Below are 60,948 nucleotides of genomic sequence, written 5' to 3'. Positions count from 1 at the left end.
CTTCTGAGTCCCCGGTGTGTAGCTGGGGCAGCGTGTAGAGGTCTACGCGATTTGCGTAGACAACTTCCTCTGCAGCAGGAAGGAGGCGTGGCTAGCAGCGGGGGTTGTCTGCGTCCATCGCGCAGACCTTCCCCGGCTGTCAGAGATCCCCGCACCGGTGCAGCGTAAGTGCGTGGGATCTACACGCTGCCCTGGCTACATCACAGGGAAGTCAGAACCACCGGTAAGTTTGGGGGGGGGGCAGGGGAGTGTTAAATGGGGGGCATAAGGCATTTCTGGAGGCAGAGTGCTCTGTGAAATGCCTTTTAACCCCCTTAATGCCACTCTGCCTTCAGAAATGCCTTTTTAACTCTCTATACGCCACTCTGCCTCATAATATGCCTTTTAACCCCCTTAATGCCAGAGTGGCATATAGGGGTATAAGGCATTTCTGGAGGCAGAGTGGCACATAGGGGGTCAAAAGGCATATCATGGGGCACAGTGGCACATAGGGGGTCAAAAGGCATATCATGGGGCACAGTGGCATATAGGGGGTATAAGGCATTTCTGGGGCAGATGTGTATAACTGGGGGGCAGGTTGGAAAATAGAAGGAAATAAAACCAAAATATTTTTCTCAATCATAGCTTTTATAAAAAAAAATAGTTTAGATGAATTAACATTTACTGGTAAAACTTTTTTCCTATAGGGTCGTCTTATATAACGGCTTTATCTTTTTTTCCTAAATTAATATTCAGATTTGGGGGGTCGTCTTATAATCGAGCAAATACGGTATTAAGAAAAAACACAATTACATGAAAAACCTGAATGGCTATGGCTGAAGAAGACAACAAGGCTGGATAATCTGAAACTCTAAAACGTTATCCGTTCTAGAGACGTTCTAGTGCACCCAACAGCTGGAGGTCCGTAGGTTGACCAACACCATCTACATGCAAGTTCTCATCTGCTTTTGTCACAGCCTGTGTGTTAAGCTGTAGTGTAACCAGTTGTGCTACGTTGTAGAGCCTCGTAGCTGAAATATTTTGTAAGCGTGCAGGTATATATGTTTTTGAAACGTTGTTGTGCTAGAATTCCAACATGGAAAGTACGAATCTAGTGGGGGATTTATACAGGCCCATGGCAGAGGTGGCAGGACAAAACTTGTCGTCAACAACTTGGCCAACAAGGGTTCTGGGGACTTCTGCTCAACATCAGCATAAAAAGTAAAAACTGCCTCCAAAAGTTAGATACAAAATATGTGGCGCATGTGAAGGCATGGCTTATTGCAATAAACACAACTACAGAGGGTGTAGTCTTTAAGAGAACATACAAGATTATGTTTGATAATAGCGATTAATTATGTTGCGACACCTTACCTAGAGAGTAGATGCAATGATGGTATGGATCTCTAGAAATGGGAAATGGGATCGGGCATGAAGAATGCATATAAACAAAAAAGGATGGGGGAAAGATGATGTATCCAGGATACAAGAGCAGTCAGGAAATATTTTTTAAAGAATTGAAAGGGCGATTATTTTGAACCGCGCCATCATATTCCGCAGCTCTGTACAATGGGTTAATGGGACATAATGCGCGTAAGCCGGGCCGTCCTCACCTTTTGTTTCCGTAAGTCCAAATTGTTATGTGACTCAATAAAATTGATGGAATGGTAATGGAAATATACTGTATGTATGTTAAGAAGAAGTGATAGATGAGGAGCGGCACAAAAGGATGGCACCCAAATGGCACGAAGATCATTCACTAACATTATGTGTATGCGATTTTGCTATTTTAAAGTGTTTTCATTAATCACTCCTTTCTAATTATATTAAATAAGTGGGAGTTCTAAGTCAAAGCATTATTTATAAATACGTTTTTTGTTTCTGTTGGAATGTTATTACAACGAGGAAACACCGTTAACGGTTTCCAAAAGCACTTATTGCGGCACTTACCGAGAATTCTGCAGAAACGGGGGCCTTTTTTTTAAGATTTAACAGCGCAGGGCGGCAGAATTTAGGTATTTTTTTTGATGAGTCACTGGAGAACGTGGTACAGGCGTGGGAGACGTGTCTCATTCGGCAATGACCATGGTGGAGGAGTACGTGAGACTTCATTGATAAAGCTGGTTTCCCTTTAAGTTTCTATTCATGTTTTTAGGTATGCATTTAAAGGGACAGCAACATGTCAATAATAATCCTTTATTATTCAAACTAAATATAACAAAAAGCCAGACTGCATATATAAAAGTTATTCTCGGTGATGAAGGTGACTTATTATGTTGTCCCACACAGCAGAGATCCCCTGCTCCTGTAGGCAGCCACGTTCGGCTGCCGAGTCTGTCCTCGTGGTATCTACAGCTGTCTCTTGCACCACCGCCGTCATTCACTTTATGGCAAAATTAAGTTGCAGCCCCACTGAGTTCTTATAACGGAAAATGGAAGACTGATCTAGCGTGGCTCCAACTCATTAATGCAAACGGAGAGTGATACAGGTGAGCAACTGCATGCCTATAAGACAGGAGACTAACCTGAGTCAGTTACCTACTGCATGCATCTATATATAGCATATATATATAGAATATTGGCCATTTACCACCCATTCCACATCAGATCAATAACATTCACTAGTATGTAACGCATTGACATCTAGCACTTACAGCCAGTTTATATATTGATATACTGGAGGGATGAATATATGTAAATATATATACTAGTGAAAATAACCTGTGCCCGACAAGCTTTGGAGGTCATGGACGGAGTGGGTGCAGAGGTACAGAACCCTATCTCAACTAGCATAAAGCTTTACAAATCTAGCCCATGAAGGTAGTAGATTAAGATGCGTTTAACCGACGGCAAGGACGGGTTTTGGCAGCCTTACTGTATTCGGTTTAATGCTGACCTCCTGCATGACGTGTCACATATACATGAATGTCACAGGAACACGCTGATCGGATGACCAGTAAGGAGGGCTTAAATAACTCCAAATTAAATAGTTAGCTAAAAATATTGACCTCGTGAAATTGATAGGTGGAGGGAAATTTGCAATGTTACAAAGTATGCAATCAGAAAATGAAACAAACAAAAAAAAAAAATTCATTTTTATCTAGCGCTATTTATGAATATTGATCAAACCCTTTGAGCACCTGGAGGCGTCTGCAATGTCTATCACAGCATTCTGCTGCTTACTCGACTGGCGTTCAAGGGGTTAAGGCAGTAGGCGACTAGGTTTCTCTGCCGCTAACATCACAAATTGTTATAATATGGTTAGTACGGAGATATATATGGATATCATGCTTGGCATATGAGCTCTTTCGTGCTGGGGATGGGCAGGGAGCGGGAAGAAGTCTCATAGTTCCGATCCTCCAGCAGGAAAGGGGCAACTTTAAACATTTATATACAATGAGATTTAATACATATGTATATACAAAGATGAGATTGTTGCTAGTTGGCACCATCGTTGCATCATTCTACCATCGCGTTTCACGGATAGTCTTCTCCTCGACGTTAGCAACGTATAAAAAAGCAGCTGTGACTTGGTTAATGCCGTGGCATTTTGGTACACGTCTTTTTTTTTGATGGAGCTGTTTGACTTTGCTGGCTGTAGAGTATTCTAGAATTCCGAGTGAAGGTGAACGGACAGGTACGTGTAGAAATCTTTGATCGGAACAGTTAGCAGTAGACAATAGGGAGAAATCCCTACGACGAAAAAGCAGGAATTTTGAGGATATTTTCTTGTGCAGCTAAAATGCCACAAGGTCACCTGAGGACACAATTTGATCAGCGTGGCAGACTTTTCTACCCAGTGTGAAGACAGAGTCCACGATATAGTCATTGACCCGACGGAAAGGAGAGATGACTCCTACGAGTTCCTGTTGCATATTACTGTAAAATATTTGCAAAAGTCAATTCTTATACAGAGCAGATGTATCTAGAAAGCTTTAAAAAGGTCCTAATAAAAGCATGCAACTGAAAGAGTTGAGTTACAAGCTCATGACCGAAAACCCTGGCCACTGCTAATGGCATTTACAATGACGTGGTTCATGATTTGGCATTTTCGTTGTCCGTAAAAGCATAGAAAGTAGAATAAGAGCAGGCCTCTGTGGGAAAGTGTTTGTGTCCACTTGGACTGAAGTCTCCGGAGGAGCAGAGTGGGGAAGCTCGCACTGAAGCTGCCCGACTTTACTTCACCTGCAAATAAAAAAGAGCACTTCAGTTTTATTCATTGTTTTCCTGAATTGATGATTATGATGGCGTGAGGACTCAATGACAAAATGAGGATGCCGTAAGCCATGATGAAGAAAGAAAGAAAATAAATAAAGGAATAGGTGGACACGATGAAAGGAGCACGTGGCATTACATTATAAACAGGACAAGAACATGCAAGACAGATTTGCTGCCGACATCAAAAGGCTCATTAACAGAAGAGTAATAAGATTCTTAAGTAATCAAAGATTAATCTCAAACGTCATTCCGAGCCTTCCTTCAATGCCAAGTCATGTCTCTAGTTAAACTCAGTGACTTAATACAAGATGGCTACAAGGGGGCTACCCAGGGGAGCGTTGGCATCATTTGGCCTGGAGAAGAAGCCAAGTATCCCATTAACACGGCAGCTCTCAACATATTTAGGATACAACGCACAGTGTCCAGTCCGGCCTAAAGTAGTTTCACCAAAGAGGGTGCATAGAATAAGGGTTCAATAAGAAAGAACCCAGACACGGTTTAAGCAAAAAAAGGCTTCAAGTAGTGGCCCAGAACATTAAATTTAGAACAGCCAGGTGGCACATGCCACCCTCGACAGTCCTCTCCTGGGGATCCGTCACCACAATCTTTTATGCCCGAGAGCCTTTTTGGCTTAAGCGCAAAAAGGAGGAGGAATCTTTGGGTTAAGGCAAAAAAAATATTCTTTATTCATCCCTCAATGTTAAAAAAGACGGCATCAACACAGAAGACAAAACAAAAAGCTATCATTAGTCAACCCAATGCCTTCTGGACCTAAGCATCCACACAAGGTTTTTCATGTAGTAAGACCTTATTTTCATAGGAAACTAAATCGAATCAGATTTCACAGAGAATTTAGATTACCAAAGCGTTTCTAAGAAAACCGGCGTATTTATTTATATTGATGTGATATCCAGTCATGAGAAAATAGCTATTTTTTGTAAATTGTCTTCCTTATATTCAAATACAGCACTTTATCTGTATATGAATTCGGGACAGACCCAAAATCCCAAATTACCCTACTGGTATCGCCCAAGGGCTTGCACCAGAAGCAGGTGAATCCGAATAACTTTCCAATAGGCTTCAACAAAGCAAATGCACAATATTTGGGAAAAAATAACAAAAATGTGTGCTATATGTCTTTTCTTTACCCTATGCATTAATTTTTTAAGAGACTGAGTCTCTCTGAAAGGAAGCACGTACTTTTTTCTTAGTGTTTTAGCGCCCAAGATGTTCGTAGAGACAAGTCAGAACTCTGCTTGGCTCAGGTACACCTCCATTCTTCATTAATAATGCATTTCCTATTGCGCTGGAACAAATATATCTTTCTACTTGACATACACCTTTGTTCTCTTGAAAGCAGGATCCCTGCTTAAAAACACCGAACAAACAGGCACGTTCCTGGAAGAGACATATTTATTGTTCGTACAAATGGGCTTCCAATAAAAGGGAAGATCGTGGAAAGGTGACATTAGTTGCTCTTTTTATTTTAAAACAAGTACATTAGAAAGAATACCGATACCGTGAAGGATTCATTACGAAATGTGTTCAACCTGTCTTCTAGAGACCAATTAAAAGGGCCAAAGAACCTTTGATGAAGGTAAGTTCACCCAACGCCTCTGGAGATATAGTCCGCTTAGCATAGCTTAAGGATACCCCACTCATCTACCCAAAACCCTACTGAGCATTTCAATCTATCCTACAGATCTTCCAATGTAACCATATTTTACGTTACTTAGAGGGCGGTGGTTAAGCGTAACTGCCTCAGCAGAGGTGGTAGAGGCTAATACAATGAGGGAATTTAAACATACATGTGATAGGCATATAGTCCCTAAATCTACGACTGATTAAGGTCTGAGTCTGGAAAAACGGGCAGACTAGACGGTCCAAATGGTTCTTTTCTGCCTTCGAATTCTTGATGCTTCATGTAGAAACATAGAATAAGAAGCTGAAGGCGCTAGCGGGCGCTGAACGAGGCTGTCCAATTTGTTCCGTAGCCACAGATTTACTTGCCCGTGACTTTCCATTCGCTTACATTTGAAAATCTAAAAATCTATTAAAAGTGAGTTGTTTCAACGCAAGAGGTGTAGATTGGAAATAGCAGGAAATAGGAAAATTCTGCAGTATTTACATCAATATATTTTCACACCCTGAATTTGGAAGAAACATTATTGAAATAATAATTATTTTTTTTCGATTCCATGCACAAGTCTCTCAGTCGTCGGACGCCCGGAAACGTGCTAATTATTTCATGTGATTGTGCTGATTCGGTAGATCTGGCCGCGATAAGGATGTTGTACTTTTTGATTTCAGTCCCAAAATGAGGTCTAATTTTTATATATTAGTTAGCCTCGATTGTCGAATCCCAAGGGAGCTTTCTTCCGAGACAGAATCCCCAGAAATGCGCGAGCTGCCTCGGTTTCTTCCGTGTAACATTGGAATATAATTTCGAAATCTCGGGGAGTCTATAAGCGCCGACTAAACACCGCTATTTATAGAAAGGTTATTAACATTTTTTTCACATTTATTTCCCTGCAAGACGTTCATGTATATACGCGTGTATCTATTTTTTTGGTTAAAGGAACAGTGTCCCAATTTTTTGATCACGGTGTTTTATTTATTAACATAAGAAGCAGAGCGGCTCAGCCCGCTTCCTTTGTGACGCTAATGTTGGCATCCTGCCCTGTCTGGCCGGAGTCCATATGGACAGGCCTAACGGCGTCGACAGGTTTGGTGCCTATTTCAGCTGTAAGATGAAAATAAACTGGGAAGAGTGCAAAGTACCTTGTACTCCTAAGTACACGCATTGCTCCTTTAAGATCAATTGCTAGGAGCTGAAGACAGCCAAAGGCTAACGCTTGCACCCCATATTACAGAGAAACGGTTACTCTAAAATAATAATTGACCCTTAGTTGTTAAAATTGGGACTACGCACAATAAAACATCTGATTGATATGTAATTCACTTAGATGACAGATGTAGTGTATGGGTGTATAGGTGTGTTATCAGCGTACCTGAGAACTCCGGGGTTTTTGCCTCACTCTCAGGGTCACACAGTCTGGAGTCGACTCCGTCCAATTCTACACCGCTGTGATTAAATATAATGCTTTCCCTACCAGTATGGTTTGGTTGATATCCCTGCTTGAATGCAGGTGACTGTATTAAGTGTATCTTTAAATAACGTTGAGTGAGGGTTTCTATGACGATCAGTATGAGAGCCTTTTGGGCAAACATTCTTGACAATGGGCTATTAAAAGGTTAATATTTTAATATTAAGGTCGGCTAATTGCGAAGGTTCCCAGGTATGGTTATGGAAGGAGACTCGTCAGGTGCCTGATTAATCCAGACTAGATAATAGTACCGCAGATTGCTTGTTGTTAATGGGACCAGTCTGAAAAGGCGTCCATAGGACCCCTCGGTGCCCCCGCAAGGATCACCAACAACAAATATCATGGACTAATAAAAGAACGCGGACCAGTTCAGAATTCTCCTGCAGTCACACACTGCAGATCTCCCTGCCGTCAGCCCGTTCGATGAAAAAAGTGCGCAAAATAAAAATCAGTTTATTTTTCCGCTATCCCCTTGGTTCGGTGACACTCGGATCTGCTTACTGCGCAGATCTGTGAAACGTGGCACTGCTGCCATCTCAGAACAAGTCCCGCTACGGGAAGCTCTCTTCTCCTTCGAAAGGACCTTTAACATATTAGCCGCACTAAATTTAGAAAGGCGTTGCTTTTTTTTTTTTTTTTACAGCTTTAAAAGCAAATTGAGAGAAAAGGAGAGCCAGTCCAAGCAGAAGGGAACGTAAAGGCCCTACCAAGTCTTAAGAGGTTAAGTCTATGCCTCGTATCAGTAGCAAGGTCACATAAGATGGGGTGGATCTTAGGCAGATATCGAGACTCAACCATTTCTCGCCCCTAGGGAAGGTGATACCTTCAGGTCAGCTTGGATCACTGCAGCATAGCTTGTACACACAGTAAGGGGCTATATTTCTCTGTCCTGCTTCTTTAACCTCTTGTTCTTCACCCTATCCTATTCCCACCCCGCTGCCTTTTCTGACGTACTTCGTGCTATAATTCACTGCAAATTATCTCTTAAAAATAGCATCATGCCTCTTATTCTAGGAGCATGCGAGAAGACTTGCGTAGGCAGCCATATGTGCAGTTAAGTGACATGGGTTCTAGAAACGAGCAGTTAGTAGAACTCGGAGGCCAATTCTTAGAGTATGTCATGAACAGGTGGAGGGGTAACACGGAGAACGAAAGCAAGCGTCCAATCAACATCTTAAATGCAATAAGCAGCTATACCGGGTTGGGTTTTTTTTTTTTATCTGTGTATACGTGGTGGTTATTTATTAATTGCGATTCTGATGCAATGTTTTTAAAAAAAAAAAAAAAAGCATTCTAATCACCATAGCTACCTATGGATGTTGATGGGACCGTGCCGTTGGTTGTTATGGTGATAAGACCACTTTAAAACTTTGCATGCACTTAGGAAGTGGAGCAGAAGATGCATCTGAATGTATAACTTTGGGTAAAATGTTGATAGTAAGTTTTTAAAGAAAATGTAAAAAAACATGTCCCGTGTAATCCACCTTCTAGGCGGATTAGCAGGGTTCATTTAAAATTATGATGGGTTTCTAAAGCATGCCCATTCATTATCTAAAATAAGAGCCCTTCATTCCTGATCTTATACTCTGCTAAGGGCAGATATGTTGTATTAAGCATTCTTGAGCTTAGGGCAATAAACCATGCACTCAGATATCCCAGATATGTTGGAACACCAGATCCATAGGCTTGTATACAGTTGAATGCTCATCTTTTGTTTTTTTTTGTTCCCCACGTTTAATTCTTTTTTTTTTTTTTAAGAAAAAAAACACCATAAAACACAAATTATAGAATGGGAATGATGATCCTCCAGAGTTTCAGCATCAGAAATGGGCAATAAAAGATACAGGGGCTGAAAATTATCTCAGGAATAAAAATACACATCATAAAACTCCTCATTCAAAACTAATTGTAAAGCATTTGCTGCCTCTTATTAAATTAGAACGGGAATATGAAATAAATATTTGATACCATTGGCGGCAAAGTGGGAAAATACCGTGTGTCTGGAATTTTAGCGCTCTCAAAGTGTCCAAAATTTATTTGCGTCGAGAGGAAAGTAGACGGCGCGCGTAAAACTCACCAGCATTCCAGCTAGTAAAATTATTCATCAAGGTAAAAAGAGAGGGAATCGTCAAGCAACAGGCCGGGAAGAAAAAAGGGCACTCGTTTTATATTTAACCTCTGGGTTAACAAGCTGATAAAAAGTCACCCCGCAAGCAGTTCCTATAAACATTTCTTCATCAATGAGCAACAATTGTTGGTGGAGGCAAAAGAGAAAGCATGAGTAAAGGGGCAGATCCAATCATGCATGGGAACCTCTGAGGATTGCAGCTCCTAGTGGGTGTGGCTCCGGTAAAAGGGGGGCTTTGCTGCATATATGGGCGGGAATAGCACCAAAAGGGGGCGTGTGCTGAACCAAATGCAGCTTCTCTGCTTGGCGACTGAATTGCCTTGAGGAAGCTGCTATTCATCAGCAGTTCTGGGTGAAACTCGAGAAGCTCCCAGGTGTGCCTATAACACGCTTAATTAGGCTTGGGATTGGGATTTAACCTTCAGCTTGCCAAATGATTCCAGCATTGCTTGGCAATAACAGGGTTAAAATGATTAAAATATTGAAAATGATTTTAAAAAATATATAAGGTGCAGTCCTTACAATTATTAAAAATTAGAGTTGCTGTAACTGAGACAGTGAAGACCAGTAATAAAAAAAAAAAAATATATATATATATATATATATATATATATATGGCTTCTAAATCTTGTGGAAAAGTTATTTTCCTGGATAATGATCAAACACTGGAATATATTTTAAAAGAGTCTGCTGAAGAGAAATGAAGAGCTCGAAGAATCACTTTGTTGCTTATAAATAAATATAAATAAGATTAGCAATCAGCAGTAGACTGGCAGGGACAGATCCCCATTCCTAAACTCTGTGCCGTCTAAGCGAGTGGATCACGCTGGATATGAATATGTGGGTACCATCCAAGATCACTCCTTAAACTCAACATTATCGCGCTCTCATTCTGCCAGAGTCTGCCACGGAACACAGAATGTTTCCGGGGCCACAATTGTCTTTGCAAGTATATTCCCTTTATTGAAAAGGTTTCACACAGCTATTCTATTGGAGCTTGTATCTGGGAAATGTACGTCTTTCTGTTTTCTCTCCCCCACTGATTTCTTAGCGGGTAGAATATTTTCCTTAGCATATTGTCAATATAACAACAGAATACCAAGGCCAGTAAAATCCAACGCATATGTATTTACCTAGTAAAAAAATGGGAAAGTCTCCCACGCCTTCGTTGATTCCAGAAATTGTTAGAAGACACGATTGTCGGTGACTTCAGACTCTGTAGTCACAAATACTCTACCCAGACATATAAATAAATGGTGGAATACCTGCACTCTTAAGTTCGGACACAGTAACCGAAACTCTCATTGCCAGGCTCTGATAGATGAGATTTTCCTCTCTCAAGGCAATAAGTGTTTTGGTTACTGTGTCCGAACTTAGCCCTAAAGGAAAGGAAAATACGCCACCCATATGTCTGCTAAATGAGTTATGGTCAATCGTAGAACAACAACTCATAACCTAAAGACAATAACCTGCCCAATCAATAAAGTCTGTAACTTGTGTCATCCATCGCTCCTTAAATACAGAATGCTTAGTTATCTTGAGATGACCTAAACTCCCCACATAGGTCCTTTTACATTTGTCTATATATATATATATTATTTTTTTTTATTTCTGCTTAAACATACATGCAAGTATATTAGATATACGCAAGCACAACAGACATGAAATAAATCCCATAGCACCTAACATAGACTGATTATGTCACGTTTCCTCCAGATGTCCTTTCCTTCCCCTAACGCTCCATCTGACCAGAGGTCTCTCCGTACCTCTCCCTCACCTGCCAATCATCCCTTACCGATGAAATGGGATTTCTCTCCATTCTGTAACCTTAGACAGAATATTTCCACAGAGGGCTGGAGGAGACTCTATTTACCAGAAATGTGTTTTAACCCCATTTTGGACAATATAGCTGATTTTAGATTGTAATGATTGTAAACTATAGCGGGCAGGACCTTTCCTGACGTCTGTCGGGCGCTTGTTTAAATATTCAGCGTTGCCGAGTATGATAGTGATATAAAAATCAATGATTAATAATAATTTTATGTGTAATCTCATAGTATGGCACTATGTTTTGGATTATATATATATACACACACACATATATAAATATATATATACACACACACAGGTATTTTTGTTATATTATATATATATATATATATATATATATATATATATATATATATACATACACACACACACAATTATTATATACGAACACAAAACGGCTATGCAAATAGTTTAAATTTACGAGAACTGTATTTTTGATCTATGGTTGGAGTAAACAGAAAAAAAAAAAGACAAGAAAAAAATAACAGATTAAGACGAACTGATGCATTAGGTAAAGATGACGCCGCTCACAAGCTTACAATCTAGAGGACCGTTAACGTAAAATACTAAAAAAAAAAAAATTGGTAGGAGAAAAAGAAATAAAGAAATCAAGAAATCAAGTTAGTCTATCTGAATAAACAATTTTAAAAATATGCACCAGGGATAACGGCGTAGCTGCTGAGAAATACAACTCTCATTATGCTGAGCCTGTGCGCGTTTATGACGCACGCCAACCATGGTGTCCTAGTCATTGCTCAGGCGATTTCAATGTTAACGCACCTCCAGCGGCCAAAATGTTAACATTCATGGCAAGATCCCCCCCAGAGAGTTCTCCTTCTGGGTGTTTTTGAGCACAAATACATCGTGGATGCTTCAGATTTCCATCACCCGAAAGGACGGCGTGCTTCTGTACGTGGACCTTTTTGTAGCCTATCCTCGGTATCCGATTGAAACATTCAATAGCTATCCGTAGACACGAACGTAACTCAGAGCCCTTCTTAATTTATTTATCTGCTAACAAGCGCACAAAGTGTAAAGCGGAGACGTACCTTTTGAACTTCAGGCATCAATGATTTTCACATCACCGACGTGGAGGATTCCCGCGTGTACCTGGCCGAGCAGATATATCAAAAGAAAAAAAAGAAGAGGCCATGAATATTCACAAGTGAAAACAGAAAGATTTCACACTTACAGCACCTTAAACACACCGATCGTATCTTGCCTGAGATAAAGAAACCTTGAAATACATGGGGGGGGGGGTGGTATTTTTCTGAATTTTGGAACAATATTATTTACATACAAAAACAAATACTTAATATTTCATTGCAACATTCTATCAGTTTACTTTGTGTCAAAACATTCCAAGAAAACAGAGCTTTTATTAACCATTTCTAGTTTGGGGGATTTGCTCAAAGAAGTTAAAGGGGGAAAAAAAAAACCTTAAAACTACAGCCCTGCATATGAATATCTTACGAGCGTCAACTCAAGGTCACCCAACATTAAAGGGGACTCATGGTAACCGGACGTAAGCAAACAGTTAAAGGGGGCTCATGATCGATCACCAGACACAAACATCCAATTAACGAGGGCTCATATTAGATCAAACATAAGCATTCAGTTAAAGGGGGCTCATGGTCCCCTCTGCAAGGACCAATGGACACGACAGCAGCAGCCCACATTAAAACTTTAGCTCCATTCAAAAGAAAATCAAAAAGCATTATATTTGGGACGGACCCTTTGCTTCTTTTTTTTTATCTTGATAAAAACTCTTTGATGAAACACACACGCTTCTGTTTTGTAAGGCCAAAAAAAGCGTAAGAAATGATATTTTGCTCGGCTTAAGGTGTCCCTGGGAGATCTCCGGGCTGCAGCTGGTCCGCAGCGCTATTTATGAAGCACGAGACCCGGGCCGCCTTAAATGCTGCTCTTGGCCCTCTGCCCAGGATCTCTTAAAGTAGATGACATTTTTAGACATTCGGTGTCATTTTCCTCAATATGACCTCTACTTTCATGCCAGGGATGAATCCATCCGGTTATTAATGCATTCAGTTTCATGAGGGAGAAAGGGGAAAAAAAAGATGCTATTCAACTTTCACACCTGAGTAACATCCAGACGAGGAAAAATTAAACCAAAAACCCTATATATATATATATATATAACATATGAATCCCCCCCTAAGGACAATGGGAGGTCCCTAAACCCATTGAAAACAATGCATTTTGAGCCCGTACACGTAAGGGCTCTGTCATTAAGGGGTTAAAAACCCTACACTCTAATTTGCTAATCTGAATAATATATGCGAATGACACATACATTGAAATGTGCTATAATGTCATTTTCATTTTTTTTATGTCAAATGGTTAGTAGCCCAAGTGACCGCATTTGTTCCCTCTTAGTTCTCCAATGAAACTGTTGAGGCTCTTTTCCGATATCGCAACCACACAAGCGCAGTTGGGACGGGAAAACACTCTTCACTGCTGGATTTGCTCACCTCAGAGGAAGCACTACGGCCGGCAGCTCCCCAATCTACCCCCTGCTCCCCCTTGCTCGGCTTCCGTGTCCGCTGATGACCAGGAATAACGCAGGGGCCACAGCTCCAGCCGCTCTGAATCAGAGGCTTCGGCAGACACTCCATTGTATAGTGAATCAGATTACAGGGCCTTAGGGGAAAAGCAGCAGCTAGGTAGTGAGAATGCTGCCGATTGCCTTACCCTCCCTATCCAAACACGCTTACACACACTGGAAGATGTTATTTCCTTGCAATGTGACTCCTGAGACACGCAATTCCCCTACTGAGGCTACTCAGCAGCCGCCAGTTAATTAACAAGTCATCATACGCCTTTCTTTGTGTTTCGCTGCGCACTTTCCAAGCCACAGGGATCTACAACATTTTGGGAGACCGGCGGGGGCTGCGCTTCATTACTACGGGGCATGCTGTATACGGACCTTATTTAATCAGCAGATATCCCATTATACCCAGGCAGGGGATATTACCTTTGTTTAGGAAGATACAAGTTTCATTAGCAGACAGAAAAAAAGGATATGGCGAGTGGCTATTGGCCGCAAACCCTTTGTACGACACCACAGAAACAGCGGCGTCCGGAGAAATCGGATTAAACGCCATTCTTCCGGTGTATTTTATTTTTGCCGGCAAACGTAGAGAAACAAATAAATAACAGGAATAATAACAGTATCACAGTGGTGTCCGCCTAGGCCAACAGGAGGATTAAGAGATCTCATTAGTTTCATTTTTTTCCCCCCACCCAGCAATGCAGATCCTCGCCTAGAAAGCGTCTAACGGCCAGACGCTGCGGCTAAAGACGACCAATGTAAACAAAGGGTTAAGAACTGCCGGGTCTCCTTGAATCTCGGCAGATCTCTTCTCTTGTGCGGGACCGAGGGATTTAAAGAGCACCTGCGCTGATCCACAGCTGTGCCTCGGAAAGACGGCATTGTGGGTAAAACAGGGCCTCCGATTTTAAGGTTTGAAGGAAGCGGTGAAAAGGCACACGGGGTGAACTAAAGCGTATTTGCTTCAATATTTCGGCACATGGACAGGCTTCCTCCGCACTTGCCGATGTTCCGCTTTACGCATGAAACTACATATGTAAGAAGTGTGTGTTTCTCTAAGTTTCTGATTAAGGAAGGAAGGATATCTCGATTACCATAGCAAGCCTCAAAAATGCACTTAGGGTGCTCAGCAGTCTTGACACGGACGAAAGGAGATATTTTAGTAGGGATTAAGCCTATCGCTGGGTGTCCTCAAAAATCTCACTCCTGAAATATAGAGAAGTAAATGTACGGCAATAGAATCTCTATGCGGATATCGGTAATCAATGACACGCTAATCCTGTCCCAAAGAGGTTATAATGAAGACAAGCGTTACAGAGAATAAGCAAATTTAGATTAAAAGAAGTAACAAAAAAACACATATTCCACCGGCCATTTACGCTTCCTCCAACAAGTAAGAAAAAGTGGTTTTCCTCACCTAACCTTATTTTAACCGGACAGTAACTAAAGATGATTGTTGTGCAAACCGCTTCCTAAAGTTTCTAATGACTGAAATTTTCATTCGCCAAAAGATGCTAAAATTAGAAGGAAAATACTAAAGGTTATTTAAAAATCTGGGGTTTTTTTCTAGAATTGAAGCAGCAAAATTTTAATATGATAAAACTTTTTGAGTCCCCCCCCCCCCCGCCGCCATTACATTTTTAGAGAGACATAAAATTCAGGAAAATCCACGGAAAACCGGCTTTTGCCACAAGATGTTGTAATGACAAAGACCGTTATGGCAGAAAAGGGGTTACAACGTAAAAAATTACCACCCTTCCAAAATAAGAAAAAAAACGGGGAAAGCCTTGAGATGAATAATTATTGAGAGACATATGTGCTCTTTAGTGTGTGATAAAGTGACCTTGCCATCCCTACTAAAAACTGCCAGGCTGACTGAGATGATATAATCCACGCTGAATTTTTAAATAATAAAAAAAAAAACAAAAAAAACACCTTTTAAACCTGTCTGCCGAAAATCTCATTATGTGTTAAATTCTGCTTATGTCGAGCTCACTAAATCATATTTTCGACTCGCTGGGCGACGCTTAGATTCTCTCCTATTTAATACCCGCTTTTGCTTTCGTTGCAGTATCACCCACATGTCCCCCGGCTGATACACGCACTTTCTATGGAAAGTACGCAGGGTATCACGCTTACACCACCCAGGAAGTGCCACCGTCTGACTAAACCTTAACTTCTGCGCGGTGAACTTATTAAGAGACACAAAAAAATAGCTACTTTGTTTCAGGGGGAAAAAAAAAAAAAAAGCACATTTGTATTTTTTGTAGTAAAATCAGATAAAAAAAATTAAAATATAAAAAATAAATACATTTAAAAAATAAATCAACGAGGCGCCAAGCTAATTTTTTTTTTACTCTGTAACCCCAAAATGCAAAAAAAAAAAAAAAAAAAAAGACACAATACCACTGAATTCTGCTTAAAACATGTATATATATTTTTAAGTTAGCTTGTGTAGAGATATTGCTTTAAAAGTCGGTTCTATGTGGCTTTTACATTTCCAAGAATAGTTAACCAACAAAACTGCTCACGCTCCAAGCATCAGATAATACATGACAAACAGAACGGGGTTAGAATTTTCTTCAGGGGCCTACGTTCTGGGCGCTGAGTTCTAGAGCAGTTGATTAAATCATTTGCAGCCCAAAACGCTGTTGGAAATTTTAGTATATATTAAATAAATGCATATATATTGCTTGTCCCCGACTCTTCTAGATTGCAAGCCTGTATGAACAATCATGGCTACCTCCTGCACATCCTTGTCAAAAATTACGCCGAATTATGTTTTACATATTGGAAAAGTATTGCAAATTGAATTGTCAAAAAACTAAATTGATGATGTCAAACGATGATGTCATACGTCTGTCTGATCTGCTTACGTATGCCGCCTATAGACAGTTAGACTGATGCGGGGTCTTTTTTAAAAATAAAACGTTTAGAGATTCAAACCTGACAAAGCTAGATCCCCCAGTTTAACCCTGTTTCTGCCAACCTAATAAATAAGGAAATAATCTGCAGGCCCCAGAACATTTACATATTTGTGTTTGTTTTTTGGGGTTTTTTTTTTTTTAATTATTGTAGTTGGAGTCAGCAACGAATTAAGACGTATCCTTCGCCTCCCTTCCCTGCCGGAAAGATTGATTGCCCTTACTATGTGGGATTAAAAACATCATAAACGGATATACAGTACGTAATCCCTATTAAGAAATTACTTCCTATGCTCCGCTGTTTATGTGTATAAATATATATATTATTATTATTATTATTACTAGGTTATTAGTGGTTGGTTTATTTTTGCAGAATGATAGAATAAGCATATAGCTAATTTTATATATATATATATATATATATATATATATATATATTAATAGCTATACCTATTTAGGTACGACAGAAATAAAAATACTAACAGTAACTAAAAGCAACAGTTAGTCTTTTCTAACCAACGGAAAGTACGTCCTGTTTAATTTTATTTGTATTGACCGCAAACATAAATGTATTTAAAATGTATATAACACATAGCATAGATGTTAAAAATGCCTTATGTACCAGGGTAGCGAAATGTAAAATAAAAATTATCCAAACAGGTATTTATTTATATCGGTTTTTAGCTGCAGCCGCAGCGAAATCTAAATTTCTTTGGCCGCCGTAAAAATCTTTGTTATGTAAATGTGTTGTGCGTGGCGTGTTGTAGGGCGATGCAAACACATATACCCCCCCCCCTTTTGCTTATTAAATTCTTTTAGTGTTTCTCTTGTGCCGACTCGCATTCTGTAACAGGCTTTAGAAATCTTATAAGATAACCCGACAGTGGCACCTATGTACGAGGATAGATATAATTACATTAGAACGGCCTTTACTAGAATTTTTTTTTTTTTTTTTTAATATTAAAAAGTATAATTTTTCAACAATATTGATGATTTCTTTTTGCATAGATTAATTAGAAAATATTTCACTAGCGTGAAATATAAAAATAAAAAAAAAAAGTGCACACACTAGAATTATTTTGGTGGTAGCATGAAATTTTTTTTTTCCTTACACTTTTTTCACGTTGCTAATCTGTGAAATTATTTTTAGGGGCACTGCAGCCTTCAATTTAATAGAAAAAAATATTTTTCTGCAAATTTCTGCATTTTTTTTTTCTTTCTGAAAATCTTAAAAAACAGTGAAATATCTTCACGTCTGCAGTTGGACTAAGACATAGATTTGGGAGAAAAATACATGGAAACGCTCGCTTATGACAGATACCCTTTAGGAAGCTGTTGAATCAGTTGGATTGGGGAATTAAAACTGAAATTCTCTGGGGTTAAGGAAGGGGTGAAAAAAATTGAAAATCCACTTTTTTTTTCTTAATTCGACAAAAAAAAATGCTTTCGCCAGCTGCGCGGCATTAAAAAAAAATAAAAATATATATATTTATATTTCAACTGCTATTTCCATGGAAAAAAAAAGGAGAAAATTCTTCACTGACAATCCTGGCTGCGCTCCAGTTTCCTAAACAGGTGCTACTTGCATGGAGGTAAAATTTACAGCTTTAAAAGTTGATTAAAAAACAAAACGTATTTCCTTACAGATCACGGTAGACTTAGAGGATAGCAATCTGTGTGCGTTCTAAAAGATTATTCTAATGTACTCTATACATAATTTACTAGCTCAATCCAGGAAGCAGAGTATCCGATACTGTATTCGCGTTCAAGGATATATTTCCCAAGCACCATGAATGTTCCTCTATCAAAGGCAAGTCATTCTGCAGACGCAACTCTCTGGTAACCAGAAGATGCGTCAGATGTTTGAAGAAGGTTTCGATCTTTACTTATTTAGCCCCAAATTCTCTTTCTTCTGCCTCGCCGAGCACACTTTATTAGTATAAACCACTGGTGTCGGAAACTTGCCTACAAATACGTTATTTACCAGCCTTTCGCAAACACCGGACCATCGACAGGATGGGGTTTTCAATAGAACCCTCATTGTGCTACAACCTCGCTTCAATGCCTCGGGTATCAAATAAGCTGATCGAGACATTGCAGTGCTCAACGGTCTGGCACACAAAGGGTTGAACGGCACAAGCTTGGGAATTGTTCAAGCGCTTATTCTGTAGACATTCGTATCAGGGCAAAGATTCAATGTATGCTACACGAGCTGTGAAGCATATCACACTTAGAGGCAATTGAATGAATCCGGACTACTTTGCCTGGAATGATAGAGAGGCGGCTACCAAATGGGACAGCAGCTAAAGCATTTATAGTTATTATTGATTTATATAGCGGCCTCATATTCTGCAGCGCTGTACAATGGGTAAACAGGACATAAGTAGTGCATCAGATAACAAAAGATAAGGAGGCCAACAATATGATGCAGAATACTTTTATATAAAGTATACATAATGCAGTAAGACAGCCATCACCTAATGTGTGCTGTCCAAAGATATATATATATATATATATATATATGTGTGTGTGTGGGTGGGTGTGTGTGTGTGTATGTACATATATTTAGGATGAATCTAAAATGTTTCGTTTAATATAAAGATGAAGAAAAACAAAAGAACTCTTCCGTAATTATGGCAAGAATTTTCTGAAACAGATTAACAAGTACGTTTAAAAACACTCTCGCTCCCCAACATTTATACAGCCAAAAACAAACAAAACTAAACACACCAGCGTTAAATAAAAAATAAATCTATATATAGTTACACACACACTATATATAATATATATATATAGTGTGTGTGTGTGTAACATTGGGAAGCAGAAAAAGATACCACATAGGGTTAAACCGAGACACTGCTGCCCCCCCATTACAACTAATTTAAATATTACTAAATTATATATATATATACATACACACACACACAGTAGCAGCCGGTAATCAGTAATGTACAGTACTGCATTCCAGGCATAATCTAGAAGAACCTCATTGCCAGGCTATTGATCCCTGAGCGTAGTCTAACAGGAAACCATAGTGCCATAAAATATACAGATTAACCAAAATACGTGTCTTTAACAATCATATCTACAACTAGAAAAAAAGAGCGTCTATTTTACATACCAAAGAAAATCTAAGGACAAGCTAACAAGATTAAAATACTAGGTGTGCAAACATTCTGCTACTTTGTGTGCTCAAGATGCGAGACAGCTGCGGAGAGATGTCAGACTTTATTTATTTTAAATTTAATACATTTGTTTAAGTCTTTCCCGTGTTTTTGATTTCCTTTGCGTGTTAGATGCATTACAAAGACAGGAATGTCACTTACATGTAACGCAAGGTAAAATGTAATAAATTCTACTTCACTGGAAGGGTGGTAGATAAGTGGAATGGCCTTCCAGCGGAAACGGTAGAGGTTAATACAGTGAGGGAATTTAAACATGCATGGGGTAGGCTTCTGAATCTAAGACGAGACCAACGACTGATTAGGATCCGAGTCTTTATATTAGGAATAAAAAGGCAGACTAGGTGGGCCGAACGGGTCTTATCTGTCTAATTGCACGCTTCTATGAATCGGTTAGTAGCAGAGTTTTTTTGTCAGGTAGTATGAGACAGCGTGTGGGGTTAGAAAGCACTGAACCAGACACTTTGCATGTTCTGATTCATACTATTTGTTCTGAGTTTTAAAGTTTGTATTAGAGGTGATAAGGTTTGTGAACACTGAATAACCCCTTCACTTCCAAAGACACGCAACTCAAGTTCCAGTGAATCCCAGCCAGACACAACGCTATAGGTACCTGCGGACGACACTATAGGTACCTGCGGACGAGGAATTCAAGCCTGTGCAAATCTTGGCAAAGGTTCTTGCATTTTAAATTTGAGGAGAGGACATTCGAACAAAGGAGTTCGGCCAAATCTGTTCACCCTTGGACTACAGATTAGCTGCGAGAGGAACCTAAAGCAGCTACAATATGGATCTGTAATCAGTATTCAAACATCAGTGCAACACAAAAGGTCAAATGTCAAAGGGCGATGGTTAGGTGATCATTAGATTGACCCGTGGCCATTCTGCCTAATGAACAGCAAAGACGAAATAAGAATATTACGCACACAAGTAGCTGCTGAAGACACTTAGAAATATATGTTTTGGGTTTTTTTGCATTATTTCATGCTGTTTTCTAAGACTCTCGGCCACAAGGACGCACGGAAAAGTATGTCTTGTCTTAACCCTTAAGATAAAACCAAATTAATATTGGATGAGTTTGCAGTATTATAAAATTATTATTAATATATAATATATATATAAAAAAATAAAATAAATATATATATATATAATATCATATATGATATATTATATCAGTTTAAATTTAAACAGGGCAAATATCCTTTAATTACAAAAAAAAATACCTTATGTCTGCGGATTGGTCTATGATAATAATGACAATTATATATGCAATTACAAGCTGCACTGGCTTCCTTTAAAGTTAGTCACGCTCTGCACTGTCACCGAGATCAGTGTCTTTCCGCACTTCTGACACATCCTTCTGCGCTCTGCAAGGGCTCGGTGTCATAAATATTGTGGCACGTTTAAGAAGATTACGCCAGCAGTGATTCCTTAAGACACAATAAAGCGTTTACGTTGGAATACTCGAGACTTCATTAACAGCCTACGTTCTAAATTAGCCTTAGCTAGGTTCTAGGTGTCATTATCTTGGCTGATCAAAGTGATTGTATAAATTTGTCGTCGTCGTCCCCCCGCCCAAAAAAAAATAAATAAATAGAAAAAGGAACCCCTTTATACAGCGCCACGGAATATGATGGCGCTATATAATTCAATAAACAACAACAACCTCTAACATATGCCGCACACGCTAGTACAGAATCAAAAACTGCGGTTTTATTATCGTATGTTATTTTTTCTGTTGATATAACCATAGAAGGGAAATGAAACAAAGCACGAAAAAATACAAACACACTTTTCGTTAGTAACTCAAAATATAAAACAAACAATTTTGCACAGCAAAATATGGAGAGAGAAAAAAAAAATAAAAGCAAAAAAAAAAAAAAAAATTGACAGGAATCTAGAATAATTAATACGGTAAGTTCATGATCCATTTGAAAATGATATGACATCAGTCCCTGATAACGAGTTTTCCTGGTTATTGCCTTTAAGAATGTGGAATTTGTGATGTTACAGAAAATCCAGTTCTGCACCACAAAAATTTGTTTTTCAAAAAAAAAAAAGAAAAATGTGCAGTAATGCCATACAATTTTTTTTGTTTTGTTTATAACTGTATAAATTTGTATTAGCGTTCTAAACAGATTTGCATTTTGTTATATGCTTGCAGGTTATATCTTAGTGCAATTCAGTCCCAAATACTTCAATTTTTTGAGGAACACAAAAAAAACCCCATTTTTGAATGTAAAACACCCACTATAGATATAGGTATAGGGGATCCTCCCCTGTTAATACTTTGGTTTTCAAATACAGTCAGTGATAAAGCATGGATTTTTTTTTAAAAAAATACACAACTTTAGGTTGCAAGCACATGCTACTGAAATCTACCATAGGACAAAAAAAAAATAAAATAAAAAAAAAAAAAAATTGTAATTTGTAACCCCTCTAAACATCACGACAGTAAACAATTTAGTGCATTAGTTATTAAAATATCCTACATCTAAATACAGGCCTAACTCGTTCCAATTAATCTAGAACATTCCTTTATCCGTAGCATACATTTATTAAAACGGAGCTCACAAATTCACAGGAAAATAAAAATAAAAAAAACTACAAACCCATGGCATTCCACGTTTGCCAAAAACCAAATTCAAACGAAGGGTGGATATTTGTCTTAAAAATATTAAGACTTTTCTTTTTTTTTTTTTTTTTTTTGTAGCTCACAGCATATTAGTCCCAATACAAGTTACTTTTTTTAGAGACACCTTTCAAAGTGCCTCTGAATTTTTTTTTATATATATGTATATATTTATATATTTTTGACACATTTGTATAATAAAATCCATTCAGCCTTTTTTGTTTTTGGAAGAAACATGATCAGTGCATTTTTTTTTAACTTAAGACTTGCATATTTGAAAAAGCAGGATTTTTTTTTCCCCGTGTGTTTCTTTTCCTCTGCCAGATGCTAAATGTTAACTGGGGAGGGATTAGGCTGCACTTTTTTGTTTTCAACTCAAAAAAGTGATGAGGCATAAAAAAACAACAAATAAACATACAAACAAAAAAAAATGAACATCATGCCATTATTCTTCATTAAGTCCATTTCCAAGCAAAAAACAAACAAAAAAAAAAAGAAAAAAAAATAATTATACCATACATGTCCAGCATGCAGGGCCTTCTTAATATTAAAGTCTCTTTTTGCATAAAGTCTTTTCGACAATTAAAAGTTCTTGGTTGCTAAGACACAATAGCAAGCGTAATGCATGAGATGAAAATGGGATATTAATGGTGGGCCAGTCTTACTTTTTGGGGCCAAAGAGTCACATTGAGCATTGAAGATTGATGCACAGTTCAATTTGGCAGGTTGCTTTACGTCTCCATTTATATATATATATATATATATATATATATCTCTATATATATATTTTTTAGGACCGCAATTCTCAAAAATGATGAATTCAGCGAGATAGTCTAAAAATTCACATTTTTTTATTGCAAGCTCATATGAAGAAATCAGGATGGCAACATTTTCTCTGAATTTTTTTGTCGCTCTTTTTGACACAGCAAGCTCAAAAACTCATGACCTTAAAAACAAAAACAGATAGAAAGAAAATATAAAGTGGATGGTAAGTTTCAAAGAGCATATCTTCATATGAGTGCTAAAGGAGTCATAGAAATGCAAGACAGAGCCCAAAAAAGAAAATCGTGAAGTAGGGGACATTAATGTAAGGAGGATGAAAATGCAACCCCAAGTTAACTTAAACATTATTTACAATTACAAAAGACCCCCTCCAAAAACCTACTGGAGACCCCCAATATTTAAAAGATAGACTCCCTACCCCCTTCAGAAAAATATTAGACATTATGGATCAGTAGAGTGCATAAGAACCCATATATTTTAAAGAAGAAGAACGGGTTAATACTAATTAACAGTTACTGAAGACCCCAAGGCAGAGACAAGAGAGAGATGGTGTTAAGATGCCTGTCCCCATAATGACTACTGGTTCTGAAATGTCATTTGATATCTACATGTGATACATTGTTTAAAGTCTGGAACTGCTAAAGGTTGGGTGAAGTGTTTGAGGGTGTTGTGTCTACAGTCCAGCGTGTCCCCCATAAATGAAAATCAATGGACCATATGTCCAGTGGGATGAGGGCAAGCACTTGACGATGAACTTGTATATTATAAATGGGAAATCAGTCTAAATTAAATCAATGCAGGCTCCACAAGCCACATGTTCTTAAGAGATAAGCCATACACTAGCCAGAGCCTCAAGATCCAACAAGCCTTTACATTGGTAACTTTGGAGTACAAGGTCAATAATGTACATATAATGATTGAAACTATTGGGGTCATACTGAGAATTAAAAGTAAGAACCCCCAGACTAGTCGTATGAATCGTGCAAGTGGGCTCTAGAACTTTGTGAAGCCAACTCCTTACATTAGATGCAACTTTGGATAACATTTTTATCTCCACATAATGATTTGGACTTTACTAGAACCCACAAACTAGTAGCATGCATGGGGCAGGTGGGCTTTAGAACTTTGTTAAAGCCTGCCAAGATGGTAAAATACATATATATGTATATATATATATGGCATAATTAGGGGTAAAATTGTGGCTTGCACCCCTTTTAGTCTCTAATTTAATGTAGGTCAGAGATGTCACAATAACTTTTAAGCCCTTTCTCCCTAAATCAGTAGGCAGGGGAGGCTTGTGACATGTGAGGAGCTCGCAAAGGAAAGTTTGGAGAAGCAGCCTAGCGCAACCTACCACCCACCCAGAGGGTACCCCGGGGCAGAGGTGCATCTTGATGGGGACACTCACATGAAATACTCCGGGGAGGAGGGGTTGTCGTTGCTGGAGCCGTTTTCTCGGAAGCCCGTGCCCAGAAGCTTCTCATACTTGTCCTTGTAGGCGTCCCTCTCCCGGAGCAGCCTGGAGATCTCCTGCTTGAGGTGCTCCACTTGCTGCAGCAGCTGGGTCTTCTCGGACTCCAGGACGTGCCTCTGCTGCACCCGCTTGAATCTGCACGACTGCGCGTAGCCCCGGTTCTTCAGGGTCCTCCTCTTCTGCTTCAGGCGGATCACCTCCTCCTTGCTCACCCCCCGGAGCTGCCGGTTCAGCTCCCGCACGGACATGGTGACCAGCTGCTCGTCCGAGAAGCGATCGTCGAAGTGCAGGTGGTGGTGGTGATGGTGGTGGTGATGGTGGGGTAGACCCCCGACCACCGATGATGAAGAAGACGGGGAGCTGCTGCCACCACCTCCTCCACCTCCTCCTGCCCCTGCAGGCTGCGCCCCTCCCGGGTGCCCTCCGCCGTGGTGGTGCTGGTGGTGGTGGTGCTGGTGGTGGGGAGCTCCGTTCTGGGCTGCGGCGGCTGCGATCACTGCAGAGACCACCGCGGCTGCAGAGCCCATGTCTTCTCCCGGGATGCCCCCCGAGGACGGGTACTGCTGCCCCCTAGCAAAGCCATCGTAGCCCTGGCCGAGCTGCTGCTGTTGCTGCTGGGGGGTATTACCGCTGCTGATCAGAGCTTCCACTGCGTCCTCCGGACTGAAGCCCAAAGCCTCCGGGTTAATCTGCTGGGGGTAGGCGCTCATCCAGTAGTAGTCTTCCAGGTGGCTTTTCTGATCGCTCCCGGAGCCCGGGCTGGGGGCCGAGAAGCTCGGGGAAGGGGGCACCGAGCTGCAGGGCGTGCTCATCGGGGTAGAAGAGAGCGATCCCCCGGCGATCAGGCGGCCGCACTGGCTGATGATGCGGTCGCTCTCCACCGGCTCCTTTTTCACTTCAAACTTCATCAGATCGAAGTCATTAACATATTCCATGGCCAGGGGACTGGTGGGCAGGTCGGAGCTGCTCATTGCCAGTTCTGATGCCATCCTTCTGCTGCTCCCTGCCCTCCACAAGGGTTGCAGTGGGGACCCCAAGCTGCTCTGCCCTGGCACCGGGTGAGCCAGTTTTGCTTCTTTTTTTGTCTTTTGTCTTCTTCTTCAGCTCCCCCAAGAAATACTTGCAATCAAAGCAGCCAAGCAATCCAGGCTCCTTCCAGTCACCCTACAGCAGCTGCATCTGTAAGGTCATCCTGCATGGTCAAAAGTCCCTCTTAATGTCTCTTTCTTGACTTTTTAAGTTAAAATGAATGTTCACTGTTTGTAAGAATTCCTTCTCAGAACCTTCAGTGAAGTTTGCAGGAGCTAACGCTGCAGATCCTCCGTCTTCTTCACTCCGTCTCTCTTTTTTTTTTAACCCCTTCCCTCCAAGAAGAATCCACGATAATAATAATAGGTGTTACTGGCAGCAGAATGCAAAACGAAAAAAAGTGGCAGAGATAGGGGAGCAGCTGGAAGGAATCTTCAAAGATCATTCAACAGAGCCCTTTAAAAGCATAGCTGAGTTTTATAGCCACCCTGACGTCACTTTGCAAATGGCAAATGGACTGGGGACCATGGACCAATGGGAGCCCACATCCCCAAGCCTCATTAGCATAATAGTGTATAAACTTTCAGAGGAGGGGGGCTGAGAGAGCTGTCAATCACCGGCGATCAGCTGACTGTCAGCTGGGAACTAACCTGGTTTAACTCTTTGTGGTTCGGTGGTACCCTGAAGGACATGGTAGAGATTATCTGGTAAGGTGAGGGGTCTTCGGATCTTCATGTCTGTTTATTTCAGGTGCAGTTATAATGAATGCAATGTTGTGTACTAGGACAGGAGACTAATAAGGGGTTAATTTTAGATTTTTTTTTGTGACAATGTTAGGTTGTGTAAATTCTTTTTTAACCATTTCCAGTAAACCATTTTAAGCCAGGCGTTTGGAATGTATTACTAAGGTTAAGAGTATACTTGTTCTTCACATTAAAGAGTTAACAATTAAGATGCTCCTGGTTTAACTCATACGGTCCCATGACTGTCCTAAGTTTTACTATAGCGGTTTGCAAAAATAATGCCCTAGAGTTCATTATCACTTGGCATGTGTGCCACAATCTGCCCCTGATCTGAGACGAAATAACGTTTGTATTAACTACTTCGTAGCCAAGTCCAACAGCAGAGCTATGAGTGTAAGCTCTTTAGACAAGACGCCCCTCCATTCACTGTCACATTGTTGTGAATACATGCGAGTACCCTCAGTGCAAACTCAGTAACCAAACTGCACACAGCTGGCTGCCCTGAAGCAGGGGTATTTTGTATGTATATGTTATATACCACATACCTTACATCGGTTTGTTTGCAGAATGAAAGGATGTTATTTATTCCCGTAATAATAGACACAGAACACTCTGTGTGTATATATCTGTATATATTAGTTATATCTTTAAAGATAATGTGTATATATATATATATATATATATACACACACACACACACACACACGTATACATAGTATATGAGTTTATGTAAATTATTGTGACATACATGAGGAACTATACTTTCTTAAATATAAACTGATCACTTGAAACAGCACAATATGTATCCATATGGCATCTGACCTCATATAGCTTATAGCATGCTTGTTGGCTTGTGTAGCGATCATATCTGTGTTTGTAAACATAAAACAAACAATCCACAACATTGTGTATCCATTGTGTGCAGACAGACGCAGGTTCTATGGGACAGTGCCTTCAAGTGTCCTCCTTTCTTCTATTCCTGGGTCCACAAGCAGGTAGTAAAGCTGATCCAGGCGGGAAGATGCCAGGCATTCTGGGCTCATAATAACCTCTAGGACTGTTAGAAAGTGTAATTTAATCAATGTTTGCTGGGACTCCCTGCCCTTTGCCCTCTCACATTTAACTATTTAGGTCCCGATTGTGACAAGCAGGGGGATGATCCCAAAATCACTCACAAAGACAGCAGTTAAGTGAGTATTGTATAGACCAGTGATTTCTGCCATCATAATAAAACTATATATTATTAATTTATATAGCACCATCATATTCAGCAGCGCTGTATAATGTGTAAACAGGAGCTTACAATCTAGACAGTATAAAACATACACACTATTTTATGAATATTATACATCCATGCATGCTGAATGATGGGCAATGTATGCCATTAACCCTTCTCCTGCCAAGATCCCTCAATTCTAAATATTGTAAATAAACATACCCAGTTTGCTCCACGGCTCCCTAATGAATGATGTCTGTGCTACTGTATCTATTGATTACATTGCACTGTGTGGCAAGCAGTGATTTATATTAATTCCAATTATTCCACTGGCTTCAGCTATAGTTTCCTCTCAATATTCAGAGCTAAATCACATTTCATAGGATTATGCGCCTCTTAAGAAAAATGCCATTATTTATTTGGAAGCAAATATATTTATGCATTTCCCTCAAAGGGACTGAAATATACATTACACATAATTATTAGTAAAATAAAAATTGACAAGACTTTCTCCATTGGCACTTTTTTAACCCTGCTGATCTTGTTTCCATTTAATTTATTTGTGTTGATGCTCTAATGTACAGTGCCAAAACAATTGTGCGTATATATATATATATATATATATATATATATACACATACATATATACACACATATATACACACACACACACACTGTATATATGCACACTGATTGTTGGAACCTCCACAGTGCCACCTATTGGCAGCCCTCTATCATTTGTTATATTTCTAGCCAGGCAGCCTATTAGAAAGAAGAAACTAAATAATCTGGTTTCAAAAATGTATTTTTTTTTTCCAATGATCTTAGGTTCCAAAGACACCTACACCTAAAGCAGTGTAGTAAAAACTGTAAAAAAAAAAAAAAAAAAAAAGTATATTCAAGATTAACCCTTACAAATTGGTAGCTCGTAATCCAAACTACAGAAATAATTCCTTGCAGTAAGTATAGAACTAAATAGCAGTCATTGTACGCTCCGTGGGCCTGCACAATCTTGAAAAGAGATTAAAGTTGTTTTAAGAATTATAATATTTTATTTCCCATTGTAATTTATGCATACTAAAGTCTTACAACTGGTTATGCATCTTTAATTCTGATGCAGGAAACGGTTCGGGCTCTGTTTATAACAAGCCACCGAGGTTAAATGTGAAAACATTTTTGGGGGATTTGCTGCAGAATTACACTTTTGTTTGTTCAAGAACAGAGCATAGTTATTTTAGCTGCAAGCATGGGTTCAAGGTCTTAATGCATTGTCGTCCAAGACGTTTGTTGTGGGAGATTTAACCTTCTGAATGCCAGTGGAGGCGGCAGGACAATTAATTACTCCCAACCTATGAAATACAAACGGCTCCAGACCTGCTACCCTGTCTGCAATATTCTGTGGTTTATTCACTATAGTTTTGACACACTGACTTCACTATGCATTACAAAGGACCCTAATTGGCAACTTTCTCCTCCAAGAAGAGTTGTGCTATATCATGTATAGCTGAATCACTACGGTGACTTTCAAGAAATCTTATTTAACTATACATTATACAAGACCAGTCAAACTTTTTTTTTTTTTTTTTAAAGCTGAAGTTCCCTGGGGTCGGTCTTTACCAATGTATAGTGAAGTTGGTGAGCTGAGACCACAACTCTGCTGCAAATTCCATATAGTGAATAAACCCCACTGCCTGCCACCACTGCTGTGTGGTAGTGTTTCCTTTCATTGCTGTGTCTGTAACTCCTATATATATATAAAAACACATAAAAAACACTGAAAGGCAAGCCACTAGAGGGTGCTATATTACCACAGGGCATACAGCCAGCAGAGTTGGCAGCACAGAGAAGCTGCCAGCTGCAACCTTTGTATAGCAGTATATGATATTTAGAGTGGCAGGTTACAGGTATGTCACTGTATATGGAGACGGTACGGAGAACACTGTATAGAGTTATATATGAAAGCATAGAGGGAGCGCATGCATTAGGTGGAACTTTAACTTTTTAAGAGCTTGTGTGCGGATGACACCTGGTTTGTCACCTTATCATGCGAGGGAGACATCCGTACATAAGATGCCCAGAGGCACCCACTAGTACTTCAATGGATAACCCCTCTATCACTTTTTTGGCTCTTTTTTTTAAGCTCTGTCCTTTTAAGAAAACAAACTTGGGATTCACTATAATAATCACTATATATAATAAAATAATTTTCATAAATAAAAGAGGCGAGATGAAACACATTGAAAAAGGGCAATATGGACAAAAGTATTTCGGTCATGCGGTTTGTATGAAGCATTTATCTTAGTGTGGAAATTAATATTTCCCATGCCAAGCAAAAAAACAAATGAAGCATATTTTGACACCACAATACCCTTACGAAAAATTACTGCAGTTTTTCTGAAGTAATACTGCAGTTTTTTGGACATGAAAAAACTGCAATACTGCACTTTTACTGCAGTATTACTGAACATTTACTGCAGTTTTACTGCATTTGTACTTCACTGTACTGCAGTATTACTGCACATTTACCGCACTTTTTTTTTTATATTGCAAACCTGCAGTTGTACTTCAATGTACTGCAGCTTTATTGCATTTGTACTTCCGTACAAAAATAACTGCAGTAAAACTGCAGTACAGTGAAGTACAAATGCAGTAAAACTGCAGTAAATGTGCAGTAATACTGCAGTAAAAGTGCAGTATTACAGTTTTTTCATGTCCAAAAAACTGCAGTATTACTTCAGAAAAACTGCAGTAATTTTTTCGTAAGGGTAGGTACTGAGAAAAACGTCAGGCGAGGTATAACCGTACCCTGGGGCCTTCATGCCCTTTGTAAAACCCCATTATCCCATCTGGGGTCTCCTCCTGCTAGGGGGTCTTTAACCGAGTTGCGAATGCAGGCATCTAGCATGGGTCTCAGGGTTTTCTTATGCAATGCTGCTGTGGTTATAGCTAAGACTCCCAACTGGTGCTTCTGCTTCAGCTATGTTATGGCTGATATCCCTGCTTGAATACAGGTGACTCAATTTAGTTTCGTTAACACATTTGGGAAGTCACTACATATATTCTTCACAATTAGCTATTAAAGGGTTAATAGAAGCTAATAGGGTCAGCTTCTTCCTCCGCATCCTGATGTGCAAACTTCACAGACTACTAGGAATCCAGTGTAAGGACCTTTTCTGTAGACATTTTTAAATCTCTTTCCTCTTTAAGGCCCAATAATAAAACAAACTGCTCTAACACGTTCTATTAGGAAAAAGATGATATCTGTACAGCAAATGATATAAATCATACATTTTAGTAAATTAAAAGTAGAACAAATAATCCCTTTTTTTTTTTTTCTTCACCCTTCAATAACTTGGAGGCAGGTTAATGTTTGTATAAATGTAATCAACCATAAAGCTGTCTTGGCTGATGAAATGGTTAAAAGGCACTATTTAGGTAAGGGAGGTGTATATAAAAACGCAGCACTGGAAATATTTTATTTTCATTGTCTGTATTGTTGTTCAAACACAGCAAAAACGGTTACACTTTTCACAAATGTTTGGCATTGTCTAGAGATAAAGTTAAAATAACGTAAACAAATGTAAAGTTAGAACTTAGAGATTCTTTTAGAACAGGAATGTTCTGCCTCCATCACATTAGTGAATCCCTGCGGAGTTTCATGTGAACGCACCATGGTAAAGGGGTCTAATTCACTAAAGGGAGAGCTGTCAGTAGAGTCTGCAGCTCCTTGGCATCACTATTCAATATGAAAAGGTCCAAACCCCAGCGAGCTTCTGCTGCAAGAGGAGCTTGGCTGGCCCTGTATAATGTATAGTTAAATCAGTTTACCCGTTTACTTTATCTAGCTCTGTGGAATTTGATGGCAGTATCAAAAAACAAATAATATTAATAATACATTATGAAGGTCCAGCTCAGCCTTTTTCGGGAGAAACTGGCCAGTGTTGACCCTTCATAACAAATGGTGAACTAGAGAGCTCCACAACTCTCCTGCCAGCTCTCCTTTTAGTGAATAAACCCCGAGGACCCAACATAACCCAGACATTGCCTTTTCCATAAGTGATGGAGACACCTAAGATAGTAGCCCATTGTTCTTCCCTTCCAAGATACGTCAAGGAATACACCCGATATCTCACTTATGTCTCCGTTGGGTTCCCTAAACTCTCGGAAAAAAAATAAAATTCTATGAGTATAATAAGGAGAAAATAACTTTACAGCCACCACGTGATCTCTAGCTGAATTAGTGGCAATATCAATGGCATTAAAGTTACTTGTAATTCGGTAATAAATGAGATGTCTCTGCTAAGTAAGATTAAGTGCCCTGCTATAAAGTTGTTTATCTGAAAAGTAATTCTCAGAAACCTAACTTCTGTCACTTAGTCATATATTAAACTTACTTCTTGAACATTGCTCTCTCTCTCTCTCTCTTTTCAGTTTCTTATTTATAGCTTGCTGTCCCCTCCCGCTCCCAGTACAATAAACCAATACTCCGCTAACCGGACCAACAAGACGCCAAATACGTTGCGTTGCGCTCAACGAAGCCAATTTAAGCCCAAATCAATCAAAAGGAATTAAAGGCGCCGTTCCACTTAGACAACACAATAGGGTATGAAATGCAAGTAAATACCCAAGAGGGTCTCTTAAACAAGTGAATGCTTGCAGATCTTCCATTTTATAATTTCGTAGTAAAGTTTAATAACCCAAAAAATAAAAAGTCAGATGCTTTCAGAAACTAACAGTTTTTACGGCAACAGCCTATCAGTGCCTGCCTTTAAGTCACATTACAATAAAGCTTTCCCGGCAACAATTATGAAAGCTGAATTAGAAATTAGACTTCTAGATTATAAAATCGTCTGAGTAGGGCTCCCTTATTCTTTTGTTTCTGTCCAGATTATTGCCTGATGCACTGCTTCTTATTTACAGGTTGCCTAATGTACAATAATTATGGAATATTATGGTGTTATTTAAATCAATAATATTTATAAAAGTTTTATGTTCCGCAGAGTAGGTGGAGCGGCAACCCTATGTTTTAAAGAAATGCTGCCTGTATTTGCTGAAGTGCAATACAGTTATACATAAACTATACAGCACAACTTTTCATTGGTCATTTCCCTTTAATAAACTCGTCTTACTTTCCACAAGCAGTTCAAGTGCTCTTATTACTTATCAGGTTAGCAGACTCTTTGTAAACCTTGGCAGCAACGGTTAATAAAACAAAGCCAGAATTCAGTGCATGGCCAGTGAGTATCAATCAAAGAACACAAATATTGGGGATTCACTAGAAGTAGTGACGGGCAAAGCAATATCTGTGACGGAATCCCCAGTATCGAAGCCTCAGATAGGTGTTTTTTTTGAATAGTGCCCACTGGGCATGCACTGAATTCTTGCATTACTTTGTGTGCTTATTGGTCATTATTACTCTAGCAGCAACCCAGGAATCCGAATATTTATGCTTTTTAGGTTGTGTCTATTTTTGTATATACGTTGTGCTGAGCAATGGTTAATATTATGAAACTATTTATAGGGTTAAATTAAAGAAATACATTGAGCTACATTGTGCCATATGACTAACAATTTCTGAAAGAAATGTAACAGATCGCTCAACTCCAGCAAGTTTATGGTTGAAGTGGGTGGCAGCTAAACCTCTTTGTGAGCAGAATACAGAACAAATCTTAAAGTGTATATAAATTAGCTATGGCGGTAACAAAAACCATCTCCTATATAACAACCCTACTGTTTTGCAGCAGCAGCAGCAGACTCTGGATCTGATCTCAAAATGAGAATGGTGAGCTGGAATGAAACCAGCGCACTTTGTGGAGATAACTCCCAGAATCCTCCATACATGCCTAGAAGCGGCTGTGAGATCTTTAAACTTAGTAAAACAGAGATGTACCAAACTGGAATGCAGAGCCAAGTAGAATGAAATATATATGACTGGAGACTGCCATAACCACAGATCAGGAAGAATAGAAATCAAGAACAAGTTTTTCCAATGTCAGAAGTCAGACCAGCAAATACCAGTCAATTACACCCTCCATTAAAAACAAGAAAAACAAAAACGTGACCCACACGGACCTGGGTGCTACGACTAATCAACCCATTTACTTTCACTTCAATTCTACGTTATTTGTCCCCCTAGCAATCAATAGGTTAAGAGCGCAAAGCGCTATACAACAGATGATTGAGAAGGAGTAGGCTCTCCGTGACATTCTCTTGCTTGTTGTCCGTCTCTGCAGACTCCCACGTGTGCAGATAATCAGAATGCTGTTTATTTGGAAGGCTAGCAAGTATAGCTTGTGACACTTACAGCCTAATATGCTAAGCCAGATGCCAGGTGGGTAGCTGGCCATCTACACCCTATACTCGCCCGATCTGCCCGGCAGCACGCTATGTGAGCATAAAAACGTAGCATGCGGCCGCGCATATCCAGCTGTAGGCTGCATTTACATAATTAGGAGGCCACTGGCCTTAAGGTGCTAGGACCGCCTCATGATTGACAAGTGGGATGTATGCATACGTGTGAGCAGGGATGTCTACGTGTGTGTGTGTGTGCGCGCGCGAGCAGGGATACCTACGCGTGTGCGAGCAGGGATGCCTACGTGTGCGTGTGTGTACGAGCAGGGATGTCTACGTGTGCGTGTCCGAGCAGGGATATCTACGCGTGTGTGTGTGTACGAGCAGGGATGTCTATGTGTGTGCGTGTGTACGAGCAGGGATATCTATGTGTGTGCGTGTGTACGAGCAGGGATATCTACGTGTGTGCGTGTGTACGAGCAGGGATGTCTACGTGTGTGTGTGTGTGTACGAGCAGGGATGTCTACGTGTGTGCGTGTGTACGAGCAGGGATGTCTACGTGTGCGTGTCCGAGCAGGGATATCTACGCGTGTGTGTGTGTGTGTGTACGAGCAGGGATGTCTACGTGTGTGCGTGTGTACGAGCAGGGATATCTACGTGTGTGTGGTGAGATGGAGTGTGCAATTTGTATGTTTACATATGTTTGATGTTGGAAGGAGGCGGGTAAGGGGGCAATGAAGTCACAGACTTGCTGTTGAAGTTGGGGATCAGGGCTGAATTTTCGCATTAGGGCCCGGTGGTTTCTAGTTACGCCCCTGCTTGGGCACCTGTAGGTTTACAAAAGCTGTGTGTAAAAATAAAACTAAGCTTTGCTTTCAATCCATATAATTAAAGACATAACAAGCGTAATGGTAACAAGCGCAAAATTCTGACAAACGTTCACATCTTCATTTAACCTGAAAAAGATAACACTGTGGAGCCTCAGATATCCTAAAACAAGAAATACCCCATGTGTTCCTTTCAGACCGCATTCTAAAAATGACTCCCTATCCCGTTATTCCTGGGCAAAACTATTTGCTGAGCTTAGCAAGGCTGTGACTTCCATGGGGCAAGAGGGGCAGATGCCCACAGGTTGCAATTTTAATCGTATCCTTTAAGGGGTTAAATGGATACTGTGTGACATCCAAAAGTTACTTAGTGTGCTAGTAATGCCTTCTTACATGTATGTGCTCTGGCAGTAACCATCACCGATAATACTCAATCTGGATCCAGAATGGGTAATAAATGGTTCACCGAATCATCCATTTGAATAATTGTTTTTAAGTTTAAACAACTAAGTTATGCATTAAATAAACACGCCTAATGAATGTTAATGAATATTTTACTGTCGGTTAATGAGTTTACAGAATAAAAAACATGTTTTTAACCATTTAGAAGCAAGTCCTTGAGCGATGAGCACCACGTCAGCACTTAAAGGGCCAGTGTAGCTTGGAATGCCCACCAGGGCCGGATTGGCGATGACGTGGTGGCAGCCGGGCATAGTCACACTGCGGCACCAGATCTGCCAGCAGTCCACCAGGCATTTGCCAGGGTGCCAGAGGGTTGGTCTGGGCCTGATATCCAGAGTTGCCTCTTGGGATATCTCTGTATATCAGGACTCCCACATCCTACATTATGTATTACAGGAGATTTTGGTTGCATGAGCAAGAATGTTACTTATTGTTAACTGATGAGATCTAATAAGATCTAATGATCAAACAGCTGGAACGCTCAGGCTCATGCATTCTAACCGCTTGCTCTGTTCTAAAACATCAGGTACGGAGTCCACATGTGACATACCTTACGTCTGTGTGTCTCTCATTCCAAGATATTTCCATATTGGCAAAAAAAGTATTTTATTTTGCAAGTTCTGGAAAACTATCACCAGAGCTAGCACAGGGAAGGGCCAGCCAGCTGTATTTACCAGAATGGTTTTAAACTTATCCCCAGGTGTCCAAATTGGGACACATGTGTTGGGGGTTTGCCAAAGGTAAGCGTGGGTAAGCCCAGAGGGGAGAGTGGACGAGATCACATTGGGGCACTCAGAGAGTCACAAAGCGGCCCCCGGCGAGCTGCAAAAGCACAGATCAATTTTACAGCTTCCTGGCTCAGTCAGAAGGAATCAGAGGATCTCGCCAACCGTCTCATGGTCCCCACAGACCACACAAGCTAGACAGTGGGACAGCTATGCCAGACTGCATCAAATTGGGACTGTCTCAAAAAAACAGGGCACACGGGAAGCTTGCTTTTGATACGTAACCCTTGTTAAATGTATTTGCCTATTTTTTTTTATGAAGTGACCACCAGAAAACGCACAAAGTCAAAAAGACAATTTAAATAGCCAGTCACAAAGCTCCATGTTACTTTACAGCCTGGGGGATCATTTATCGCTCTTACAGGAGACTCGTGTGATAAAAGCTATACTGAGCTGCATCACAGCCGTTACGTTGTAATATGTCCTATTGAAAGGGATGATACGGTCACATTCTACATGGTGACCATACCCATGGAGATATCTGTATAGCACATAAGAAAGGGTCATTTTACAATAAAAATGATTGCATGCCATGAGTCCTTTCGGATTACTGCCAACCTTTAAAGTTACTGGTGCAGGAATAGAGACATTCATTAGACCCTCTGTCACTCATCTAGCACTCGTTATGCCAAAAGTTACCAAACGCAAGCTTTGAGACCTCAGGGTCGACATCAGATGAAATGCTTTCGCTTATGAGACCCATGCAGAAATGGTTACACATGCTACCAAGCAAAAGGGCAAAGGCAAAATGGGGTAATAAAGAGAAAAAAAAAGGTTATTTCCGCACACTTTAATGTATGTACTTCCTTACACCTTCCCATTACACCTACATGCTTCTTCCTACGAATACACAAGTGACTGTAATGTATAATTACATAGAGTATCTTTGCGTAGCGTTTACAGACCTGGTACAAGGTCCTAGGCTGTCTCCACGGGGCATCACATTCTGAGTATGAAAGGAACCGCGCTCTTGTTCTGGGCACAGGTGAGCAGACCTGGGCAATCATGTAATTGACACAGCTGTGCCAGTGATCAGGGATATGCTGAAAACACGGCACGTTACAGGGTCCTAAAGAACAGCGTTATGAGCCAATATACCCAGCATGCGCAAGCGCTGAACCCGGGTGACCACCATGCAGGACAGCAATGCGCCTAATCCACCCTAACCTACACACGAGCAGCCACACATTAAAGGGACATTACCGAAATGTGATCACATACACAACCATTTTATGGTTCTAAAACTCATTCATTTTTGATTATTTTATTCCACCCCGTTTATAAATGTGTTTTCTTGCCACTGTTGGCTTATTAGGACACAAACATGAAATGTGTCCATTTTTTTTGTATAATATGCTAAAAGCTATGGTGATATAATGATTCTTTGTTTCCTAGCCATGGATATTTCACCCATGGATAAAGGCTGCTGGACACAGTATGGCCAAAGCAGGATCCCCTGAGGAGTGGTCTGCGCATGTGCAGAAGGTGGGTATTGTACATTGTTGCAAATGTCAAAATATATAATGGACCTTGAGCTTGTTCACACCGTGGATTTTTTTTGCCTGCAGACGTCATTAAAACGCCCCCGGGGACTACGATCTACTGGGACTACAATTTTTTTTCGCAGCAGAAGAAACGATACCTGGGAACTTCCCAGGGGTAGGCTACCCAGAGTTCATGGGAAGTGGCTTCATGTAGTGATGTGTCTAGCTACACTTGAGGGCAGGGCTAGTCCCAGAAAGCCTTTAGTAGGTGGGAAGTGGGTGGGCAGCAGGAGTAAAGTGGGAGGGAGAAGGCGTAACATGGGTCCCAAAGGAAGAAGCTAAACTGGAGGTGCCAGGGAAGCAGTTCTTCACCAGAAGACTCCAGGTCAACCACAGAGAGATCTCAGGTTTGGTAATCAGAGACCCAGGAGAGTGTGAGGACAACCCAATGGGGGCATAATAACTGCACCGGATACGACATCATGGGTAAAAGGCACTTTATGCTATCATTTTCTGAACTCGCTATGGTTTAGTTTCAAACACCAACCACCTTCTTGGTGCAGCAGTAGATTCTAATATTTCCCATGAACGGCATATATTATTATCAGTTCTCCACTCAGACAGTAATATAGTGATCTCGGTGGGATGCCACTTCTGCCAAGTAGTTGCACTAATTATCAAAGAGACATTTAAATAAAATACATCATAAGAGAATGCTGCATGAATGAAAACATATTAACTAACCCGGATTCAAAACAAAACAAGATCTAATGAGACCTAAATCAAGATAACGGCTTGAGGACACATTTTGACAATGTGCGCTTATATTTTTAAGACATGTATGGCTGATCCCCACTGATTGCGGAGTATAATCCACTTTCTACTTAAAATTCATTCCTGTAGATTTAGAACTGTCCACTGTAGTCTACTACACGTAACTACACTATTTACAAATATATAAAGCAGTTCAGTACATACCAAACCTGAACAGATTGTGAGGTTATGGGTTAACTCAGGCTCGGACTGGCCAGTAGCCGATAGGGCCTGATTTGATCCATACAGTCACTATCAGTTTAGGTTTGGTATGTACCGAATTGGTAGGGGGTCGAGCTGCGCGTACATCGTTTAGCGTCCAGAGACCAAAGAGGGAGTCTTTAGCTTTAGAGGTGTGATTAGAGGCGTGGCTAGGGGTGTGGCTTTGAGACTTTTTACGGGACTTGCAACCTATTGACAGCTATTTATGCAACTGTGTTAGGCTGCCTAGCATTTATTTTAAGCATCTAACAGTGTTTTCTGTCAGTTACCCACTCAATAAGAAGGGTATTATAAAGCTCTGAAAACATTTGGCCGTTACCATTATCCAGAAAAGTAAAATCTTCTACTAGATTGTATTAGCTGGAAAGTATAATTGAGCCTGTAATGTAGTTTTTATTGATTAAGAGGATGTAGCTTTGTGTTAAAACCCCTTCTGCTCTCTGTGGTACCCAAAGATTGCATTTGCAGGCATTTATCTTTCGTTTCTACGCAGTGGGCTCTATAAACACACTCCAGGTTCAAAATCCCACCCATTCAAATTACCCCATTCACTCAAAACCCTCTAGATCGTGCTTCAGTCTGAAGAGGTATTTACTTGAGTAAAAAATGCTAATCCTAATTGTATCCTAACAAAAACCAGATGCTTTTAAATGCCCCGTAAAAGCCCCCTTAGAAACACACAAATCATTTGCATGTTGTGTGCCTCCAGCTCAATCCATCCTCTCTACTAATCTTAAGGTTTGTCACCACAATATCTTCTCCGATCAAGCCTTGCCACGTTTACCTGCACCGGTTTTTGTTCTAAGATCCATTCCAGACTAATGTAGACAGGAAAGGGAGCCAGATAGTGGTATCTGTAATGGGACAGGTTAATAAGCAGGACAAAAAATGCCCTCTACTCTAGGGAACTGGAAGAGGAACGAGGGCGGATAAGGGACGTATTGATGCTTAGGGTTTTCCTAACTGGAAAATGAATTATTGAACACAAACTGAGAAATTGCTTTTAAGTGATATTATCTAAGTGTACCAGTAAAACACAGTCGTTATGTAGCATCTCCAATAAAATATGTATGCAAATATGTCTCACTTTTGTATTTGAAACATTCTAGCTGTCTGTCTGTCTGTCTGTCTATCTATCTATTTCTTAAATTACCGCTGCAATCAGAGTTAAAGAGACATTAAGCACATGACCATTTATATGTCACGATGGGTATTGGGTAATTTGCTGTTTGTAGCCTTTCACCAGCAGAAATTGCCACTGATGCTGATACCGTTTTGATTAATGTCATTTTTTTATTTAAATCAAGAACTCTACCCATCTGATAAAGAATATACCAAAATATTCACATATTTCCTTTCTAGGCACAAAGGCTGCTGGTAGACCCCCCAAAAAATGAACCTGTATAGGTGAAAAGTGATCCAAGCACAGACAATGCATCAAACTCGTTGAGAGGTGGACCAAGTAGATGAAGCCTCCCCCTGAGAAAATGTTTGAGGATACGAATTCTAATTAAATTTTTTTCCTAATTGTATTTTTGTGTCTGTGTTTATGGCTTTGCCCCCAAATATTTTTTTTAACCAGGGGGCAGAATACCCACATGCATTTGCAATGGGGACCACATGAAAATCTGAAGGGACCATGCAGCTATCATGTGCATTAAAGTGTATATAATGGCTGGAGTGTAATTTAAATGAAACTCCTCTTGTAGGTTTCTCATTGGTTTATTATTATTTTTAATCCAATGGGTAGCCATCATAAAATTTATTTAGAGTACCACCGAACACTGATGATGTGTCCTGCTCTGGGTTTCAAAGGAATTAACCATGGATGAGTTATTGCATCTTCATTCATAGCATTCATTCATGGAACCCACCACAGTGTCTATATACATACATTTTTGCTATATTTACAATTAATTAATATATTTTTAGGCAGTAATTAAGGCTCGGAAACTGACTACTGATTTTGGTTTGAGATTATATCCCAAAAAGCCCCGTTTAGCTATGATTTCCGGCCCACATAACCTGCAGTGATCTATCTCTTGTGATTACTAAAAGAATGATGAGTTGTTTGCTTGGGAGTAGCAGCCCTTTATCAGGGCATGTTCTGAAGAGGAGGATTACGAATGGCATATGAGAAATAGCTCGCAAAATTAGGTGAAAATGCATCAAGCCAGGTGACATCGTTACTCATTATCAAACAAAATTGTGGTCAATCCCAAGGATTCTTACTATCTTTTATTTATATGGCGCCAACAATCTACGCAGGGCTTCTTACAGTCCATACATTCATAAGGTTTGACAAAACTAGAATTGACAGACAGAGGAACAGATACATTAGGGGAAGAGAACCCGATGCATAAGGTTACATTCTAGAAATTCTTAAAAATCTAATTCATACCCCTTAGCCCAATAGGAAACAGGAAATGTGATCATGTGACCTTATTTTAGAAACATGTTTCATTCTTAAAAGTTAAACATTTGCTTTTATTTAGGTTCCATGGGTGAGTAAGGAGAGGAACGGCCATCTATAAGGCACTGATATGAGTGAAATTAAGATTATACCCCATCTGTTTACCCCTTCCTGGGATGAAACCTGCATGAGAAGACTACAATTCATTCATGACTCTTGTGTAGTTAGCGGACTTCTTATTCCAGAAAGAAAGGAACCTATAATCAACGAAGACACAGAAATAGCCTTGTGTTGGGGTCAACTTTGAAATCAATGGCTGACCTCACTGCCCCTGGGTTGTACTAATACCTCTCCCCAGAGTAAATGGACAACACAATAAAGAAATATTCTTACAACCTGTTCATTGCGCAGAGGACAGGGAAATGGTGAACACTGTTAATGGCATAAATGCAAATCTTGATCCATAAACACTGCTGGTTCTCCAACAGACATTAGCGATGAAGACGTCTTGAATTCGTTGCAGAGACTTATGAAGGGGCGATCAGACGCCCTCCTCTTCCCATGGAGTTGGGTTCTTATAGTATTTCTAGTATTTCATATTGTTTTACTTAAAGTTTAAGAATACTTTCTACATATACTGTGTTATTATAGTATATATTATTACAATGAGAACTGAAAGGACTTCTGTTTGTTTTGAAAGTCATCCCCTTAAAATAAATCCCATACATATTTAAAAAAAAAAAAAATTAACAACTATTTCTTGTATGTGTGAGTATGCATAGCTATATTATACCCCTTTTTAATGTATGCGCTGTAAGAAATGCTGCGTAAATGGATGGCGCTATATAAATAAAAGATAATAATAATAATAGTAACATTTATAAATGATCTGAATAATAACTAGTAATAATAAATAATATATTATTATTTTTTAACCCCAAGCATTATAACTTACTGGTCAATTCAGGCATCTTGTTACATACTTGGTAAGAACCATATCGCGCTCGGTATTCATATTAACCCTATCACAACTCATTGCGTAGAAATGCTTTCTTGTCTACCTGCTACAAAGAGAAAGAAATCACAACCTGTGACTAAGGATTTCTTTATAAAGAGAAATAGGGAAACTGTTGTTTTACTATTAAATGCCCAATTGCTTCAATGAGCTAATGGCTAATTTATAGCAGACATAAACCAATCGCAAAGAACTATGGGTAAATGCGCTATAGAAGTTAGCACGTTGTGCACCGTGGAATTAGAGAATTCCCGACTGATTATTAGGCGCCTTTAAATTATAAGCAACAAAACCTGGATGATAATTTAGGAGGAATTAATTGATTGCCAATTTATGCGTCTCGCGGAGGAAAGTTAAAGCTTCCTTGCCTTTGAAGATCCATGCTCGGTATTATTAGGCTTAATTTATGGATTTCATTACCTGTATTTACCTCATAAATGAGCATTTTGTATTCATATTTATGTAATGTATTATGTGGGAGAATATATATCTGCCGCATTTGCATAAAGACTCACTTACCTCATGAATTACTTAAACAGAGTTGGCTTTTTTAAAGCTTAGCATAAACATATGTGCCATGCATTTCAGAGCAGGAATTCTTCGAGACGTAATACCTTGTTCTCGGGAAGGAAATTAAAACTAAGGAGAGTAGGGGTTCTTCTGTAATGGTGCTCACTACCATTATGTATGACATGGATCAGCCAAATGCATTAGATTGGGACCTCAGGTAGAAGGAGAGAGGGGTCTTCTGAGGGGTCTTCAAGCAAGACTGGTCTCCAAGGTTGAATATACTAGCATGTACAGTTGGGTTATGCCTTGTTGGCTGGGAGCCCTAACTCTGCTCTGGCCATACTGGATAGCTCAAAACATCTAAAACATGTAATGATGAACACTGACATTGTAATTCTGCAACATTTCAGCTCACCTACCATCAAATCTGTGAACCTTGTTCTTGAAGCTCTATCCTGCTCGGACCCTAAGCCTATATCTATACAATACCTGCCATCCGTAGGAAGCCACTTTCTCATATCCACCTAACGTTGTTTGGAACCAGTTTCATTTCAACAACTGTTTTTTGCCAGAGAAGCAAATTCTTGCATTGCGTAATTTATAATTTACTAAACATGCTTAATATATATATATATATATATATATATATATATTACAGAACACGTGAATGAGTTTTAAATGCTTTTGTTAAAAGCGTGTTGTATGCCATGGAAAATTCCTTGCAGCTTGAGTAACATACGGGTCAAAAGAATATTGGCCAAGAACTTGTGCTTATAATATGGAACCCTGTCTGACCCAGAAACTAGCAAGAAAACCACAAAGCTGTTGAACTTTTTTCTTCAATTTCCTAATCACAGTAAGATAAAGAGAAACCAGAGGATGGTTTTGAAAAAGATACAAGGAGCGTGCCAAATAGTTTCTTAACACTTTACAATTACACTATTAACCCAATGTGACACCATCGCCAAATTCTTCCAGCCTTGGTTTCAGGGTAATAACAGATGTCCCTTCAGCCTTTTCATAATGGGGGGGGGGGCAGGAATGCTCAAGAGGCTTTTTTTCAGTTGGGTTTTCAGCCAATCAGTTTGTACTTTTGTATCACGTGACAATTAAATGAGATTAAGTGAGGGACATGGTTAAATAATTATAACTGGGAAGGGTTTGAGCACTCCACAAGGGTAGGGATTTTGCTTGTAATGCTGCATTGAGTTATACATGCTGCAGTCAGAGTAAGTGGAACAGCAGCATTAAGGGTTTTTCTTGAAATAATAAAGAAATTAAGTGGCAATTACTGTTTTCCTGCTAACCAGAGGCTGTTCACTAAAATTCTTAACTTCTTGGCCCCACCAGTTGGCGCGCTTCATACTGAACAACAACAACATGAAAAACTCATGCCAAAGTCCACTATCATCGCTTGGCTATCAACCTAGAGCATCACTGTCCTAGGGGTTCATCTGTTGGAATAACGCCATGTTTAACATAAAGACAATTTAAGGCAACAGTATGAGGACTATTACAAAATGTTTAATTGTAATAATGGTTACATACTGCGTCATCAAGCCGAGAACCTTCTAAGGATCAGAGGAGATGTTCCTGATAGCCCCGTACGATCTTATAAGTTTATATGGAGAATCTCAGGTTACTTCATTAAGCACAAGCTTCCTTTCTGAAGGAACTCGCTAGATCTTTTCATAACGTTCCAAAGCTTTTTTTCTACCCCTTCTGGAAATAGCCAAAGAACACACAGGAGAGTTCCGGGACCATTTTTAGTTCATGTACAAAGGTTAGAGTCGCCCTGAGAATAACCTCAAGAAACAGATTGTTTAACCCTGAAGAAACACTAAAGGAATCAGTTAAAAAAAAAAATAATACCGCTCAGTGGCTGTTAATGCAACTTGCTCTCGGTACCAAAACATTTCTTGCAGACGATAACTCAAACAGCCTGTTATTCCAAGACACAGAGGGAAATGTATGAGAGCTCCATTTGTTTTACTTTTGTGCGGCGATACGGTTTCATACGCAAAAGATAAATATGGAAACTGACAAGGATTCTGAATCCACACACAATGAGCTTAACCAGAAGATCTTAGAGCCTTCAACTGCAACTTCATTAATACGTCTCAATGTGAAAAGCTATCTGCTGCTGTCTGCAATGCTAACTCGAGCACAGAGGAGAGGGTCTTTGATCACGTCTTAAATGTGGATTCAAGGCCTGACAATTCACTGACAAGGATTTTGTTGTATTTTTTTTTAATTGAACTGGTTTACAAATGAGTATATTGTCACGTGAAGAAGAAAAAATGCAAAACCGGTTTCAATGCTTCAAAGGAAATATCCAACTATATTCAGGAATAAAGGCAGATGGCACCGCGTAAAGCTCCGGATCACGGGACACAGACACTCTGGTCTTGGCAGCAGGAGCCGATAGTAATTAAGGAAGGCGCTACAGAGTTTGTGGTAGCCCATAGAAACATAAAGTTTGACGGCAGATAAGAGCCATTCGGCCCGTCTAGTCTGCCCATGTTGCCTGCTGTAAAGATCCAAATCAGTCCTTGGTTTCGTCTTAGATTCAAGAGCCATATGCCTATCCCATGCCATATACTGCTTTAAGCTCTACCACTTCTGCTGGGAGGCTGTTCCACTTACCTACCGCCCTACCAGTAAAGTACAATCATGATTGGGTACATCAACCTTGACATGGGTACCACTTTTTGTGGACAAATTCTGCTATATTCGATGGTAATGCTAAGACACCAACAGACATGCTGCTTCTTTTTTTTTTTTTGCCTCCTTAGAAAATGTAAATAATAGACTAAGAGAGAAAAAATAGGAATTTACATAAATAAAATGCGAAAGACATTATTTTCAAATGTGCCAGCAGAGCCAGTAAGTAAGACAGTTGCTTCTGCAGGTGAGAGAATTTTGTAACATATCCAAATGTTTGTGTGAAATGTTACATATCTTCAGAGGAGGCAAAATATTTAAATTTGTTATTGCTATTATTTGCTTTTCTGGAGGTTTTTGCAGAAACAGCATTATTTCAGGCTAATGCATGAAATTAAACTGATTGCGTGGACACTGCTCAGAGGTCACATTTAACATTTCACCTAAAAAAATCACAATTTTATTTTGTTTTATAATGGACAGGTGGCTTATAGAAATTGATAAAATATGTTAAAAAAACACAACAACTGGACTGATGGTAGGTTTATCCTATTTAGCTGGAAAGGGGCAAATGCATATGGAGAAATGGACATCACAAAGATCATGTAGCCATCGTATGCATTAAAGTACATATGATGACTAGAGAAAGGGTAAGACCTCGGCAAACACCATAACAACTCATAGAATGCTTTCGGAATCTTCACTTTTAACCACCAGAACCAGGAGCTCAGTGCAACACCAAAGTAGTCTTGTTTTATGCTCTCCGTGTTTCTACAGCAATTCCTCGGTACGCCTATCACAGAACGTCTTATAAATATAGATGCTTCATTCTGGGCTATTAAAGCTTTTTAGACGACAGCTTGCTATATGTGGATGACAAGTCTCCCTATGGGAAAATCCTATCTATGTATTGTGATAGCCGAATTCCAAGGAACCCTACAGGTAAAAAGACACTATTACCCAAAGCTTACTTCCTAGTGGATCTTCTCAGTGGATCTTCTAGCCTAGATCTAGGGTGCGGCAAGTCAAGGACAGTGGCAGCCCATGTGCCACGTCACAGGGAGCAAATCGCACTATTTGGGTTCAGGGTCCCGGAAGCCTAGTATCAAAAGTCCAGCGGGTTGCACACCAAGTATTGATCCCACAGCTCTGTATCCACCTCAGAAGACTTGAGCCAGTGCTGAAAGTCTGCAAAGTCCCTCCAAACAGGACCAAAGTGCACAAGAAAAAGAAATGAAGATCTCACACACAAGGGTATGATGTAGGTAGGTGTATTTTTTTAATTAGCCAGTGCTAGTGTACAGGGAGACTTTCAGGCTTAACATGTTTCACATCTGGCTGGCGCTTATCTTGTGTTCAAGGTCTTTTTTTCCTTGTCGTTGTCCATGTAGCGCATCTGCTCAATAGGCTAGTTAAAAGGGAGACCACTTATCTTCCCATCCAGCACAGCCTCCATAGATGCATTAAAAGGCGCCTTTCTCCTTTAATGCATGTAGCGCCGATATGACATCATATCCCGATGGCCATCGCTAATGACAGCAGCACAGAGGTTGCGGCTGGTGGTGCTGCCCTAAGTTAGACCTAGTGCCCACCAAAGATAAAAATGCCACTTTACACCATGCTGTGCTTCCCACCACCGAGCTTTCAACTGGTGGCATGGAAAAAACATGGTAGCCATACTTTTGGTAAACATCTGTATGCCCGGGACATACAGATATAAGTTAAATCATTTCACTGTAGCTAAATGTTGCTGGCAGATTGGCGATATAGCAATTAAATACTTTCTGTAGTTGCATGATGAGTGCGCTTTAATTGTTTTTTTTCTTTAATATGCCAAGACTCATTCCCCGTTCCATCAGTTTGACCCCTGCAAAGATTGCAGGTTATCCGGTTCAGCATTTTCCTGTGGGATAAACTTTTTTGTGTGACAGTGTCAATAACTTCAAAAGTCAATGATTTCCAATGATCGCATGGGTACTCTGTATTAGATAAGGTAAAAGGTTACCATCTAGATGTGTATGTACTGCGTGTCATTTAAGATTGAACTATTAACTAATGCCTAACGTGATCCATCCAATTTCTATTGAAAGCTGATTTACTCTGAACATTTATTAAGTAGGGTAGAGCGTAAGCTGCAATATAGTTAATGGAGAATATTGGATTGCAGAATTTGTTATTTTACAAAATGACAATACAAATGATTAAAATGTAGAGGAACATGACATTTTTACAAGCATGTCTTCTAAAGCAATTCATCATTCGAGAAAGTGATGAGCATGATGCTTTAAAGTGACTTCAAGGGAAGATGTTTTTTATCGATCATATAAAAACACTAGCATGAGAAAATAAAGGTGACATACGGAATACACACACAGGTGTTTAACATTCCTACTGTGTTTTCTGATCACAGTACAGTTCTTTAACGGGTTCTTTAACCAAAATCTTTTTAGGGACCAGTTGACCTGACTGTGTTTGCTTCACTGTTCCTCTGCCCCTGCAATCTAAGAAAAGTTTCATAAGAAATGATGCTTGGCGACTTATTCATGGGGTGCCTCTTTATGTTCGTCAGTAGTGGCAGGTATCTGCATATTCATGCGTTTCCAAATGCACTCCCATTGCATCTCCACCTGGGTTTCAATCTGAGCCAAACAGCTCCACACCTGTGCCATTGGAAAGACAGCCTTTGAAAGGTATGAAAACATGGGCACTGTAGATTTATGTGGTTTTTGCTATATTTTGTTCCACATGAACCAGGAGAAACCCATAAATCCTAGCACATTGAATGGAAATTGTATGCTACGTCTTACCGTCATTTGTAAGTTCAATGGGTCAAATAAAGAGACTATCAATTGAACAAGCCATCTGCATGGCCAACAGCTATATGGACCACCTGTCAACATTTCACCCTGACCTGTTCTTCACAAGGGTATTGGGTGTGAGGGAAAACTAAGGAATGGTGCCATAGTCTACACCAGGAGCTGGAGCAGACATTGGAGTCTATTTTACATACATCTTCTGGGGGACCTTGCAACTTGTAGGAGTCTTAGTACAAATGCCATGACCCAGAGTCATTATTTGTGACCTGGGTTCCATGTTCTTAATGCGGCTTCAGTTAGTTAGGTTTTTTATTTAGGTATACATAGATTTGAACATTTTATTTAGTGTATTGTACTATAGCTTCTGTGATAATTAAAATAGTAGTGTTTGAAAATGTATACGGAGCAGATGATGTATCTAAATATTTCTTCTACATATCTTTCCATGCCCAAAATATATATATATACACTCATATATAATGTAAACAAATCTTGAATACATATTATTCAAAGTAAAAAGCTAGATAAATGCCTTTCATTAGCAGCTTTTCCAGAGTGTGTATTAGGCTATCCTCGAAAACACTGCTTAGACAAGTATGTCATCAAGATACGCAAACCATGTAATCTTATCCGAAGCTCTATCTGTCAGCGGAGCAGGGTTCAGCTCACACAGATGTGTCACAAAATCAGATCACTTGGCTGACAGAGAATGAGCGAGGGGCGGGAATGAAAGCTCTCGCTTATGATTGCAAGAAAGCCTGTTTTCTTCCTTTTTGTAAAAAAAAATATAATATTTTTAAACACTGGTTAACCATTTGACTGCTCAAATGTTTCATACAATATCATATAGAAATGCATCAACTGTGCAGTGAAGTGCATCGTTCTAGAAGCCCATGGCACAAGTTTTATCAAGAGAAATGCAAATGTTTTGATAACCAAACCTAAAGATGTATTCTGAAAAGAGATTGCTTAAGTCACTGGGGGATACCTTATAGTTAATGTTTCCAGGATATATATTTATCCAGAATCCATGCTTCATTTTCTAGAATATAAAGTTGTTGGTCCATACTGCTAAGGGCCAACATGCCACATTCTAAAATGGAATGTTGGAATAATACTCTTCTACTACCACTGAGTGGACACTCAAGGCTGTTCTTTATGGGCTCTATATCACTTTCCTGGTCAGCCTGTCAAATCAAAGGCGATATATATATATTACATTATAACAGCCATGATATGGTCTAATTCACTGATGTCACATGTGGGCAGACCACAAGTGGACAAGGCTTTGTTCTACATGACTAACAAGGTGCCAAGGTGCCATTTCGACAGTAGTGGCTCTCTTTTACCAAAAAACTACCAATGGTAACAGATTCTACCAACCAAGTAAACCCAGTGTTGACTTTTCATCTAACCAATACACAAACTGGAGTTCTAAGAGAATGGATACAAAGCGCTATCTTCATGCATAGCAAAACTCTGGATAAAAAGGAAGAAACATTGCATGGGTTGCTACAGTGATGATTTTTCCCCCCATACTTCCAATTTGTCCTAAAATTACTCTTTATACATATTCACAATCCTCCAAGAATAGCCAGTTATGGGTACAGTGAATAACTGGAAGGCCATTATGTTAACAGGAAGTTAGGCCATTCACAGGAAGTGCGTGACAACTGTTGCTAATGAAGTCACCTTTGTGTCTTTATGGTTTTGATTTTTCATAAATGGGGTTCTCAAGGTGCTGAATTTGTGATCCAGATTAGTATATTTACAAAACAATCTGTTTTTCTTAGCAGTCATAAAAGATGTACATAGGTTTGTTAAATTTAGTAAACTTGGTGTAATGCTTATTTGTCTCTAAAGAGAATTTAGAAGAATCATTTCTATTCATCTTTTGCACCTTCTGTCCAGAATGCATACTGCGATTATGCGAATGCAAGGTAACTAGTTAATCTTACAAAGTCCCTCGTGTTCCTCTATATATGTATATCCTCGTTGGATTGTTTCCAGTCATTCAGATGCAGCTGCACACAGCTGAATAGTGAATCAAACGTCCTAAATTCTGTTGTTTCAAATTATATGTAAGGTTTTCAGATCATTTTCTTCTTTTCTTTCTGGAGGCCGTGGCAAATTTAGCAACCTGCAATCCTACAGACGGATCAAACAGCCAACCGAAACATTTCAAAATATTCTCTTGTATCATTTAGGAAAAACAACTACAACTTAGCTTTTGTGGACCCAATGACCGTAATATTTGGTGGCCCGGGAATCAGATCAACAGATTGGGTTTCTAGATTTAGGAGTCACAAAGTAGCACATCAATTACCATGCCTTTGTATCTGAACATTACGGGCGCCAAATAAAAGGTCATATTCAATGCAGTGAGATTTTGAAAGGTGGTCTATATGTGTATTTTGGAGCTTTTGGTCCATTTAATATATTGTTGAAGATGCTGGCATGGTTACAGGGTTTTTACATGCACATGACCCTTTTATCAATAGATGTTGGTCTGCCTTTGAGGAAGAGGGTGAACTTGTACTTTTCCATATTTTTCACAAATACTGAAGCATCCAGGGACACATTGTAACATTTCCTTCCTAAGTTCTACTCTGTGATAACTCTTAACCTCTCTGGTTAAGAGGGAAAGACAATGTATTGTTGATCATTTTCCTGAGAAAAGTAGATACCGGGTCTTACTGACTTCAATAGAAAGCCTTTTTAAGGGAAAAAATATACACTTTAATGGTAAGGGTCTTCTTCATGCAACTCTGATTCAAGTAAAAAAGAAATGTTTTCACTAAAGGTAGCCAGTGTGCATTATATAGTCAGTGGGTTGGGTTTAAAAATATCTTAGACCATGTCACCTCAGATTTGCCCCGCTCAAGGGACTTGCCTGAGGTTAATGGTGGACAAAAATGATAGAGGGGCAAGTGAAGCCATTGAAGAGCTATGGAGACAGGTAGATGTTTTGATTTCTTAAGTAAACACTGAGAGCACTGTTCAAAGGAGGTATTAGCTCTCTAGAGGGCTTGGAGCCTGGAGCCAACTAAGACAAAAGCTCCAGAAGTCTTAAGCTGTCTTTTCACTAAAGAAGGAGTTTGCATGAGAGCGTTACATTCTATCTCCATTTCTTCACTCAGCATTGCCAAGGGCAAACACCAGTGAACGTATCCTGCAAGAAGGGTCCAACAAGGGTATTGTCCTATATCTCCCGAGTGTCCCGTTTTTCACGTATGTCCCACCTTTGGCCCTGCCCCCGTCTGCCTCCATACACACCCCCTAACAAAGACGTCCAGATTTGGACACCTAAAATGTTGGGTGGTGTATTTGAGGGAACACAACAGCTCCCCCCCTGCTCATCCAGCCAAAGGCATTGTTAACAGAAGCTTGGGTGGCAATCACAGCCTATTTCTGCATATGATACTAAAACAACACCTGGTTGAATCGTGTCTAAACACCTCATTCAACATGTTTAAAATAACATCTCTTCCACAGAGATTCATATCTCTATTCCGCAGACCTCTGCAATGTAACAAGCCCATAAATCTGTACGAGGGGAAATTTATTGGACAGCGTTACGAGGGGAGAAACTAGAAACAGACATTTGATTCTGGATACTAGAAAGCTGTAAAACCTTAATTAGCTGTGTGCATTAGTCATTTTTGAAATCAGGATTAATATAGGGGTAAAAAAAAAATAACAACAACAAAAAAAAAAAACACCATACGATACAAGAAAAGTTTAAACTTTCCTGGAAATGCCACTTGGCTCATTATTGGGAAATGTAGTCTCGCAGGGACCATTGACCCTGTCTCTTTTATTTACAAAATACAGTCAGCCGGAGCACAACGTGGTACAGTTAAGACAAATTCTAATCAAAATGCTGCAGAATGGCTCTTTGTCTCAATAGCTTGCATAGCTGAACAGGATCTAAGTAGGCCTGACTGTCAGATAGTCTCATGAAGCATTTTTATAAGTGGTTTGAGATCCTGCTCGGAGGACATGTTCAATAAAAATCTGAAGTATTGTTATTGTAGCAGATTCTGTTTGTCAGGACACTGGAGGGATAAGGAAATGTGGGGATTAGCAAAATACTAACAGGTACATTTTTCACTGATCAGCTCTAAATAAGAACTGTGGTGTGGGGGGGGATTTGTCAAACCGGTTTGATATATTCTCCAGCAAATCATTTCCTCTTTGCCATGAAAATGTACTCGTTATTTTGCTAATACATGTTAAGATAGATAGACAGACAGACACAACGTATACAAGATATTACAAGGACAGCATATGATATACCTCCCAACTGACCTGCTATTAATTTGACAGTCCAAATTTTTGGGAACTATGACATGGAGCTGCCAACTGTTCTGCTTTTCTGGCCAATAGGAATCATGGGCCAGTTGGGGGGGATCCTCTGATCTCCCCTGAACAACCAATTATACTGGGAAAATGACAGACGTCTGCTCTGTTGCAGAACAGACCACCATCCCAGTTCCCGCGTGACCACCTTGCAACGCATTGAAGCAGTGCTGCACCAAGATATGGCTAGATGGGTAAGGTAGGCAGGTGGTCCCATCCTGCCCCACCACTAACCATGCCCGGCCCTGCCTTTATACTTCCACACAACAAAGGTGTTCCGATTTGAACAACTGAAATTTTGGGGTATGATATGAATGCATTTTGAATGAGCCAAGCAGGCTGTGAAAAGCAATATTGGTGTTAGGGCTAGTACCAGAGGTCTGATCAAGTTCAAAGATTTGAGCAACTATAAGAAGCAGGGAAGAAGGTTAATTATACTTGCAATCCCCTTAGTAGGCCATAGGTGTGTCCAGAGTACAAAGAGAAAGTTCAAAATAGAAAAAGGAAGAAAATCCATAATCCTTACAGGGTAGTGTTATGAGTTAAATACCTTTGTGGCTTTGCACGTTGAGTTATCAGAAAATGGATGGAAACGAACCTTGAAGTCTATATTCACAGGAACTGCTGAACGGAGTGGGTGTACTGGAAATGTCACATGTAGGCACACACAGCAAGGAAAATGGACCTTTCAAATAACCCATCTGTTTCTAGTTTAGCAAGTGTAGCATGTGGCAAGAGCATCAATGGGGCTAAGGAACCAAATCTGTATTCCTGTTTATAATATGGCTGTCATTAACCCAGAACAAACATTGGGAACCTTGAAGAAAAAAAACTTTTTGAACTGTAAAATAAAGACCAAAAGACAAATTGAAAAAACGACTGGATAAAAGAAGCCTTTTTAAATGCAAATATATCCACTTTTTAAGCAACTGAAATGTGGCATTAAAAAAATAGTACAAAAAAAAATATTCTTTGGAATCTGACCTGCAGATGAACATAAATCATCGCCAACTCAACTCATGAAATTAATCAAATTAAAGAGCGTGAAATAATATGCGTAATTTCATTAAACTAAATAAACACATTCTACTATTCTCCATCCAGGACTGAAAGTATAAAAAAATGAATCTTAAGCTTTCATTGCTATGACTATATTGTAAATCAGAATGCTCGGAAATGAATTCTACACTAATGCAAAAATTTGTTTTCTTTTAACATGGATCAAAATCTGAGTCCGTAAGGTTTTCTGCTTGAATATTGGCTCTAAAATGTCATCGGTGAGTCAGTGTTTCTAATGATATGCTGCTGTTATTAAATAATATTGAGTAGGTGGGTCCAAAATAATTTACTTTGGGAGATAGACACTTTTCAAAACCAGTTGTATGTGGAGCCTTTCTGTGGCCTTTAAAGGGTTAAGTGACAATGTGTGCTGAAGTCAGGGCAGGTTGCTCAGGTTTGGAATATGGCCACACAAATCAATTAAGAACATGAAGCAAGAATCACTAGCCATGGTTTGATAACCAGTGGGAGTTAAAAATGAGAAGGCAACACAGAAGTGACACCCAAGTCCACTAGATCAGGGCTCCTCAACCCTCTCCTCAAGGCACACCTAGCAGTCCAGGAATTAGGTATTACTCAGTTGTGTCTAAGGTGTTGCACAATTAAAAAACAAAAACACTTTAAACACCTAAGACACACCAGAGTAATACCTAAATTCTGGACTGTTAGGTGTGCCTTGAGGAGAGGGTTGAGTAGCACTGCACTAGATGGCCAGCTCTTCGGTTGGGCAAGTTGGAAAGGCTTATGTTTATTTGTACGCTGTGGGGTGAAACCTATTGGGATACGATATAACTTAAGCAATGTTTCTGTTGTAAAAATGAAAGGATAAGGTTGAATATAAGCTTGCAATGGTTTGGGGGAGGAGTATGACTGTCATGGAGCTGGTTGTGGTGGAAAAGTCACTGTCTATGCTAGCTTTGTATAGCTTTAGCTGTGTCCAAGTAAAACTCCAAGAATGGTCAACAGCTCATGTGGCACTATTAGATGTCATTTTAGACTCTGCTATACCAGTGGCATATGTATAAAATAGTATAAAACCCAAAGATGTAAAATTGGTGTTAATGTGCCCAGTTATCTTTTAGCCTCATTAAGGGGCTAAGGGATTTTGTTGGTCTGTCAGAGGTGGCATTACCATCCCTGCCCCTCAGATCACAATCTAGTTCCCAAAACATTTGTTCTGAACCTCCCCAAGTTCAGCCAAAAGCTCCATTGCTGCCAACAGGCCCTAATTTGTCCAGCCAAATACACAACAACCAAGTATATGTCCTGGCAATTGTTCTGTTTTTTGGAACTGCTGCCAGCATTCACACCCAAAGTGTTCTAACTGGGCACTGTGCATGTGGAAACTGGCCTGTGATGGCAGGAAGCTACTCATTTAGCATGGACTGACGATGATATTCTGCCATCTCCAACATGAGGTGGAGGGAGCCACGTGACAGTGAAAGTCCAGTGGTCCTGCATGGGACCCTGGAAAGTGTATATGTAACTCACTGAACCATCAACCAAGAAATAACCGCTTATAATATGAAATAATAATAAAGGAAGCCAAGGCAAGCGATATAAACAGATGTCACATATATATACGATCAAGACATAAATAAATCACATTTGATACAAAAACTGCTGTCCAAGCTTTTCCAGTATTGGCTTGGCGTCAGTTCTGTAGCTTTGCCCAGGTACAGAGTCCTATAAATCATTAAAGTATAATCATACTACGCAGCAAACAAATCACTTTCAAGGTTTAGTGGAGTGTGTTTTGGGGCATGCTTGCCGTTAGCACCATAGTTAAAAATACATGAAAGATATTGAAATAGGCCATGCCCATGGTGTTACTGTTTCTTTTTTTTACAAGTAGTTTAATATATAGCTTCTCAGGACAGCAAAATGCAATCTCCAGCACTAACAAATCTCTGTTAGGTCTGGGCTGGCAATGGCTCAAACCGGTGGGCTGCTCATTTACTGTTGTTGCTGCTCCTACAGCAGACCCCAGGCCTTTAGTGTGCAGTAGATGGTTGGATTCATGGGGCCACACACTGAAAAAGTGTAGGGCGGGCCACGTGTATCCAGTACGTCGTTAATTGAACGTTGGCTTTAGAGCACCATGGCCAATTTTGAATCTCCGGTATAACCCTGAATGCATAACTAAAACCTTAATGTTATTTAGTCTGCATTGTATCTGATCGTTTGATCAGGTATTCACGGTTGGGTTTCATTTTCATACCCTCAGCATCTCAGCAGCCTGAAGAAGTATATGTTTGTTGGGGATATGGTTAGAATCAAGGGAAGGAGGTAGGTTAGAAGAAGGCCTGGGGACATCAACCTATCTACCTACATTCAGCCCCCTTATCATGTGTTGAAGAAGAAAGGATACCACATTGCTCTTATTCAATACATCTTGAGGTGACCATATGACAAAAAGAGATTGAGATCTATTATGCAAAAGCACAGACTTTGATTGATGTCACAGGTTGGTAGACAGGTCAGAAGATCTCCCCAACTGGCCCATGATCTCCACTGCCCACAAATGCTTAAAGAGTGTTCCACTTAAAACAGGACACTTGAGAGGTATGCATTTCTGCAAGTTAGTACTCCCATGTACGCTGATATTGCGTATAACAGAAGATTTGCTAAGGATCTTTACTGAACCCTTAAATGAGTTGCCTTCAACAAGTCATGGATTGTCCTACTTGTTTGCCGAATCACGTGCTTCCTTTCTTTCTCCAGTAGCAGCTGTGAGCACATGAATAGTAAATCAAGAACAGTACACTGTTACTTACACTTATTTCAAAGATTTCCTATCTGAGTCTATTTCCAGCCCTGGCAATCTGTAAGCAGTCAGACCGACTCTATACTAATTCTGTACAGTAAACACCTGACTGACATCTGGCATTTCACTCGAAAGTAACTCATCAGTTTTTATTTTTTTCATTTTTGTTTAATATGAATGTTTCCCGGCAGTTCATTTGAGGGTCTTAGGATAATAAAGAATAATTTAGAAACTAGAGCTGCTTCACTGGAGAATCCAGATCATCTTATAATCAAAACAGATACATTTCTTAAACTGCCTTTAGATGTTTCGTTTTAGTCTTTTTATTATAATTTTTTTTTCTTTCTTTCTTTAGTAACACGGAAATCCAGATTTGTTACTCTTCCCTACCAGGAATGGCAAAAGTGATGAAGAATGTTTGCTCCATGACTGAAGAAATCCAATACCCAACCACAGAACGTTAAAAAGGAAGATATAAAAGAAGGTACAAAGGTAGAAAAAGTGATACATTGTTCTGATTTAAAGACCTACTTCTTCAAGAGAGTCACTGATGAGCTCAAAGTCAAAAGTGCCCAGTTACTCCAGCTGGCTAGCCTACTAGTTAATGTTGTACTGAAAAAATATGCCACCCCCCCACTAAGGGAGACCCCATTTCACATGGACCCCAGTGTTTTTTATCCGCATGCTGTTTACACATGTGTTCAAACACATTTCAGCTCAACTTTGTGGATGAATACATATGTTACAGATGGCAGATATGGGGTTAATCAGAATAAAAATATGCTCATTTCTGCTCACAATCTCTCAGAAAGAGTAATATTTACTGGATTCAATTTACCACAGTTGTTAAAATGTCACCTTTAAAATGCAGATATTGATTTACTGTTTGAGACCTAGTGCACTTCTTTTTTTTAAGTAACAAACAGTAAAATACAGCATAGCGTTTCTCAGTAGAGAAGAAAGCAGTCACGTTTTGTGTCATTTATCAAGGCATTTTGTGTTCTTTTATTTTAAATCAGATTCATGTTGACTGCAGATCCTGACATCAAGAGGGGGGGAGAGCTATACAATGTTATGGGCAAAGATACAGAGGCTGCTGGATGTAGTGAATTAATATACCCACTTAATTATTCCATTTGTCCATAAAGGGACAGTTTAATGTCTCAGACGTCCCCACCAAAAAAATGTATTTCAAAGTACTTAATATGCAACGGTTTCAAAAAGCAGCTGCAGAAGAAAGTCTCCTCCTTGGTCCAAATGAGTCCAACAAAATCACTGGGGGTCCTTTCCATGCATGTGCATTGAGGGTCTCTTGAGAGCCCTTCAGCGACATTTACCAAGACATTGCCGGAGCTGACTGGCAGTATATAAACCGTGTCAAGCACATCTGCTGCGCTGTAAATAGCGGAGGAAGCAAGGAAAGGGTCAAATGCAAATAGGGAAATTCCCGCAGAATCCCCCCATGCATATGCAAATGGGACACATGACATTTTAAAGAGACCGCTTAGCTGTCACATGCATTAACGTGTATGATGGCTGGAGTGTCCCTTTAACTGCTTCATCACTTCTATCTCTAAAGTCTGCATCTCGTAGAGACCTGCGAACCCTCGGTGTCTCTCCTTCTTACTACGCCGTTGCCCTCCTTTCTAGGGGCTCAAAATGTTTTGTGTACAGGAGAATTATAGCAACAGCATTATAAAAAAGCACTAACTTAAGTCATTTTTAAAGTACACTTGTACCGTCATTAAAAATGGAGTTGGTATGCAAAAGCAAACATTAATTACATGAGTCCATTTAGACATAAAGTGATTTAAAATTCAACAGCTGTCATCAAATTGATTCTCTCAATGCTGCTAAATGATGATTTATTTTTTTCTCAGGCTTGGTTCTTTTATTTGTATTACAGAAAGAAAAGCAGGCAGAATATATAATATTAATGTACAGAATATGCTAAAGAAAGTCAAATGAACTGAAATGATCAGACCCATGGGGAGAAAAAAGTCTTGCCAATCTCCTTTCTCCCTAATGAAAGGGTCTCATTTCTGGGCTTTCTACGGGATCCCAGTTGATATGGGGGTCTCAGTTGGACTCAATAACGGAAATTTCCAGGCTTAGACTCAAGAGCAGAACCGGTTTAGTTCAAAGTTGTTTATTATCACCCATGGTTTGGATGAAACAAACCATTTAATGTAAGAAAACCCCACGAATAGCCCATGAAAGTAAATTTCATCAACAAAAAAAAAAAAACAGTTCTCTTATCTACACCCCCAAAAACTTTCCATTTTATTATGTTACATTTCTATACAAATCCCAGCCATGTTTCTGTGCTAAAACCCCTTCTTTTTGTAGCCTAATATTATTTGCGGTATTTGGATGCTGTGACACATATCGGGTGGAGGATATGCAATCAAAGTCGCACGAACACTAATTCAGCACACTTTGATTGTCATCAGCTGCAGCTTTTTATTTTGTCAAGGATTCCTCCTGTTTATCGATGACAAACAATGTGCAATCACTTTCTATTGATTGTAAATCACTTTGCATAGACTGGTGCTCTTGGCAATGTAAAGAGTGACGCCTTTTACCCATTGCTGGTCAGGAGAATTCCCACTGATCCAACAAGCGCTCACTTCAATCAACATTATGTAGCTACGACTTGAGAAAGAGGCAAGGTCATGCTATCGTTACTGAGTTATCTAATGGCAAAGCTGAACTAACACGACCTTATAGATGTAATCTGTTCTCTTAAATCAATACACGATATGTAGTAATAATCAGTCTTATAGGTTGCCAATTCATGATTTTATTGATATGACAGGTGGAAGGTCTCCTGCTCCTGTTGAACTAAATCTCCCATAATTCTCCCCCATCCATCTGGCCCAAGTCCGGCTTAGAATAATGTAAGTTATTGTTAGAGAACATATAGGGAGACACTACCGACTGTCTTGCTAAAGGTCAGGGAATGAAAAAGTAATAGGTAAGCCGTATTATTCATAATAAATTCCTTGATTTATGTGTTTTTATTTGATTAATTTATGTACAAAGTTTTAGCTCATTCCGATAGTCACCATCCTTATCATCCTGATTAGTAGTAGACCACCACGGATTTGGGCAATGAGTAACTGGGCCCTTTTAGTCACTGCACTGATATTGAAATCATTTCTTACCTTAAGCAGAGGTGACCCGACAGGTCAGTGGTACGCTTTGATCTACCAATGAAAAGATCAGAAGAAATCCTGAAAAGAAATAAAAAAAGGAATAGTTAGTTAACCAAACTTCTTGACTGACACTTCCCTTTAACCTCTCACTGGGTAAAGCACAGAGGAGCAATCAGAGAACATTGGAGTCATGCCACTTTATCCACTTCACTCAACAAAGATGAAAGATTTATTGCTACAGATATGATTCCCGCGGGTAAAGCCGTGGCTCTAGGTATCAGCTGGGTTTTGTAGTTATCTTTTAATGTCCCTTGGGGAACATAACCCTTCATTTGAAGTCAATTTTCCAAAAGTGTTTTGAATTTTTTGAATTATCTCCATCCAGACTACAGCTTCATGGCCTTACATGGACGGAATAAAATAAAAATATTTCTGGCCCCTTTTCTTGTCTTGATTTTAGAGATTCATGCTGCCGTTTGTAAAATCTATCCATTTTTGTACACCTTTATCCATTTGAGTCATAAAGGATTTTTGTCATGATGTGTCATGTTCCAGTCCTTTCCTTGTGTAACTCAATCAGTCCTTGCTCTTGTCTTAGATTCAGGAGCCATATGTCTATCCCAGTGATGTATTCAGATCTAGGGCGGCATGTCCAGTGGAAGGCGATCTGCCCCAACGTTGTGCCACTGCTCAATGGGCTTATTACAAGGAGGGTCTCTGCTCTCACCAACCGGCCCATTTACACTATGGAGGGCTGTCTTAGATTCTGACCCAGATCTAGGGTGGCATGTCCAGTGGGAGGTGATCTGCCCCATCCTTGTGCCACTGCTGATTACGGCCCATTTACACTATGGAGGGCTGTGGCTTCTTGGGACAAGAAATATAATTCCATTAAGCAGACATGGATGCCTATATCATAGATAGTGGCCAGAACCGGTGTTATTTCTGCAGATCAGTTAGTAAATAAATACCTTTGTTTGATTAAATAATTTAGCAAGCAAACCTTACTCGGGTAAATCCAACATTTTTTTTTCTAGCGGTGCTTGTCTACGGCTTGTAATTTTTTTGGAACGGTATTCACTAAATCCTGGGCAACGTTTAAAGACTTTACAAGTGCCATTTAACAGAAGATGTTTACAGGAAAAAAAGCACAATCCATGAAAGGCACGGAGTGTAAAACCCAACAGGTATAATTATTAACTCTTTTTTGGGGATGTTGGGCGAAGTGGACACAAAAACAAGACTTTTATTTGTACAAAAAAAATGTGACTTTTCAGGGGGGGGCTTATTTGTGAATTTTGATGACACAGCAAATCCTGTTATTATTTTGAATAATAACATTTTCATTAACTGTTTATAGGTTGGGGGGGTAATAACACTGACTATGAACCGGTCAGCGTCCATCAAATTTCAAATACACTTAAATATCTTATATTTCCTGAAAGTAAAAATATTATCTACCGATGAACTTCCGCTCCCACCC

The 60,948-nt window shown here is 39.7% G+C and overlaps 1 protein-coding gene across 1 annotated transcript; it reads right to left on the bottom strand.

Annotated features, from left to right (window-relative positions):
* Positions 1 to 24,759: 24,759 nt before the first annotated feature.
* On the bottom strand, positions 24,760 to 25,818 carry LOC149299107 (transcription factor Maf-like). The gene has a single exon (XM_089486448.1). It carries the CDS (start codon positions 25,816 to 25,818, stop codon positions 24,760 to 24,762), a length of 1,059 nt encoding a protein of 352 aa, XP_089342574.1.
* Positions 25,819 to 60,948: the final 35,130 nt, after the last annotated feature.

Source organism: Sceloporus occidentalis, unplaced genomic scaffold, assembly GCF_023333645.1.
Source record: "Sceloporus occidentalis isolate IW3139 unplaced genomic scaffold, rSceOcc1.0.p SCAF_29, whole genome shotgun sequence".
Lineage (NCBI taxonomy): Eukaryota > Metazoa > Chordata > Lepidosauria > Squamata > Phrynosomatidae > Sceloporus > Sceloporus occidentalis.
This window is presented reverse-complemented; position numbering and strand designations above follow the sequence as displayed.

Excerpts from the sequence above, each read along its gene's own strand:
- LOC149299107 (XM_089486448.1), bottom strand. The coding sequence starts at position 25,818 with ATGGCATCAGAACTGGCAATGAGCAGCTCCGACCTGCCCACCAGTCCC.